We start from the raw sequence: 71,565 nt of genomic DNA on the forward strand, positions 1-71,565 counted from the left end.
AAAACTCATTCCTTTAATCCATGATCTTGGCTTGTTATGATATGTATATAAACATAGCATGCTTAGTAAGGAAGAACAAAGAGGGAGTTTATATTCTACTCACCCTTGGAGCGTGATTTCAATCCGATCCACGTGAACCACCAAAGTCCCTCTCCTTGACCTCTCCTTGTGTGTGTTTCCTCCACCTTGAAGCACCTTGGATTAAGAACTCCTTCTTATACTCCTTGTGCTTGTAGACTCCTCCTTGATGTTACAAGTAGATCCACAAAACGATGTGGCCTCCAAGGATCTTCTCGAAGTGAATCAAGAGATGAAGAAAGATGAAAGGAGAGGAAGAAGTATGCAAGTGTTCTTCCTTCCTTGTTATAACACCAACTTGTGCAATTAGACAAGGGGAGAACTCTCTCTTACCAACTAAAAGATGATAGTGTGAAGACACACTACTTTCTCTTTGTCCATGCTTTCACCTTATATAATAAGAAATAACTCAAACTACTAAAAGAGAAATATTGACTTTCACAAAGCCAATATGTTGGTTGGTCTATATATGTTATTGGGCACTAAAAATGTGTCTTGGGCTTTCATTCAAGTCTCACATAGTGAAGCCCAAGTCCACACCAAAATCCGACAATCATTTAAGCCTAATATGTTCTGTTTTACCCGAAAATTCTAATTATGTCTAAATAATAAATCTAATTAATTATTTGGTCATAACCAACACTTGTTTAACCTTCTTCGTATACAATCTCAAGGACCCACTTATATGGTGTGCGATCTCTTAGGTTCTAATTAACAATGCAGTGAAGTTTGTAGAACCATTCTATTTCGTTTACAAATCAAAACTTCATTTTGCTTCTCCGTTGTTATTAGGATCATAAATGTTTATCAATTCTCGGGGACTTCACAAGTTATGAGTGTCGTCTTGCAACATATCATGAGTACCCTAGTTAATATAGAATGACAAATAACCTATTCAATTGAAATTACAATACAATACGGTCCTTCTCCAACATGATGTTTTAAATCACATCATTGGGGTATGAAATTGATATGTCAATCCCCTAATGTGATTTCCGTTCTTATATGATTCTTAAAATGTGATTAGAAACTTCTTTTTAATCTCATTCAATGCTTTGGCCAAAAACTTATTGAATCACATATTTGAACATACACCTTATTTACTTAAGGATAGAGATTCATTATTGTACACTCAAATGTCTCTATGACCGAATTGATTATACAAATGAATGCATCAATCATATCCATTAAGGGACATAATATTATTGCATCATCAAGAGTTAATCCACTTACTCATAAGACAACTATGGTGTCTCAGGTCAAAGGACTAATTTGTATTATTGCAATTTAAAGTTCAAGTTTGATATGTAAGTAAAACTCCATACAAGAACTCTAATGATCGCGTTCAGTGTACTCTTTAAGATAAGAGCACCCACATACTTGTATTAGTGTCTCTACACGAATGACAAGAGACATATCATCCCTCCATATTGAGCATACATAGTATGTGTTAGTCTTCCTGGATCATCAATGTCCAAATGATAATCCTATGACTAGGAACATTTTAGGATAAGAGTGTAAAAGAGTAAAGGTCTCACACATCTAACTCTTTAGATTAATTTCTCTTTAACTCATATTCATTAGCCCTTGTTCAATCAAATATTAAATATAAGCAATGAACAATGAACTAGGGGTGGGCATAAATGACCGAAAAACCCTGAGGAACCGATCCGGACAGGCCGGTTTGGGTCGGGTTTTAGATTGAAAATAGTTGTTTTCGGGCCGGTTCGATCCCAAACTCATTCTTACCTCCTGACTCCTGCTGACCTTTTGGACCGAAGAACCCGAACTTCACAACACAAGTAATATATTTTTTTATCTTTTGTACTTATCCTCTCCCTCTTTTGATGTGTCCTTCTACTTTTCACTCTTCTCAAGACTACCTATCACTATCATTCTTCTTTATTCTCTTTGGCCTCTATGTCTTCTTTCTCTTTCTTCTTCTTTTTTTATATTTTTTTTTATCATTCTTCTCTCTGGCCTTGCGTCTTCTTTTTTCTGTCTCCTTCTTCTTCTTCTTCTTTTTTTTTTTTCGATTAACCTTTCTTCTTTCTTTCACGATTCCTCTCCTCTCCTATGCTTCTTTCTTCTTCTCTCTTCTTCAGTTCTTCTTCTTCTTCTTCTTCCTCAACCAGTCAACCCCAAGCCCCCAACTTTGCTCCTCCTCCAAAAACTAGAGATCAGTCAGTCCATTATTCCTCATTTCCTCTACCTCTCGCTCTTCAAGTTCAACTCCGGCGCCGTCATCGTGCTCCTCCGTTGCCGTCGCCGCAAGTCGTGCACGACATCAGGAACTAAAAGAATCCATGACCTTTCTTCTCTTTTCCCAGCAATCCAAATCTCTTCTCCCTTCGATTTTTCAAAGCCAAAAACCTTTCTGGCTTTCTTTTCTTATCAATTTTTTTTTTAAGGACGGGTTGGGTCCGAAAGCCAGAAAAAACCGGCCCTTTTGTCCTGGTCCGAGTTTAGCCCGGTCCCCATTCTCTGGAACTACAAGCCCGGCCAGAAAAAAGATAGCCGGTCTAGGTCCCTGCAAATCCAGTGCCAGTCTGAGACCATGCCCAGCCCTACAATGAACAATAAACTTGCCCTTTTGATTAATAATAATCACAATAATAATTACATCAAAATGATTGTTTTAAGATACAACTCCTTCACTAGCTTCCTGAGAAGAAGGAAAATAAAAAAAACAGCTTGACTCTTCTTTAGTTCATGCATAAGAGATGATTAGATCTCTAATGCATGGTCTCTAAAGCTAGGTACTTATCTAGTCTTGCAGAGTGAAAGCATCTGTTTAAGAGTTCATTTCATGTAGAATATAATCATATTATGATATCAGTATACAAAAATTCAGGTGAATATTGGGGAGGATGAATGGCCATGCTTGGATGTGATTGATCAACACGGGTACATGATATTGCAAAACTCTATTTTTTGGAGATGACGGACAAAACACTAGATATTTGAAAATTTTGAGGAATACCAATATATTCATTCTTGAAAATCTTAAAGAACTAAATTTCATTGTTAAAGAGATGAATTTTATTCTTGAAAATAAAAAAATGTACTATGAAAGAGGAGAAGGAGGGAGGAGGGGAAGCAAAAGTATTTCTCCTATCTCCTCCCCTCATTTGTTGGTGATAGAGACTTCTGTTGTAGAGTCATTATCTCAATTTATCATATTGTATCATCCCTTTTTATTTGGAATACAGATTATTACTCTATGCCCATAGCCTGTTGGTTATTTGGAAATGCCCATAACTTGTTGGTTAATAGTCGTCGATTGAGGATGTTACCCGGTGTTTATGCTAAGATCTTGGCTCTTTAAGGTGATGAGCACTGTTGGACTCCGATGATTGTGATACAGGCATACAACAAAGCTAACCTATTACTTTTTAGTGAGCAGCTGGCCTCCTTGGGATATGGTTGTGATTCCCCCACCATTCTATGTTCTAGATCAATTAGATTTGACATGTCTCTACTAGTGAACTACTTATTCAAGAGCGTCTCAATGGCCAGTTCTCATTCCATCTCATCAATCGAGGGGACAAGAAGTGGGTACTGTCTAAGAGTCGATGGTATTTTCGATCGGCAAAGGTGGTGCTTGGTTCGCAATGTCAATACATTATTGGGCCAGGTCATTCATGTAGATGAGCACCTTATGCGGCGTAATGAGACTTGAGCTTTTGTGATCTTGAATCTAGAAAAGATCTTTTCTTTGTATGATAGGTACCAATTTGATTTTTGAATATGTACTAGTGAGTGGACTTTGTGGTTTTCTCGAGCACAAGTTTGCAGGTTGTCGGGGACCTCCCTATAGTGGCGGTGGCTCCCTCGCTGCTCCTCGGGTTTTGGTGTCCCCACTACTATTCCTATTGTGAGGAACCCGGTGGGCCCACTACCACTAATGTTGTCCCTCCAAATGTCCCTACGCCTTTGGCCACAGAGAGAGAGAGAGATAATATCACAAATAGTCACTCAACTTTCACCTGTTTGACACTTTAGTCACTCTGTTTTTGAAAATATCACTTTGGTCACTTAACTTTAACTTCGATATTTTTCCGTTAAAAAAAGTATCATTTTTGCCACAATATCATGGATATTTTTGTCAAACAAGTCATGGAAAACTTAAAATGTCTTAATTAGGTTGACTGGGAGAACCAACTAAAGTGAGATTTTGACGAAATTACTTTCCAAAAAATGCATATTTACAAAAAAAAAGAAGGTTTTAACCATTTACCCTAATTCTAGGGACTTTTTTCCTCCCTTACACCCGCTTACTTTTTTTTTTTGCCCACTTACCCATAATGACTCTAATAAGTTCCCTAATACCCCCAATTAAGTTTTTTTTTAGTTTTTTTTTTAGATTATTTTGCCCTCCCTCCTTTATCACATAGAAAGAAAATGGAACAGAGAGAAGCCATAGGAGACTTCCCTCGAATTCCGGTAGCCGGAATTCCGTCACCGATCGTCGGCTGCCGGACTTCTTTGAAAACCTTGTCAGAGATTTCATAGGTCACCGAAAAGGTTTATTGCCCCCTAATAAACATTTATTGGAAGGGCAATAAAAGTTTATGAAACCTTGCTGGAATTCCCCAAAGAGGTCGTCGGAGATCTCATGGGTCGCCGAAGAGGGTAATTACCCCCCAATAAACCTTTAGGTAGTCGGAATGAGAACTAACTTCCCTAAAATTTGACAAATAAAACTTTGACTAAAGAAAAAAAATGAGGAGATTACATCAATTCAAAATTTTTATTGGGGGGCAATAAATGTTTGAAAATATTTTATTGCTCCCTAATAAACGTTTATTGGTCCTCAATATATGTTTTATTAGGAGACAATAAAACTTTTTTTTTTTTGTTTTTTTCTTCCTTTCTGGGCCTTTTGCCCCCATTTTACAAAAAAAAAATCCAGACACCTTGTGAAACGAGAGGTTCCTGCCAAAATCCCCAGCGAGTTCTCTGACAAGGTTAATAGCAATTTCAGAGGAATTGTCAAGGTTGTCAACGACGACGGTGCTGAAGCCACCGAGTAAAAGCTGCAGCATGGTGTGGCTACCGATGTAACCGGCCTCACCGGTGCCAGAATGGTCTTGGCCATCAGCGCCGATTTGCAAACACACAGAGAGTGAGAATAAGAATTGATGCCCTATTCGCCGAGGACGAAGATGATGACGGCCGTCCCTGGTCGACATTTTCAGGCCAAAAAATCTAACTCGATCACCTATCAATTCAGCGAACGCCAAGCCGAGATAGCCTATTGCTTATCCAATCAGATCTAAGAGAGAGAGAGAGTGTGTGTGTGTGTGTGTGTGTTTAAGATTGGAGCCTCCGTGAAGGCTTGACCAGGACGATGACCTCGACATCGCCACCATAAGAGAAGTGAAGGAGGGTTGGGTTTGGTGACCAGCGATGACGGCCGTGGGAGAGAGAGAGAGAGAGTGAGAGTGTGTGTGTGTGTTGCTTGTGAGCGGAGGGAGAGAAGGGCATGGCATGGATGTAGTTTTTTAATTAGGCTGAGGGTGAAAATGTCAATTTAGTTTAAATTGTGTTAATGGACATAAAAATCTGTTGCTGAGTCAAGTGAGTTAATTTTAGCCAATTTTAGTGCTTTGGGTCAAAGATTAAAAAAAAAAAATCATATGTTTAATTGATATTTTAAAGAAGGATTTAGCGAAGTGACTAAAGTGATTACCAGATTCATAATTGAGTGACTAAAGTTATATATTTGAAAACTGGGTAATCAAAATGTAGAATGAGTCATAGTTGAGTAACCATTTATGATATTCTCTGTTTTTGTGTAGTACTGCTGACAATTAGGGTCGTCTAGAATACCCTGAGTCCCTTCTGTCGCCAATATATGGCTACCTATTAAGGAAGAACAAAGGTCAGAGGGAGACCGGGGTTGCCGGTCTATAAACCTCATATGCCTAAGTTAGTATTTGTGAAGATGTTGACAAGTAACGATACGGAAAAGGAAATAGAATGTTCTACCAGATTTAGCAGCATGTGTGCCTTTTTATGGCACTTATTCGGACTTGCTTGTCCATTGTTTTCGATGTGGGAATGTGGAAACAAACTCTTGGGGTAACTTGTTGGTGCTGAACCAACTTGTTATCCAAGTGTTCCAGTGCATTGCGTCCGACTCCAGCAGATTCTCCGAGCATGTGGTGCTGGTGTTCGTGTACCATTTCTACATGGTATGAACATTCTCCCTTTCAGATATATCATTTGACATCACTTTGTTTAAAATTTGATATATATATATATATATATATATATATATATAATTGGAAGTTGAAGAGCTGAATTGTGATCCGTCCGCTTCTGATCTCCTGTATACATATATGAATGTGTGTATGTACACACACACACACACACACATGTAAACGAACTTTTTTATAAATGCTCTAAAAAAATATGGTGACCTAATTGATAATATAAGTCCTAAAAAAAACACTTACAAGTAATTTACTATAAAAAAGAGAAATCGTATGACCACTAAAAACATGTTTTTTTTTTGTTTTTTTTTCTTTTGATTAATAATAATCACAATAATAATTACATCAAAATGATTGTTTTAAGATACAACTCCTTCACTAGCTTCCTGGGAAGAAGGAAAATAAAAAAAACAGCTTGACTCTTCTTTAGTTCATGCATAAGAGATGATTAGATCTCTAATGCATGGTCTCTAAAGCTAGGTACTTATCTAGTCTTGCAGAGTGAAAGCATCTGTTTAAGAGTTCATTTCATGTAGAATATAATCATATTATGATATCAGTATACAAAAATTCAGGTGAATATTGGGGAGGATGAATGGCCATGCTTGGATGTGATTGATCAACACGGGTACATGATATTGCAAAACTCTATTTTTGGAGATGACGGACAAAACACTAGATATTTGAAAATTTTGAGGAATACCAATATATTCATTCTTGAAAATCTTAAAGAACTAAATTTCATTGTTAAAGAGATGAATTTTATTCTTGAAAATAAAAAAATGTACTATTAAAGAGGAGAAGGAGGGAGGAGGGGAAGCAAAAGTATTTCTCTTATCTCCCCCTCTCATTTGTTGGTGATAGAGACTTCTGTTGTAGAGTCATTATCTCAATTTATCATATTGTATCATCCCTTTTTATTTGGAATACAGATTATTACTCTATGCCCATAGCCTGTTGGTTATTTGGAAATGCCCATAACTTGTTGGTTAATAGTCGTCGATTGAGGATGTTACCCGGTGTTTATGCTAAGATCTTGGCTCTTTAAGGTGATGAGCACTGTTGGACTCCGATGATTGTGATACAGGCATACAACAAAGCTAACCTATTACTTTTTAGTGAGCAGCTGGCCTCCTTGGGATATGGTTGTGATTCCCCCACCATTCTATGTTCTAGATCAATTAGATTTGACATGTCTCTACTAGTGAACTACTTATTCAAGAGCGTCTCAATGGCCAGTTCTCATTCCATCTCATCAATCGAGGGGACAAGAAGTGGGTACTGTCTAAGAATCGATGGTATTTTCGATCGGCAAAGGTGGTGCTTGGTTCGCAACGTCAATACATTATTGGGCCGGGTCATTCATGTAGATGAGCACCTTATGCGGCGTAATGAGACTCGAGCTTTTGTGATCTTGAATCTAGAAAAGATCTTTTCTTTGTATGATAGGTACCAATTTGATTTTTGAATATGTACTAGTGAGTGGACTTTGTGGTTTTCTCGAGCACAGGTTTGCAGGTTGTCAGGGACCTCCCTATAGTGGCGGTGGCTCCCTCGCTGCTCCTCGGGTTTTGGTGTCCCCACTACTATTCCTATTGTGAGGAACCCGGTGGGCCCACTACCACTAATGTTGTCCCTCCAAATGTCCCTACGCCTTTGGCCACAAAGAGAGAGAGAGAGAGAGAGAGAGAATATCACAAATAGTCACTCAACTTTCACCTGTTTGACACTTTAGTCACTCTGTTTTTGAAAATATCACTTTGGTCACTTAACTTTAACTTCGATATTTTTCCGTTAAAAAAATATCATTTTTGCCACAATATCATGGATATTTTTGTCAAACAAGTCATGGAAAACTTAAAATGTCTTAATTAGGTTGACCGGGAGAACCAACTAAAGTGAGATTTTGACGAAATTACTTTCCAAAAAATGCATATTTACAAAAAAAACAAAAAAAGGTTTTAACCATTCACCCTAATTCTAGGGACTTTTTTCCTCCCTTACACCCGCTTACTTTTTTTTTTTGCCCACTTACCCATAATGACTCTAATAAGTTGTTCCCTAATACCCCCAGTTAAGTTTTTTTTGAGATTATTTTGCCCTCCCTCCTTTATCACATAGAAAGAAAATGGAACAGAGAGAAGCCATAGGAGACTTCCCCCGAATTCTGGTAGCCGGAATTCCGTCACAGATCGTCGGCTGCCGGACTTCTTTGAAAACCTTGTCGGAGATTTCATAGGTCACCGAAAAGGTTTATTGCCCCCTAATAAACATTTATTGGAAGGGCAATAAAAGTTTATGAAACCTTGCCGGAATTCCCCAAAGAGGTCGTCGGAGATCTCATGGGTCGCCGAAGAGGGTAATTGCCCCCCAATAAACCTTTAGGTAGTCGGAATGAGAACTAACTTCCCTAAAATTTGACAAATAAAACTTTGACTTAAGAAAAAAATGAGGAGATTACATCAATTCAAAATTTTTATTGGGGGGCAATAAATGTTTTATTAGGAGACAATAAAACCTTTTTTTTGTTTTTTTCTTCCTTTCTGGGCCTTTTGCCCCCATTTTACAAAAAAAAAAATCCAGAGACCTTGTGAAACGAGAGGTTCCTGCCAAAATCCCCAGCGAGTTCTCTGACAAGGTTAATAGCAATTTCAGAGGAATTGTCAAGGTTGTCAACGACGACGGTGCTGAAGCCACCGAGTAAAAGCTGCAGCATGGTGTGGCTACCGATGTAACTGGCCTCGCCGGTGCCAGAATGGTCTTGGCCATCAGCGCCGATTTGCAAACACACAGAGAGTGAGAATAAGAATTGATGCCCTATTCACCGAGGACGAAGATGATGACGACCGTCCCTGGTCGACATTTTCAGGCCAAAAAATCTAACTCGATCACCTATCAATTCAGCGAACGCCAAGCCGAGATCGCCTATTGCTTATCCAATCAGATCTGAGAGAGAGAGAGAGAGAGAGAGAGAGAGAGAGAGTGTGTGTGTGTGTGTGTGTGTGTGTCTGTTTAAGATTGGAGCCTCCGTGGAGGCTTGACCAGGACGATGACCTCGACATCGCCACCATAAGTGAAGTGAAGGAGGGTTGGGTCGTGACCAGCGACGACGGCCGTGGGAGAGAGAGTGTGAGAGTGTGTGTGTGTGTGTGTTGCTTGTGAGCGGAGGGAGAGAGGGGCATGGCATGGATGTAGTTTTTTAATTAGGCTGAGGGTGAAAATGTCAATTTAGTTTAAATTGTGTTAATGGACATAAAAATCTGTTGCTGAGTCAAGTGAGTTAATTTTAGCCAATTTTAGTGCTTTGGGTCAAAGATTAAAAAAAAAATCATATGTTTAATTGATATTTTAAAGAAGGATTTAGCGAAGTGACTAAAGTGATTACCAGATTCATAATTGAGTGACTAAAGTTATATATTTGAAAACTGGGTGATCAAAATGTAGAATGAGTCATAGTTGAGTAACCATTTATGATATTCTCTGTTTCTGTGTAGTACTGCTGACAATTAGGGTCGTCTAGAATACCCCGAGTCCCTTATGTAGCCAATATATGGCTACCTATTAAGGAAGAACAAAGGTCAGAGGGAGACCGGGGTTGCCGGTCTATAAACCTCAGATGCCTAAGTTAGTATTTGTGAAGATGTTGACAAGTAACGATACGGAAAAGGGAATATAATGTTCTACCAGATTTAGCAGCATGTGTGCCTTTTTATGGCACTTATTCGGACTTGCTTGTCCACTATTTTCGATGTGGGAATGTGGAAACAAACTCTTGGGGTAACTTGCTGGTGCTGAACCAACTTGTTATCCAAGTGTTCCAGTGCATTGCGTCCGACTCTAGCAGATTCTCCGAGCATTTGGTGCTGGTGTTCGTGTACCATTTCTACATGGTGTGAACATTCTCCCTTTCAGATATATCATATGACATCACTTTGTTTAAAATTTGATATATATATATATATATATATATAATTGGTAGTTGAAGAGCTGAATTGTGATCCGTCCGCTTCTGATCTCCTGTATACATATATGAATGTGTGTATGTACACACACACACACACATGTAAACGAACTTTTTTATAAATGCTCTAAAAAAATATGGTGATCTAATTGATAATATAAGTCCTAAAAAAACACTTACAAGTAATTTACTATAAAAAAGAGAAATCGTATGACCACTAAAAACATGTTTTTTTTTTGTTTTTTTTCTTTTAAGAATTGAACCAAATATATATATATATATATATATATATATTAAGTTCAAGGGATAATACAAAACAATATAAGTACATACAATCTAGTGCAAAAATAAGGACAAAAATAGTTACCTAGTAACTAAACGGGCTGCTTGCAATAATGGGAAAAGCAAACTTATAAATCGATGGGAAGAGATTGGATAAATAACATTTCGTCGCTTCTCTTAGAAGGGAGAAAGAAGTCAAAAAAACCATTGCGCATATTTGACGACTGTTTTCTCACACTCCTTTCAGGTCCACCTAAATGCTTACCCATTTCTTTCTCCAGACTCCAGCATATATTCACACACAGTTGCAGAGATTTCAATCACACTCAACCCAATGTATGTGCCCTTTCTTCCTTTCTCTTCAGTTTCTTTGTATACCCAATTGCCATACATGATTGTATGTATATGTAGCGCTGTCGAATTTCCACCCAGTTGAGTTGGAGTTTCATACTAGTTTATGAGATGAGAAAGTTGGGGACTTGATTCGATCCCTTTCTCTTTTAATATTTGAATTTGGATTTGGGTTTCTGGGTGTGGAATTTTTTGTGGGTATGTTGGGGAGGACCATGTATTATGCAAGTCCTTATCTGGTGCTTAATTTATAGATTTTATAGATAGATTGATATATGACTTCCAATTAGAAAATGGTATTTGGGTTGAAATAGTTTTTATGCTTTCATATTGTTGGCCTTATTTCTCCTTGATACTCATTGTCAAAGATGAATTGGGATGTAATATTATCACACTTGGATCAAAAGAATTGTTTTACTCTTTTTTATCAATTATGTAGATGGAATCGGTCACTGATCTCGAAATGTAGACAATTCACAGTGATATTATGTTGTTGGTTACTGAACTTATTGATTTTTCTGTGGGGTTTGCGGTTGCTGTACTTGAGATGATATTCCCTGAAATGTAAACTCTACGGTTGTTAGATAGCATTGTCTTCTCTTTTGTTAACTATGACCATGTCCTGCTCATGCCTCTGGCATATCGCTCACGCAGCTGTTTTTTTGAATGTCAGAGGATCTAAAAGTAACAGGGTTAACAATCATTCTACATTGGAGTGATATTTAGCTTAAAATCGTCAGTGGAAGCCATGACCAGATCGTAAGGTTGGATACTCTACACTCTTCAGTGTCTTTACCAGCACATCTCTTGCACCGAGACCTTATATTATGCTTAAGGGCTTAAGCCACTTTGAGGGTTGGGACAAAAATTTGTGTTCCTTTTCAACCTTTTACTGGAATTGTAATGCTTATTCTATATTTCTTAGAGTTCACAATGGAGAATTGGTCTCATTAGCTTGGATTAGGGAAGTCAATATAAGTAAAGTGGTGGAATAACTTGCATACTTTTTGAAATAAAAGCCTCGACTGGTTCGATGGGCAAGGAAAATTTATCAGAAGCTGAGGTTGGAGTCAGTGAGGAAGGTGGCTCACCTAGACAGAGTGATTGTCTAGGGACTCTCCCACGCCATAGTCTTGACAAGGATGCCGGACTGCCAACTTGTCGTGTGTGCCATTGCGCTGAATCTGACAAAAGGGGAGATGCAGCATTAGAGTTCTTGGGCATCACTCCTCCTTTACAAGAAGCATGCATAAGCCACAGGGAAGTAAATCCTGACAGCAATATAGCCCTGAAAGATGCTGAAAGTCATAGTTCTGTCAAGAAAAATGTTGGAAATGAACCTAGGTTTTTGGAGTTTATAGGCCCTGATGGAGAAGTTTTCATTTGTAGTGCTGATTTAGAAATGGGTTCATGTCAGCATCAAGACACTTTACTGGAGCTTGGTTGCTCTTGCAAAAATGACCTTGCTCTAGTACACTATTCATGCGCACTCAAATGGTTTATCAACCATGGATCCACTGTCTGTGAAATCTGTGGACGTGTTTCGAAGAATATCAGAGCTACAGATTTCAAAAAGGTTCTTCTTTCATTGAAAGAGTATGAATCATTAAGGGAAAGAACTGCTAGTGGGCAAACTGATCCGCCACATGCCAATACAAGTATAGGCGTAGATCCGGATGCTGTAGCTGCTATTCGAAGGCAACGGCTGAGTGAGATTTCCCTGTGGTTCAGTCCACATAATAATGGTAACGGTAACAATAATACAAATGGCAATTCTGTTGCACTTTCACAAGTTGCATCAGAAGAACCTCAGAATACTGCGGTTGTCCCTGCTGAAAATGTTGCAACCAAATGGGCTATGGAAGCTACTGCTATTCTGCTTGCCACAGGGCTGCTTACCGTCACTGTAGTGTGGCTTTTAGCTCCTCATGTTGGGAAGGTATGTCAGTTTGTTCTATTTAAATTTATTAAAGATGTCTTAGAGAATAGTTTATTTTAATTCCTTACCCTCTGTCGGGAACATTATTTATACATTTGTTAATATATCTTTACATGCTAGTCAAATTAAACTCTTCTCAAAACCATAAGCATGAGATTAAGGTCAACAAGACAGCAGATTGGTGAAGGAATAATAAATATTGGACGTGAGAGTGCTCTCTTTTCATATGTTCGAGTCTTTTGAAGGTTAAGCATTATTTTAGGAACCACAACTTTATAAATTTAGAATATATACCTGAAGTTGAGGAGAAACAAAAAAATTGTATCTCAAGGAATAGTTTGGTGTTGCGGAAAGAATTTCAGCTCTTCCATAGAACTTCAATAAAAAACATAATCTTAATCAATCTTATGAACTCTTTTGATTGTAGTGATTCAAGTAAGTGGTAGAGGAACAGTTTAGGTTTCGGTAAGTGTAACTACCGAATATACTTCAGTGACTTATCTATCATCTTGTTCTTTGAGTTGCCACTTTCTACATGGAATTTTGAACTACCAATTACAGTGATTATTACCATTTTCTGTGGCCTTTTTTGGTCATAGAATATCTATCAATTCGCAGGCTTTATTAGCATACCATAGTGATCCAAAATTATTGCTCTACAGTAATTTTGTGATACTTTCCTGATACAAATCAGTACTGCACGTGTTTGATGTACATGTTCTGTATGACTAAAGTCTTTGTTTCCTTAGCTGTATGTTCCGGACCTCAAAATCTGTGCTACCCCTTGAACCACAAACTCAAGGAAAGAAAAAAAGAGCATATACGAGCCACCTCCTAGACTACCATGTTACCTTTCTTACGAAAAGCAGCCATGGAATTTCTCATAACAAGGAGAAAGCTGCATCACCCAATTAATGCCGGAGATGGACCAAAAAAAAGAAAGCTCCAGTGGTCCTAGGGAACTGTGTAATGCAAAGGAAGTTGATCTATAGAAGACAATAATAAGGTGCTGGAAGTCCATTTGGAAAGATTGCAGAGATAAACTATTCCTAAAAGCAGGAGCGGTTGAAGGACATATACCTGCTCAAAGTGATTCCTCTTCCACAGATAGTCCATCTTCTCACCCCTTACCCCTCACATTCTCAGATTTCTTTCTACCCAAATTGCTCTACTAGTCATCACTCTAGATCTTCCCAGAACCATACCCTTCTTCATGCAACAAAAACCTTATGGCTCTGCCAAAGTGTAGTCACACACAGCTGGGATGACCCAACACAGATTCCCTCAACGTCCTCACCCCTTTCTCACGCAAAGGCAAACCGTGCAAAAATAAGTGGCTCACACTCTCTGCTCCACATTTGCACATCACAGATCATTGAGGAGAAAAACAGACAGGTTTTCTCCTCTAAACCCTCAAATTAGCGATATTCTTGCTAGCACCTGTACCTAAGGGGGTATTTTAAAGACATCTGTTTCAAATGCCTAACTTTCCTATTACAAATTGTCAATAGTCAATCACTTCCGAGGGTTCGTTAAATTCTAGATATTGCAGGAAAGATTTGTTTTGGACCAAAGAATCTGCCCTTAATCAACTTCCTTGTCTTTGCCCATTGGGTCATTCTTTTAATTAGATCCTCTATTGCAGTATGTTTTTATCCTTTTATCACAATGCATTAATTACTTTTTCATGTGACGAATGCTTGTTTGATTGCAGAAAACTGCCAAAAGTGGTCTTCATATTCTCCTGGGAGGAATTTGTGCTTTAACAGTTGTGGTTTTCTTTCGATTTGTAAGTAGCTTATCCCTTTTTTTCTTATCTTATATATTCCTTTTATCCTTAGATATTTGCATTAAGTTTAATTTATTTTTGTTGATTTGTATATGGCCAAGTTAATTTTATGGTTACTAATGTTATTTCTTAAGTCTCACTGTGCATATCTCATGGAATCTATGCAACAATGATGCGTGCTATAGTTGATTCTTGATTTCCTTGGTTGAGATTTTCCTAAAAATTTGCGGTGCCACCTTAGATCCTAGGAAGGCAATTGTGAAAACTGGTTTCCAGATTTGACATGCTTTTTTTTTTTTCCCGACCTTTCTAAATAACCTTCAAGTTGTATACCTATGGCCATTATGCTAGGAAGTTCAGAAGAGTTAAGAAGATGAAATGCACACTTATGACTCACAACATATTGATTTTCAGCTTCTGATTGTCTTTACGGTGACATGAATGTCTTGAAGTTTTCTTCAAGTGTTGATGCTGCAAAAGCACCAAATCCATCATCTAGTGCTAGTCTTCATCCCCTTGAAAGTAGACATCTCCGCATGGCCTAGCATATCACCACCTATACAATGGCTCTGTCTCGCTTCAAGGATTGGTCCAATGTTTGTTGCTTCTCAAACTCTATCTCAGTAGCAGATCTTGTTTTTCTATACTGTCCATTCCTCCCCTTACTATGCCCATGAGAACAAAGATTGCCAATCCTCTCAAGACTAGGAGTGTGTCCCAAGATAACCAAAGTTTTGATAGCCATCGTAATTTATTCACCTAGAAAACAAAATCAAGCCACACAATTTCAGTTAAGTAAAATATGTTTGTGGTGTTCAATTGATTTTAAGATATCTGGTACATTATTGAAACTTTGGTTCCTTTTTACCACTTCATCTTGTACAAAAGATTGTGGATGTAGTTTTAATAGCAAACGAGGTTGTGGAGGAAGTGAGGAAAAAGAAGAATCTGAGTTTAGCTTTTACAATTGACTTTGAAAAGGCCTATGATCTTCTGGATTGGGATATTTTGGTTTTCGTAATGGAGCAAAAGGATTTTGGGGTTGTTTTGGAGTAGGTGGATAGGAGGGTGTTTGAGGTTAGTCAATTTCTCTAGTCCAATGAATGGGCAGCCACAAGGTAAGTTTGGAGCCACAAGAGGATCAACGCTAGAAGAAATGTTGCCACCTTTCTGTACTTCGGTGATTAATGGAAGTACGATGGTGGAAAGAGCAAGTCAAGTGAATTTTTTTTGAAGGGTTGGCTGTTCGGAGGGAAGAAATGGTAAATCTTTGCAGTTTATGAATGACACAATATTGTTCCTTCTGAAGATGGTCAAAGTTTGAGAAGTTCTATTCCTGATTTTACAAGTGTTCAGTGTGATATCGGCCTAAAAATTATGTTTGATTGCAGGGATAATTAAGAGAGTAAAGTGGAGGAGTTAGCAGTGGTGCTGGAATGTGACATGGGACACTGGTCTTTAGAGTATATAGGGTTGCCTCTTGGTGGTTAACCCCAAGCTATAAGTCTTTGGCATACAGTGGTGGAAAGAGTAGAAAGGAGATTAAAAGGAATGGAGTAAAACTTTCCTATCAAGAGGGGGATGATTGACTGGATTGAATCTGTTTTAAGCAATCTGGCAATCCGCTTTACATCTCTTTTTTGCATTTCTGTAGTTGTGGCTAGAAGAGTCGTGTAAGTTATGGCCAATACCAGGTATATAAGCAGTTTTTTGTTGGAGGGTGTGTGTTGGAGGGGAAACAGGGTCATTTAGTCAAGTGGGATGTGACTTTCTCAAGCCAAGGGAAAAGAGGTGTCAGTGCAGGAAGCTTTATTAAAGAAGAATGAAGTTCTACTTGGAAAGTGGCTTTGGCTCTTTAGTGATAAGAGGATGCCCTCTGGTATGCTGTCATCAGAAGCAAGTACTACATGAAAATGGTTGGGATTCCAATTTTGATAAGAGAGTAAGCTATCAGAGGAGACACCCTTCTTGGTGCCTGTCTGGACGTTGTTGTATGATGTTTAATGATGCTGCTTAGACTGTAAAGCATGTTCTCCTTCATTCCTCAATTGCAATGAGCTTATGCAGAAATTATTTATTGAGGCTAATTTCAGATGGGATGCTCCAGCTTCTTGCAAGGCCTTATTGTGTTTGAGGTATAAATTCTTTGGAGGAAAGATGAAAGGAATGGTGTTGGGAGGTTGTGCTATATTAGCAATCATTTGGGTGGTGCGCATGCACAGGAATAAGAGTCTTTAAGGGAGCTGGGGATGAGAAGATAGAACACTTTATAGAGTTCGATACGTGGCTTTGCTCCAAGGCATCAGTTTCTCATTGGATTGGGAAGTTATGCTTCTGTTTTAGGTGCCCTCTTCCTTAATTGAATTACTTTTGTGTTTGTATGTTTGTTAGATCCTTTTTGTAGTTGTTAAAATTGCTGGTTGATCTGTAGACGCCTTGTCCCCTAGGTACTTCCTCCGTTTTGTAAATAATAGTTTCTCTTATCTTAAAAGGGAAAATTTTACAAATGGTCACTCAACTATGACTCATTCGACACTTTGGTCACTGAAGTTTCAAATTATCACTTTGGTCACTCAACTATTACATTGTCAATCACTTAAGTTACTTTGTTAATTTTTTTCATTAAAAAAAATTATAAAAAATACTCTTTGGGTCACTTAAGTGATTGACAATGTAATAGTTGAGTGACCAAAATGATATATTTGAAACTTCAGTGACCAAAGTGTCGAATGAGTCATAGTTTAGTGACCATTTGTGGAATTCTCCCTATCTTAAAAGTAAATAAATAAATAAATAAAAAGGAAAAAATAATAATAATAATTTTGCTCTCTTTCGGATTTAAGTTTCAGGGAAAACTTAATTATACAGGTCGATTAGGCTAGATTGCAGTTATATTTTCAACTCAGATTCATTTGTGTAAGCCTTGGAAGTTGTCATGATATATATATAAATCACAGTAATAACCTCCTCTTCTTTTAAATACTGCAGTTTGTGCTCACAAGAATCAAGTATGGACCGGCACGTTACTGGGCAATATTGTTTGTCTTTTGGTTTCTCGTATTTGGAATTTGGGCTTCACGCACACATGGCGCGCACAAAACATAATTCTGTTGTATGCTATTTAAGCTTGTCAATTCATCCTTTTTCCATCTCGGAAAGAAACTCAATAGAACTTCCTTTATCTTGGTCTGAGTTTATTAGTGTTTTTTAAATGCAAAAATATAAATGAGCTTTGTATAGGCAATTATTTGCACTGCACTGTGATATAAATATAAGTCAACCTTTTTTGAATGGTAAGATATCAGCAATTACCTGAAGATATGATTGGCTGCATCTGTATCTCTTTATTCTTTCACAGAATTTAGTTGTTGGAGTCCTATCCTTGTAGAAGGTGAACCAATTTTGGGAGAAAGGGACATATATCTCGTGATTTGTTTCAATTCATTATTCTTGTGTGAAAAGTGTATATTGTTCGGAAAGAGCAGCATGTAGTAAGGTTTGAGTTCATATCATAAAGATAAATCTTGTCTAATGATTTCTAAATTAGGACAGTTCCGTGTTTTCCACAATTAACAGTTACAATTTTTTTTTTAAAAAAATCATCTTCATCAAGTAAAACTACTGCTGACAAAAGAGAGTTGAATTGGGGATTTCCTTTTTGGCTTTAAAGAGAAAAATGCCTTTTGATTCTCAATGGAGTAAAGGGTTTGGCTGTGATGCAAGCAATCTACAGCTTTGAGCAGTGATGTGGGAAATGCTTGAGAAGTAATGCAGATGTAGATCATCCCAAAGAGCATGGGGCAAGCAATTGGACGTCAGATCATCCCAGAGTATCTGCCATTGCATGTAGGGTTTCTAGAGGAGCGATGAATCACAAAATTGGCAGGTGTTGAGTGGTCTTGCTGACCTCCAAATTTAAGCTTGATCTGGGATGGATAGGATGTTTCCTTTTGAGGGATGAATCTTCGTGCCAGTTGAGGTGGAGGTATTTGAATTTCTGAAAGCTGAAGTATGAGCTGCAGCAAAAGATAAGGGTAAGTTGAGCTATGAGTTGTTAGAAAATAAGTTTTATTTCTTGCTGTCCAAGTTTGCAAAGCTAAGATAATGATTGAAGTCAATCTCACATATTTCTGCAAAGTAGTTTCATGCCAGTTCAAGAAATAAGTTAGAGTGAGATGGAATTGGACAGCTAGAGTCATTAGTCCTAACATTGTTTGCAAAAAGGGCAACGTGTAAACAGATGATCAATGGTTTCATCATGGCTTCAGTTTTACGAACAACATCTATAGGAAAAAGAGTCAGATGTAGAGAATGATTCTATTGATAATCTTGAATAACATAATCCGCTGTCAAATTCCAGTCTAAGTTATTCATATCTCTTGTTCTGGGATGAGCAAATAAAGGACAAGGGAAGAAACCCAGTTAAATGTCCAAAAGTGGATAGCTTTTCCATCACTTACAACCCACCGGAGGCCATATTGAGGTAAATCTCTCGCACCTAAAGTTCCCTTCCATGCGAGAGAAGCATTGAATGCTTTCTTGGCATTGAAGAAACTAGTGTGTCTTGACCATTTTTTCTGATCAAGTAAACCATCCAAATTCGAGGGTTGGTAGTAACTTTTCAGGCAAGCTTAGCATTGTTAAGGCTGCTTGATTGAACCAAAGCAGCTGGCGTCATACCTAGACCTCCTTTAGATTTAGTGGGCAGGTATCCAAGCTTCAATGGGGCATCATCCCATACCCAAAAGAAACTTCTACACTCTCCATCCAGTTTAACCTATATCTTGGGACATTTGAAGCAGGAAAGGATCTGATTTCTCTTTATCCAGTTTAAAGTTCCTGATTTCCAGACTGTAAGTTTCTGCTGCATTCTTAATTAGATCAATAGTTTCAGAGGCTTTTTCCAAAAACAATGTTATGAACTCCCAGGTATATGCGTATTGAACTTGAAGAAACGGTATATGTCATTCTTTTATCTGAGAAGCTAGAGTTTTGGAAAGAGAAATGTCAGATTTATGATAGTTGGATCTGTTGACCAGAAGCTTTAGAGAAAAGATCAAGGATTCTAACAATGTTTCTAGCAGCAGTAGGAGAAGCTTTGCCGAAGGCAATCATCAATAAACGTAAGATTGGAAATTCTTAAACCAAATGGAGAAGAAATAAGGCCTACCTGATTGTATTTAGACTAACAGCTATTTTTGTTTTTTCGTTACATGGAGGTCTTAAAAAAAAAAAGAGAGCCAAGTAACAGGCCTAGATAAATGCCTAGATCTGGAAACTTCAGAGAGGTCATCTAGAAAGGCAGTAGCAGCCTGAGGAGGAGGATAGTCAAATAAGATGACACCATGGTCATGCTCCAAAACCAGTCTTAGCAAGGGAATCACCAGTACAGTTGCATTCTCTGAATATATGCAAGAGATTCACAGAATTAAACTCGTAAAGTAGGTGTCCGCAGCTTCTGATAACAGCACCAAGAGGATGGGACTCAATGTCACCCTGTATAACAATGTTTACCTTGAATGAAGACTCCTATATAATCTCCGATTTGATAATATTGCAAATTTGCAATTTAAAGACATTCTGAAACCAAGTAACCTCAGCATCTGATAGGAGCATAAAATGCTATGAATTTATAGTTCAAACCTCTATACTTTTGCTTAGTTTATTCCTTAAAAAGATCAATTTAACTTTGTTATTTTCTTAGGTACTTTGAGAAGCAGTTAAGGAGAAAAGAGAGCTATTGTGGGACAATCAAGGCACTTCACATGAAGTAGTGATGCAAAGGATGGATTATGATGATTTATTTGGTCATAAAACTCAAGAGAAGATGGAGAAAGTTGCCGTGCAAAACAGTTGCAGAAAAGCAGAAAACAGAGTACAAGAGTCTGCCTTATTTTCTTCTGTTTTGGATAGCTGTTTTGAATAACCTTCGAGTGGAATTATGAAGAAAGGCCTGGTACCATTTGAAGATCACATGTTCTACTATAACTGAAGGCAAAGAGTTGGTCCAGAATGATAAAAAGGAAGCCGGAGACTGTGCTCAAAGTTGGTTCCTCGAGAAGACTGTTTCCATCAGCTTTTCAGGAAGCTTTTTCAAGGACTTTTATACTGGACTTAAGGGATGATAATCATGAATTTCTCTGCCCAGAATTGAAGAATATATGTTTTATAGAAGTTTAGAATCAAGAATCATCCAGAAAGGTGGTGTAATGAAGAAGTTACGATGCTACAAAGATGATCAGAGGATAAGGAAAATCTGGAATTTCTGACAAGTCTTTATGCGAAGCATTTTCAAGACCGTTGTTGGGCCACGTTTCAAGAAGATTCCTAGAAGGTTTTTGCATGGTTTTGAAGGGTGACATCAGAAGTATTATGTGGCAGAATATTACCTTCGAATCTGCTGGGAACCCTTGTCAAACTTGGAGAGGGAAATCAGTCCTAGTTGAGAAAGGAAAGTGAATTAAAGGCTATATTTTCTGAAGATATTCTTGGCAGATTTTGGGACGAATTTTATTGGATTTTTGCTGCATTATACTTATCAAGAGACTATTAGAAAGACTTAAGGAAGGTTCGGAAGATTGTGGGGCAGCCAAGCAAGTGGAATTGGAGAAGAATAAGGAGAACTCAACCCGGTTTTAAGGAGGAAAGTTAGGGGTTTGTAAAGAATAAAAGAGGAGGCTTCTTGGCGTCAAAGAGAGACGATACCATACAGATTTCACGCCTCAAAAGAACCCTAGCTCTCTGATTTTCGAAGCTCCATACAAGCATAAGGAAAAGAAGCCACCAAAGTCGCCATCTTCCACCACCGTGACCATCCATCTTCAAGCAACATCCACCGTGCCTCTTCACTCTCTTTTTCTGCGACTTTGCCCTTTTATTTTCAATATGTTACTGTGTGTTTACCTTAGAACAATGAGTAGCTAAATACTTTTGTGTTAGGGGCTAGTTTGAAGCCCTAAACTATGGTTCAAGTTTCATAATAAATTTCTATGTTTTAGTTACTTTGTCGATGAGATTGTTCTTTGGTTCTGAATTAGATGAGTCTTTTATATGTATGTTTTATGTGGTTGCAAACATATAGGATATGCATGTAATTGGTGCTAGGTTAAATAGCAATTCACCTAATAGTTTTGTGATTTTAACCGAAGTAGTAAAACCTCTCGCCTAGGTGTGTACCAAAGATGAGGAATGCAACTAGACACGCTTGTTGTACTAGTTTGTACACTTAGATTGACATCCTTCCACATGTGCTTAATGCTTTAGAACTTGCTAAATGTAGGAGCTGCTTGTGATCTCTATGTTGCATGTTTTCAAAAGGTTCTAATAACGGCGCTTGTTCTTGTTAGAACATTATAGGGAAGTAATATAAGGTACTTAGCTTGCTTCTAGCTTTGTAACTTGGTCAATCTCTCTCTCATGACTTAGTAATAAACATAGGAAGAGAAATTGGAACTTGGATTGTGTTTAGTGGTGGATAACGAACTCCTAACTGCTCATCATCATATTCACAAACTTTACTTTAGTTTCATCTTTTGTTCTTACTTTATTTTCAGCAAAATTAATCAACAATCCCCCCAATTGTGTTTTTAGATTTGTTTTATTATCGTTTCCAGTTTTCTTTGTTTTCTAGGTTACATAAATTGAAGGTGAACCCTTGATCCTTGGCGTAGAACGATCCCTTACTTTCACTACTACAACTTGACAACAAAAAGGGTTTTAAATTGTGTGCTATTTTTAGCAGAGCAATTTTTGGCGCCGTGTCGCCGGGGATCGAATTTTGCCTTTATTTTTATGTTTTTGTGTCTTTTTTCTTTTAGTTTTTACAATTAGTTTTGAATTTCTTTTCAATTTCTTTTTCTTTTCAGCTTCTTGGTGAACTAATTTGCGTCTCTTTTCTCTCATTGAAGGAAGTTTCACTAGTGGATGCATACAAGGAACAACCCAAAAGGGGAGTTAGTGCCTTTGAATACTGAGTTAGAGAAGCTAGTACGAGAAAACAGAAGGTTGAAAAGAGAAGAACAAGCTGCTCAAGAAGAGGCCGAACCCATCATCCCCTATTTCGTTTTTCAAATGTCAGACGACGAAGACAATCGGCAGCCGCTGCCACCACCACCAAGAAGGACCATTAGGGAGCTCTCAACGTCCCTCATAGCTGGAGGTATTCCATCATGCATTCGTTACCCTCAACCGGCTGAAGGAAAGACAGGGAATTTTGAGCTTAGGACTGGTTTTCTCCACAAGCTGCCCACTTTTCACGGGTTACCTAATGAAGATCCTAATTTGCATCTCCAAGAATTCCAATTTATTTGCTCAAGCATGACACCGGAGAATGCAGATGAGAATATCATGAAGATGAAGGCTTTCCCGTTCTCTCTTGCAGACAAGGCAAAGACATGGTTGTACAGGCTTCCAAATGGCTATATAACCTCATGGAATGTCATGCACAAGACATTCTTGGAAAAGTATTTCCCCACTTCAAAAATTATTGCATTGAGGAAGCAAATTACTGGAATTCAGCAAGGAATGGATGAGGCTTATTCCGAATACTTTGAGAGGTTTCAAACCTTGCTTACTCAATGTCCTCAGCATGGTTTGAGTGAGGATAGTTTGTTGACAGGGTTCTATGATGGCCTCATACCCATAGAGAGAGATATCTTGGATGCTGCAGCTGGAGGATCATTTATGGACAAGTACAATGAGGATGGAATGAAGCTCATAGCAGATCGTGCATTAAATGCACAACAATTCAATAATACCTCAAGACGTGTTCAAACTTTCTCTTCAAAAGGAGGTAACGATTCTGAAATTAAAGCTCAATTATCAAATCTAACCTCTATGTTATCTCAGGTCTTGGGTAACAAGAAGCAAGGAGCTATGGCTTGTGGTGTGTGCTCAATGGAAGGCCACCATACTGATCGTTGCCCTCAATTATATGAGGAAGAAGAGGTAAAAGTTGTGGGAAATTTTCAGCAAGGAAGACAACATGTAAAGAATGATCCATATGCATATTATCCTGGCTTGAGAAATCACCCAAATTTTCGATGGAGTAACAATGATAATGTCTTGGGCCCTTTTCAAGCATCTCAAAGCAACAACCATCCACCTCCAGGGTTCACTCAACGTCCTCAAGGGGGATTTACACAGAACTCTGCACCACATCCAGCTTCTAGTTCTTCATTGACTCCAATCTTGGATAAGTATGACAAGATGTTTGAAGCTTTGACATCCTCTACTCAACAACTCATTCAATCACAGCAAAATCAAGGCAAGGAAATTTCAGACCTTAAGAAACAAGTGGGAGAATGTGTCAACAAGTTGAATCAGTTGCATGATCAAGGAAAACTTCCAAGCAACACGATACCAAATCCAAGAGGAGGGTTTGAGTCCGCCAAAGTAGTAACAACACGAAGTGGAAGAGTACTCAGTGACGTCCCTAAGGCACAGAAGAAGGACAAAAGTGTTTCTGACCCTTCTGAGATTGAAACTGAACTTGCAATCCCAGACCCAGCGACTACGAGGATTGAAGACTCATTGCAATCCCCAACGAAACCAGAAACCAAAGGTAAAATTCCTAACTCTTCAATTCCGGTTCCTACTAATCCTCTTTCTTCTTGTCTACCTTTTCCAAGTAGATTTGCTCATTCAAAGGAAGAAGAAGACAAGGGGGATGTTTTGGATATTCTCCGGAAAGTTCAAGTCAACATTCCTCTCTTGGATATCATAAAACAAGTGCCAAAGTACGCCAAATTCTTGAAGGACTTATGCACCAAGAAGAGGAAGTTCAAGGGGAATGAAGTAGTAGCTCTTAGTGAGGAGGTGTCAAGTATTCTTCAACAAAAGCTTCCACCTAAGCTCAAGGACCCGGGACAATTCACCATTCCATGCACAATTGGTGTAAAGAGGTTTGATAAGGCTTTACTAGATTTAGGAGCTTCTATAAATTTAATGCCTTTCTCTGTGTTTTCAAATCTTAATTTAGGTACACTAAAGAAGACCTCTGTGGTGATTGAGCTTGCGGATCGCTCATCTATTCATCCTTTAGGAGTAATTGAAGATGTCTTAGTAAGGGTGGATGGATTGGTCTTGCCTGCTGACTTCTTTGTGATTGACATGGAGGAGACGTCAAGTCCCACATCATTGCCTTTAATTTTAGGGCGTCCCTTCATGGCAACTGCTCACACGAACATCAATGTCTACAAGGGAACGTTGACTATGGAAGTCCTTGGAGAAAGGGTAACGTTTCAAGTCTTTGAGCATAATGACATCACGAAAGGAATGGTGGGGCGTGAGGACAAGGAATTAAGAGAAGAAGTCCGATTTCTGAGGGGTTGGAAGGGGCATAAAGTGAAGGAAAAACACTCTCTGAAGAACTTGAATAAAGAAAATAAAGGTAATTTTAATTCTGATTTTCATTTACCTTTAGCTAAGTGTAAGAGTGTTCTTGTTGATAGGGCTCACTTAGGAAATCCAACGCCACAAGAGGTATGTGCAATAACAGATGACCCACCAGATTCAACCAAGCACTCATACACAAAGGCAATGGCAAGGTTGTTTGATAAGGCTTCACATGGAGCCTTTGGATGATCAATAGAGGATACCGTCTGGCTGAAAGACGTTAACTCAAGCGCTTGTTGGGAGGCAACCCAATATTTTACCTTTTTCTATTTATTTGCATTCATATTTTGTTCAATTTGATGTGTTTAGTGTGTGTTCAGGTCGGATAGGAAGGAAAAGTGAAGGAAAGACTCGTAGCTGTACGCGAAACAGAGTCCAGGTCGCACAGTCAGTCTACTTTAGACTGCTGCCGTTTTTCGGTCAGATGGAACCGGACAATGTACCATACATGAATGGAAAGATGTTTGAGTCTAGTTTCTGTAGGTTTTTACAGAACTGGATTCGGAGTTGATATGCGTTCCCAGTTCCAGTTTGAATGCAGTAAGGTCAGCTCAGGAAAACAGAAAATTGTGCAGTTGTGTCACAGAAAAAAAAAAAGAAAAAAAAACTGGGCATATTTCCGTGGATGAAAAGAGGAGTTCTTTACATGGATTCACAGCTCTATATGTATACTACCTTCAGGCCGAAAATCTCGTCCATTGGACCAGTGATGCTCCCGGAATAAAGGTTTGAGTAGGTAGAGATCACTTTGCCAGGTTTTCTGTTCCAATTTCTGTTTTTTTCTCTAACTTTATAGGGCAATAACTTTCAAACCGCTTGGAGTTAGAAGGTGTTCCACATATGCACAGAGAGCTCGCAATGTCCACTTTCACTTCCAAGTGGTGTAATCGTCATCTGACGCTGCATAGAAAAATTATGGGACCTGGAACATGGGCTGCCGACACAAACTTAAGGTTTCCGAAGATGCAACAAGACTTCACATGGAGCTTACGTTAGGAAGTCAAGACCTTATGGTCTTGAGGTTGGGGTCTTTTGTTGTCATCTCCAAAGTTCGTGAGCATTGGGAGGTCTACATGGGGGAGCTTTTCTGAACTTTTTCTCCTTACCACCTTTTGTTTTGTTAGCCTTTCTCTATGCTTTTGTTATTCATTGCATGCTATATTTGCCATACATTGAGGGCAATGTATGATTTAAGTGTGGGGGAAGGGATTTATGTCTTGTGTGTGTCTTTGTGTTTGAAAAAAAAAAAAAAAAAATTTTGCTTTTAGTTTTTTTGAGTTTTAGTTGCCTTTCAACTGTCAGGGATGAACTTATATCTCTGAAATTATGGATAAAAGAGGATCACAATATTGAGATGATGTCAAAATAATTCTTTGGTTAATTACGATATCTATAAAGCATATGATTGTGTAGTAGATATGGTTTTCGTTGACCTTGGTACAGAATATTGAGCATGTTGATGATGAGTTTTGATTCATAATAACCCTTGTGAGAATTTGAGCCTATTTGCCATTCTTTGTGAGTGATTATTGAAAAATATATTCTTATTTTCTTAGCGATGCTTAGTGATCTCATTATCTTTCTATTTGATTGACTGCTTGACACAGATTAAGTTTGACGGACTGTAGAGATTACTAGAACTTGCTCTTGTACTAGTCGAAACTTTTATCAATACATGTCCCTGATTCTGGAAAGGATAAAGGCACCTAGGAATTTTCACCAAAGCCAAAAATAACCTGTGTCCATATTTGTGCCCGTCGTGGGACTCCCCTAGATAACCCCTTTGAGCCTACATTTAAACCTTTTTCTTTCATCACCCTCAAAATCCTAACCCTTGAACCTTAGTATAGCTATATCTCTACCCTTGTTCTAAGGATTTAGTGGAGCTAATTCACGAGGCAGACAAGATTTTGAAGGCACTACAAAAGAGAAGATGAGAAAGAATAAGTGTGGGGGAATGACTTGTCCATGTGAAAAAAAAAAAAATTATATGTATGCCGAAGAAAAAAATGAAGAATGAAAAAAATGTGTACGACAATGAAAAAAAAAAAGTGCAAGTATGTGTGGATTTTAGTCCCCCCCCCATTGAGGATAAGGAGTTTGTTTTGAAATTGAAGGCCTAAGTACGATAAATTTGGTCTTTGTCCTATTCCACAAGTGTTCACAGGAAGGTTAGCATGAAGCAAGGGCCCAACACAATGACATCCGGCCTCAATAAAGACACACAAGAAGTTCAAAGTTGCAAGATGCCTTGGTGACCAGAAGAAGACGTCTCAATGCTTCAATGAAAGCTCCACTAGGTTTTTAGAATACTTTGTGACTTTTCCGTACCCTTTCGTTTCTATAAACCCCTAAACCTTGGCCCCATTACAACCTTGTTTTAAGACCTCTTTGATCCTTAAGATGGGCAGCCTTTGATCTGTGGAGATTGGTTACAAGAGTTGAGCATATGGTTCGGTCCGTTGGGCAAGTAGTTGGTATCCTTCATGAGATCATAAAATAAAAAATGCATATTTCGACATAGCCTTTCCTTCTATATATATGTGAGCTTTTTGTTTGTCGAAAATATTATCATCTCTCACATATATTTGAGTGAAAAAGCTTTTAAGCATTAGCATTGATCTGAGAGAAGAAAGAGTGATGAATCCTGTGAGGTTTGAATCATACTTGTTGGATACATGCTGAGCTCCATCCATCACCATTGTCACATCCGTATCTTACATATTTATATGTGGAATATATGTTTTAATTAACTCTTGAATTACTCATGATTGATTCTTGGTTGCGTGCTAATCTTGATGCTATGAAAGTAAGAGATTTCTGAGACAACAATGTTGAAAGGCTAGTTTGTTTGGAGTCTAGAGTCTTTTGTTTAGTTTTGATTGAGTCTTGTTAGTTTTGATTTTTGCTAAGGGACTAGCAAAAGCTAAGTGTGGGGGAATTTGATAGGAGCATAAAATGCTATGAATTTATAGTTCAAACCTCTATACTTTTGCTTAGTTTATTCCTTAAAAAGATCAATTTAACTTTGTTATTTTCTTAGGTACTTTGAGAAGCAGTTAAGGAGAAAAGAGAGCTATTGTGGGACAATCAAGGCACTTCACATGAAGTAGTGATGCAAAGGATGGATTATGATGATTTATTTGGTCATAAAACTCAAGAGAAGATGGAGAAAGTTGCCGTGCAAAACAGTTGCAGAAAAGCAGAAAACAGAGTACAAGAGTCTGCCTTATTTTCTTCTGTTTTGGATAGCTGTTTTGAATAACCTTCGAGTGGAATTATGAAGAAAGGCCTGGTACCATTTGAAGATCACATGTTCTACTATAACTGAAGGCAAAGAGTTGGTCCAGAATGATAAAAAGGAAGCCGGAGACTGTGCTCAAAGTTGGTTCCTCGAGAAGACTGTTTCCATCAGCTTTTCAGGAAGCTTTTTCAAGGACTTTTATACTGGACTTAAGGGATGATAATCATGAATTTCTCTGCCCAGAATTGAAGAATATATGTTTTATAGAAGTTTAGAATCAAGAATCATCCAGAAAGGTGGTGTAATGAAGAAGTTACGATGCTACAAAGATGATCAGAGGATAAGGAAAATCTGGAATTTCTGACAAGTCTTTATGCGAAGCATTTTCAAGACCGTTGTTGGGCCACGTTTCAAGAAGATTCCTAGAAGGTTTTTGCATGGTTTTGAAGGGTGACATCAGAAGTATTATGTGGCAGAATATTACCTTCGAATCTGCTGGGAACCCTTGTCAAACTTGGAGAGGGAAATCAGTCCTAGTTGAGAAAGGAAAGTGAATTAAAGGCTATATTTTCTGAAGATATTCTTGGTGTTTAAGGATAATAGAATTGAGAGAGATTGATGAGAGAGATGTGTTCTTATTATTGAGAATAGGAGCCCTATATATAGGGATTACAAAGTGCTAGTTCTAATGTTACAAGGAATACCAATCCGTGTAGGATTGGGAAATCTAGAACCTCCTCTCCTATTCCTATTCCTAGTTTGATAAGGCACACTAAACTTGATTTTCCTTCAACACTCCCCCTTGTGCCGCTCAAACTTGGTGGTGACGCTTCATCCGTTGCCTCGTTAAAAACCTTGCCAGGTAACAAAAACCCTGTGGGACAAAAATAATCCTGGTCGAAGGACAAAAAGAGCACAACACGTCCTTCACTCTTCGAGATCGAACATGTAGACATCATAACTCCCCCTGATGTCGATATCTCCCCCTGATTGCTACAATCGTGGGAGTTCGGATAACTTTCTCAATGCGATGCTCTTCACATGTTTCTCGAAGGTGGATTTAGGTAACGACTTAGTGAATAAGTCCGCTACATTATCCTCTGATCGGATTTGTTTCACTTCAATCTTTAGAAGTGATTGTTGTTACTGATTATAAAAGAACTTAGGCGATATATGCTTGGTGTTGTCGCCCTTGATGAAACCTAACTTCATTTGTTCAATACAAGCTGCATTATCCTCATAAATGCATGTAGGTTCATCTGTGGTAGACTTCAAACCACAACTTCCTTGAATATGTCGAATCACAGACCTTAGCCATATACATTCACAAACGGCTTCATGTAGAGCAATAATCTCTGCATGATTCGAGGAAGTAGCAACAAGGGTCTGTTTCGTAGACCTCCAAGATATCGCAGTGCTTCCCATGGTAAAGACATAACCTGTTTGGGAGCGACCTTTGTGAGGGTCAGAGAGGTACCCTGCATCAGCAAAACCCATCAAGACATCATTGTCGTTTTGATGGAGGGGGGATAGGGTGAGGCCGGCCACCCTTGATGGTGGTGGCGGCGTTGGCAGCAACATGACCGGCCACTATGTTGTGGTGGACGGCGGCTTCATGCCTAATGGGGTCCGATCCCATTCTTCCGTCATTCCTTTTCTCTCTGTAGGGATAAAATAGGCCCATATCAATCGTACCTCCTGGGTATCGAAAGATTGTCTTTTCACCAATCCAATGGCGGCGTGTTAGCGCAGAGCTATGTCGAGCTAACCAGTTCACTGCGAATGAGATATCTGGTCTTGTGCATTGAGCTAAGTACAATAATGCGCCTATTGCACTTAAATAGGGTACTTCGGCCTCTAATGCTTCTTCGTCCTCATCCTTTGGACGAAGCGGATCTTTTCCGGGCTCAAGACTACGACCGATCATGGGAGTACTCGCAGGCTTTGCTTTATCTTCATTAAAGCGCCTTAGGATTTTCTGAGTATATGCAGACTGATGGATCAAAATCCCATCACTACGGTGCTCGAGTTCTAACCGAGACAAAACCGTGTTTTCCCAAGATCTTTCATCTCAAATTCGGATTTCAAGTAATTAGCAGTTTCCTTTAACTCATCCAGAGTTCCAATTAGGTTCATGTCATCGACATAAACTGCTACGATTGCAAATCCGGAACTTGTTCTTTTAATGAACACGCATGGGCATATTTCATTGTTAATATATCCCTTCCCAATCAAGTAGTCACTTAGACGGTTATACCACATCCGTCCGGATTGTTTTAATCCATATAGTGAGCGTTTTAATCTTATTGAAAACGCGCTCCGTGGTTTAGAGCCACTTGATTTGGGTAATTGAAGTCCATCTGGAACCTTCATATATATCTCTGAATCTAGATCCCCATAGAGATATGCTGTAACCACATCCATAAGCTGCATGTCAAGGTTTTCGGAAACTACCAAACTGACAAGGTAGCGGAACGTTATAACGTCCATTACGGGAGAATATGTCTCCTCGTAGTCGATTCCAGGGCGTTGTGAGAAACCTTGCGCCACAGGGCGGGCTTTATATCTTACCACCTCATTTTTCTCATTACGCTTTCTAACAAAGACCCATTTATGGCCAACAGGCTTTACACTTGGGGGTGTCTGCATTACAGGCCCAAATACCTTGTCTCTTTGTTAGTGAATCCAATTCAACCTGGATCGCATCTTTCCATTTAGGCCAATCTGCTCTTCGTTGACATTCTTCAACAGAGCGAGGTTCGATATCATCATATTCTATAATTCCTTTTGCAATATGATATGCAAATGCATCATCAATCGCCATAGAATTTCTATCCATCATCTCATGTACACTAGTGTAATTTATGGAGATCTCTCTATTCTTTAGAGTTGGTTCTGACATTGGAGCGTCCCCCAATGATGTCTCTTGGACATAACCATAATCCTGAATATTCTCATGAGATGGATTATTTATATCGATGATTAATGGATTATTCTGTGCCAAACTCGCTTTCTTTCTTGGGCGAGAATCCATCAAACCTATGGGCCTCCCGCGCTTCCTGGCAGGAGCCGTGGGCCTAGCCATAACGTCACCATCATTGAGAGATGGGACGTTGGCGCCATGCTCATGCATTCTTGAGTTGGCGTCATGTCCTCTACTTTTAGGGACATCAATCCTTGCAGGCATGTTTGCAGCAGGTATGTGTGATCTCGTCACTTTAGCGATATCAGAAAATGCATCAGGCATCGATTCTGCTACATTCTGAAGATCGAGAATTCTCCGCACTTCAATTTCGGACTGTGCGGTTCGGGGATCAAGATGAGACAGAGTGGGGACAGACCACGACAATTCCGGTCGTTCCTGTTGAACATTGATGTTCTTATCTCCCCCTAACGATGGGAAGACTGTCTCATCGAAGTGACAATCCGCAAATCTTGCGGTAAAGAGATCGCCTGTCAAGGGTTCTATGTAGCGGATAATCGTTGGAGAATCATAACCAACGTAAACGCCTAATCGTCGTTGAGGACCCATTTTGGTGCCCTGTGGAGGCGCAATTGGCACATAAACTGCGCACCCAAATATGCGTAAGTGTGAGACATTGGGCTCATACCCAGTCACCATCTGGGACGCAGAAAAAGGTTGAGTGGCAGTGGGCCTCAGACGAATAAGCACAGCTGCATGCAATATTGCATAGCCCCAAGCAGAAATAGGGAGATTGGTGCGCATCACCAATGCTCGAGCAACCATTTGTAGTCGTTTAATGGCGGCTTCTGCGAGACCATTTTGGGTGTGAACATGAGGAACAGGATGTTCAACATCAATCCCAATGGACATGCAATAATCATCAAAAGTCTTTGATGTAAACTCTCCAGCATTGTCTAATCTTATAGACTTAATAGGATGATACGGGTGGTGAGCCCTTAACTTAATTATTTGTGCTAGGAGTTTAGCAAATGCAGCGTTCCTTGTGGACAATAGCATGACATGTGACCAGCGTGTCGATGCATCAACCAATACCATAAAATATCGAAATGGTCCGCATAGTGGTTGGATAGGTCCACAAATATCACCTTGGATTCTTTGCAAGAATGGTATATTTTCTTTGGTGTCCTTTGCATAGGATGGTCTCGATCCTAACTTTGCTAAAGATCAGGCTTTGCAGAACGAATAATGGGCTTTAGAAATAACCAATGAGGATTTTGGTTGAGCCATGAAGTCACATTTGACTTTAGAAGTAGAAATTGGAGTCAGGGGAGCAGAGGTGGCGTCAAAGCCACCTTGGAGCCGCAGGGGGATGGCGGCGCCGGCTAGTGGTGGCCGGACTTGAAGGGGGAAGGCGCCGTGAGGCGCAGGTGCTCATCCTTGATCCAAATTTCGAGTTTTACTTCCTTTCGTTCTGAAAAAAGGATGTACGTGTGAAGTCTTTAATATACGGATCATCATGTCACGACCTGGGTGTCCCAAACGGTCGTGCCAAAGCCTATATGTGTCCGGATCCCATAAATCATCTCTCATAACATGATTGGATTCAATTACTCGAATAGTGGTTGCATACAACCCACTAGAGCGACACATAAGTTTCTCTAATACTCGTTTATGTCCGTAGTCATTAGAGGTGATGCAAAGGAACTCTTGTCCATTCTCACAATGTGTTTCCACATGAAAACCATTGGCACTTACATCTTGTAAGTAATAAAGTTCAAAAAAAATATGTCCATGACATGAGATAAAATCAATCAATACTTTATTAATAATAGCCAATGATTACATCAAAGTTTCTTGACCAAAATCTAATCCAACATAAAAATCAAACCGTAGACAAATCGTAGTCACTCAATCCGTTCGGTAATTTCAATTTGGTTGTGACCAGGTAAGGTAAGGCGAGATTTTGGTGGAGCGTTGCTCACTTTTAAAACCGTTCTCTCAGATCAAACCTTGCCTAGACATCACAAGTACTCTTGAGTACGCCTAGAGGGAAAGAGTGAATACAATAAGTCATTTTATTGATTTAAGGCATAATAGCCATTACATAATTCTTGGAAAAATAAAAGACTATAAATAAAAATCTGCGGCATTTTGTCTTCATCGCCAGATTTAAAGTCTTTGTGAACTCGAAGTCTTGATCACCATGATGCGACTACCTCCGTAGGTACATTGCAAATTCAGGTCCATTGATCAGACATTCCATATCAGAAATAGACACCATAAAGAGGATTCTCCCTTGATTGAGGCGCATTGGCGCAATATGCATAGTCCTTAGGACTGGTGGCGTTGGAAAGTGGTGCCCATGGCCAACGTTGGCTCCATGGTTTCCAACCCTATTTCCCTCAAAATCACGTCTCCTACGGCCGTGTGATTGTCGCCTTGAGCGATTACCTTCTTGAGCATTTCGATCGTATGGATCATGACGTCGATGGTGACTTTCTCTAGTCATAGGACGATGCTCTTGATAGCTATCTTGAAGCCTATCAAATCTTCTTTGCACAAGTTCATTGCCATGTCTTTCAGCAGTGGCCATAGCTTCAATAAGCTGTTGGAAACTTGTGATCCGTCTTGCATTTACATGAGTCCGGAATAAGTCAGAGGACCTCATAGCATAGACGGGGAAGGTATTGAGGGTTTTCTCAATCAATTGGTCTTCTGTGATTGTTTTTCCACAGAGACGCATCATTGCTCTGATGCTGAGAGCTTCCGAATAAAATTGCATGACAGTGTCAAATTCAGAGAAGCGAAGATCTTTCCATTCTGCTTCTGTATTCGGAAGTATGGAGTCACGAACATTGCCATATCGTTCGCGAAGCGCATGCCAAAGCTTTATGGCGCTATCCTCATTTATGAACTCAAACTGTAGGTCACTATCCATGTGACGTTTCATGAAGGCAAGTGCCTTGGAATTATCTTTCTCAGTCTGAGGGTCTGGAGCTGTTTCAATAGGACAAAGCTCTTGGATTGTATGCAATAAACCACGGGCAATAAGGTGGATCTCGACATCAGTGACCCAAATTAAGTACCTTTTGCCTGCATAATCCAATGGAACAAAATCGAGTTTGTTCATGTTTGACATCCTGAAAGATGAAACAAGAACAAGTTAGTTTCGGAGTCAATGCTTCCACGAAAACTAATATAAATAAGATTTCCGAGCTATGCTACCAAGAAATCGATTTCCAAGAATAATTGGATTAGACCGAAACAATGATGTTTGAATGGTCAAAATAAATGCTCACGAACGCTCTTAGTCCGTAGCATACGAACGCTCTTAGTTCGTTAAATCGATGCTTACGGACGCTCTTAGTCCGAAGTCTTACGAACGCTCTTAGTTCGTTAATTGCGTGAATCCCCACGATTCCGCATTGAATCGAACCCACGTTCTATGAAAGGTGGGATGAAGAAGAAGGGAGGTTTTTAAGTCCCCGAGAAAAAGAAGAAATATTCAAATTTCAAATTTTAGGAACTTCAAAACTTACTCTTTTGAATACTTACTTGGTGAAAATTCGGAGCAGATTCTGTTCTGAACAGCTTGTACCTCGATTGGTGTACAGATCTCAATATGACTCCGATAATGCTGAAATTCGGAGGTTAGATGGAAGAGACAGAGACGAACAACTTTGATGAAGAAAGGTTTTCGATCTGAGCTTCCGAACTAGACGTTTCGAGGCTTTCAAGAAGACGGATGTGCACAGGAACGGGAAAAAGATGCAGTGGGTGTGCGTTGGCTTGTTTGCGCAGCAGGGATGCTTCGGTGGCAGCAGGCTGGAACGCAGGGCTGCAGGAAGGGGGCAGCAGGGGCTGCTGTGCAAGGTTGCAAGCACACGGGCGTTCGGGCTGCAGCGAAGGCACGGCTAGCTCGGGCTAGGGGCTGCTTTGTGAATGAGTTTTGGTTTTCTGTTTTGTGGTTAGAGTCGTGCTGATAACGTGTTTAAGGATAATAGAATTGAGAGAGATTGATGAGAGAGATGTGTTCTTATTATTGAGAATAGGAGCCCTATATATAGGGATTACAAAGTGCTAGTTCTAATGTTACAAGGAATACCAATCCGTGTAGGATTGGGAAATCTAGAACCTCCTCTCCTATTCCTATTCCTAGTTTGATAAGGCACACTAAACTTGATTTTCCTTCAACACTTGGCAGATTTTGGGACGAATTTTATTGGATTTTTGCTGCATTATACTTATCAAGAGACTATTAGAAAGACTTAAGGAAGGTTAGGAAGATTGTGGGGCAGCCAAGCAAGTGGAATTGGAGAAGAATAAGGAGAACTCAACCCGGTTTTAAGGAGGAAAGTTAGGGGTTTGTAAAGAATAAAAGAGGAGGCTTCTTGGCGTCAAAGAGAGACGATACCATACAGATTTCACGCCTCAAAAGAACCCTAGCTCTCTGATTTTCGAAGCTCCATACAAGCATAAGGAAAAGAAGCCACCAAAGTCGCCATCTTCCACCACCGTGACCATCCATCTTCAAGCAACATCCACCGTGCCTCTTCACTCTCTTTTTCTGCGACTTTGCCCTTTTATTTTCAATATCTTACTGTGTGTTTACCTTAGAACAATGAGTAGCTAAATACTTTTGTGTTAGGGGCTAGTTTGAAGCCCTAAACTATGGTTCAAGTTTCATAATAAATTTCTATGTTTTAGTTACTTTGTCGATGAGATTGTTCTTTGGTTCTGAATTAGATGAGTCTTTTATATGTATGTTTTATGTGGTTGCAAACATATAGGATATGCATGTAATTGGTGCTAGGTTAAATAGCAATTCACCTAATAGTTTTGTGATTTTAACCGAAGTAGTAAAACCTCTCGCCTAGGTGTGTACCAAAGATGAGGAATGCAACTAGACACGCTTGTTGTACTAGTTTGTACACTTAGATTGACATCCTTCCACATGTGCTTAATGCTTTAGAACTTGCTAAATGTAGGAGCTGCTTGTGATCTCTATGTTGCATGTTTTCAAAAGGTTCTAATAACGGCGCTTGTTCTTGTTAGAACATTATAGGGAAGTAATATAAGGTACTTAGCTTGCTTCTAGCTTTGTAACTTGGTCAATCTCTCTCTCATGACTTAGTAATAAACATAGGAAGAGAAATTGGAACTTGGATTGTGTTTAGTGGTGGATAACGAACTCCTAACTGCTCATCATCATATTCACAAACTTTACTTTAGTTTCATCTTTTGTTCTTACTTTATTTTCAGCAAAATTAATCAACAATCCCCCCAATTGTGTTTTTAGATTTGTTTTATTATCGTTTCCAGTTTTCTTTGTTTTCTAGGTTACATAAATTGAAGGTGAACCCTTGATCCTTGGCGTAGAACGATCCCTTACTTTCACTACTACAACTTGACAACAAAAAGGGTTTTAAATTGTGTGCTATTTTTAGCAGAGCAGCATCTAAAACGTGACCAATACCAAAGATGGCTGAAAACCACTGATCCGGTCTAACAACTAGTGTTTAAAGTCTTATTGAGATATACATTTAGCCAACAAAGGCCTACGTTTCTTGACAAATATTTTTGAAATGGTCTTAAAAACAACATTACAAAGCCTTGACAAAGCTCCTCGATTTAGAAGGAGCAGAAAATGTAAAGATTCCGAGTGTCAGTAATACAAGGGCTAATACATTTTAATAGATGGTGAAGAGTATGTTTCAGGGAGTAAACCTCTTCTGGAAGTACAAAAATGTGAGCAAGTATCGGAACTGTGCCATAAGTCTAAGTGTTCTTCAACTTTCAAAACTTGATTTCTCTTTATTCGAATTGGAAAAACTTGATTCTTTTATCTCCTATGTAAAGCCCGTAGCAAGCTCTCTGGCCAAAAATACTTCCTTGTCTTCATAAAGAATATGACGTTCTTGAGATATACTAGCTTCAGTTTGCGTGTGAACAATAGTAGGTGTTCGAGAGATGGAATGATGACATACTTCGAAGTGATCATGAAACAATAGAATTCTATGAAATATAATAAAATATCAAGAAATACAGATCTATTATGAGATTTAGCAAGAGCTTCAAGAGAACCAGTGTAAGCAATAAATTGGTGAATGGCTGAACCAGAAACTCGATTACCATATCCCAGGCTGTGTCAGTGTGTTGACAAGAATGTGGAATATAGCATATGGAAAGAAGTGTAGAAATCATGGATACATGGTTCATTTAGGAGGCTTCAGGGTTAAGATATGATTCCAAATATGAAACTGATTTTCTTATTGAGGATACCCAAACATTACTGCAGTAATTAGAGATTAGTGATACAGCAATGATTACAGTGATGGTTCAAAAGTACAAAAACATGCTAACTGTTATTGTTCAAAGATGTAATAGGCCATCTTCAGCGGAAACAAAGAAGTTAACAAAAGGCAGCTGCATAGCTAAGTTAGAAGCTCAGTCTGCATTCATCATAGCTAGTATCAAGAGTTAAATATCCGATCAACGATGTTGGACAAATTTTTTAATCATATTATGTTGTAGTTGGTGTGCTAACTACCATGGACTATAACAAGACTTACTTACTATCATATGAAAGTATTCTTACAAATGATGATTCGTAGAAGGATACATTCCACTTGATTACCAAAACGTTACCAATGATGTGGTACCTACATAAAACAAAGAATTACTATTGGCTAATAGGAACAGAAATTGCAGTAATTAATGTCCAGTAAAAGAGCTAAACAGATTTATTACTGCATGGCTTCATCGCCAATCTTAGCTGTGTCCAACCTATTGACGCAGAGGCTCGGGGAATAATACATGGATTGAAAATGCAGCTACTCTGCGCATCAAGAAATTCTGGAGTCTGATTCTTCTGTTGTACCATCTAGGTGCTTTACAAAAGAGCTGCAGACACTTGTTCTTGGTTTTGAAGAGTATGAAATGACCCACATATACAGAGAGCACTCTACATATTACATATCCTATAACCAAGGGGAGTATGGAATTTAGATAAAATTTCTCGCTGACTTATCAAATTCCATCTTCGTGTGATCCCTTTGTCCTAGATGATATTAGTGGCACAAGAGGTCCTACTTTTACTTTCACAGGTGGTGGTTCTATATTTCTCAAATTTGCAAATCAGCAGTGAAATTGCATGTCTTCTCACTTCTAGGCAAACCAGCATGAGTACGGAGTACAGACTACAGACTATAGGATCAGATAAGATAAGATGGATGCATTTGGACTTGGAGGCCTTGTTCCAATGGTAAGTTTTCTGTCAGTCCAGCAGCTCCAGCTTACGTTTCTTAAAGATGAGAGTACCTAGAGGTGAAGTTCCAAACTATTTCCTACACTGCACACTTTTTTCTGGACTGTCCTTCATGGAAAAATGTTAACTAATACCAAAAGAAGCTCTTTCGTGATCACATTTGTTGTCCCCAAACCAAGTGTCGCATAACATCCTCAGATCTTTTTAGATAATGTGAATTTTTCCTTGAAAGTCTGGGATAGTTTGGTGTATAACTCTTCCTTCTCTAGCTGTTTTCTCTTTGTTTTGAGGACTGGATACCTGTCAACTTGAAAATAGAGTCCAATCCAAGATCATTCTCTCACTCCTTGGTCCCTCACATAAACTTTTTCTTTGTTCTGGAAAGTGATGGTGCAAAGCTGTTCTTGATACTGATATGTAATCCCCAGTTTGGCCATCCAGTGATTTTGCTAATTCTTCGCCTTCTGCCAACTCTGTTGCCCAATCTAAAGTCTCGTGCACCTGCTTCCTTACGATGGATTCCTCCTGCTAGTGGTAGTGTCAAATTGAATACTCATGGAAGTAGATGGAATTATGACAATTCAAGTGCAAGAGGTGTTTTACAATGGAGACACTTCAGGGAACTCGAAATCTGGATTTGTAGCAAACTTGGGAGCTGGAGCTGGCCTATGATGTATGTGAGGCTGAATTATAGGGCTTATTCTACTGTTTAGAATTGACCTGGAGTCGTGATATTCGAGTTCTTGAGGTGGATCAGAATTGCGTGGTTGATGTTATTCTGAAACCTCTTTGTGATAACCACCCTTTACACATACATAAACATATGAAATGAATTTATAATATACATTGAGAATTTGAGATCCTAAATTTCTGTAAAAGTGTTTCAAACTCTCTCAGGGGCATTATATTGAACAGTTGTGCCCACAATGTTGATTTCCGATTACAATTGCAAAATCAAATAGTAGAAATTTCCAGGAGATCTAGGCACAACAGACCTAAATTTACTTTCTAGAGAGCCATTGTTTGGATATTAGAACACAGGTAGACAATATCCCCATGAGAAATGATAAAATCAAACATCACACAACTCCAGAATATGTAAAAAAAGCCGAATCATAGAAACAATTGTATCCATTTCCTGGTATTATACAGATCTGAGTAGACGAGTATCCACATAAAGACCAATTCCAAACAATAAAAAAAATTTAAAAAGAAATAACTCAGCATGCCCGTGGTCTGGATCTCCTGGCAAAGTATTGTGATCTTAGGAGCTCAAAATGCAATTCCCAACGAAAAGAAAAAGCTTCCCACTTCGTTAATTTCAAGCAGAAAGATATATTTAAAAATAGAGACTTCCTGCACTCTCAAGCAGGATGTGCAATGAAGACTAGAGTGGCGGGTCGACAAAACCTTTAACCTAGAGAAAATTACCAAAACAGAGACAAAATAGAACAATGAAAGCAGGACGTGCATTATACCAACTAAAAGAAGCAGGCACTATAGCATGATCTAGATCTAAACATAAGTGGATACTGCAGACAAACGTGATCATGTTCCACATTAATTAAATCAAAACCATCCAGTAATTAGGTCTAAACATTTTTGAAAACTACGAGTAAAGAACCAACCATTTTCCAGTAGGAACCATAACCTTTGCGCAACTACAGATGCAACCAGAAAATTAATTTTATTTCTTTTCAATCTAATAAATGGAGTCGGTAGCGTAGTAGTTTAGTATCTAATGATGAGAATATAAATGATGAAGATCAGACAAAAAATAAAAAAACAAAACATTAATTCAGGATGGTAACTATTATGTTATTTTAAAAGTAACATTAGTAGCTGAGATACTTTATAGGACTTACTGTAATAGGCTTTGAAACTTTACAATATTTACAAAGAATTTAGACATTCAAGTGAACCCTGTTTGTCATCAATTCAATTCATCTAAATTACCCACCATCTCTTGTGCTGCAGCCAAGGGTCCATGAAGGCTCATGGCCTCCTGTGCTGCAAACACGGAGATGGGTTCTTCGAAGGATTTATTTACTGTTGTATGTTCTCTAATAAGGAAACCCCAACTAAGAATTTGAACCAACAAGAAGCTATTTGCTAGAAGAATCTCAAGTTATAGAAATCCGGTTCAATACCGTAGTACCTTACCTTGATCAAGATATATCAAATCACTCATGTAAAGACCTTATATGCTGAAAAAATTGAAGACAGATAACATCATATGAAATCAAATGCAAAATATTTGACTAATATTTGTCAATATCGGACAAGTAGTCAATAGCAGCCAGTAGTAGCACTAGGTATACATGGCACCAGCCACCATTAGAAACCAATACTAGAAGACTTTGATCGAGATTTATTCTTACTAGACAACTTCATCAGGCGTGCATGTTCTTCTTCCTCTTCCATCTTTTTTCTCCTTGCAGCCTCTTCTTTCTGTCTCTGAATCAGCTCCAACTCCCGATAGCGTTCCTCCTCTTTGGTCTGCAGTTCCAAAGCTTCTCTTCTCTGAGCCTCTTCCACCCTCCTCCTGTTCTCCTCTAGCATCTTATCAAGCTCTTCTCTCTCTTTCCGAGCTTGTTCCTGAGCAATGTGGTGGCCATATCAATGCTTTGTAATGATTGCAAAAGTGAAACTTCACTCACATGTGCAAGTCATATACATGAATAAGATATGTATGTATGTGTGCGTGCGTGAGTGTTGATATGTCTATCTTAAATTCTTAAATCTTAATCATATATGAACAACAAGAAACCTTGACAACAAAAGGCCAAGTAACAGTGATAATAGAGTTAGAGACAGTCTGACCAAGAGAAAGCAATTCAATACGTGATGATTATAAACGGCATATAATGTAGCTTACTATGATGGCATGCCATAATACGCGGAGCATGTAAATGGATACCAACAAAATAACTGAACTAGCATCAGGACCTGAAAACTTATGTTAAAGAGATGTAGCGATATGCTTACTTGTTTCTGTCTTGCTTCATTAAGAGCAGCTTCCTTTTCTCTTTGAAGTTGAGCTTGAACATCCTCAAGCAGCTTCTTCCGACCTTCCTCTATCCGCCTCTCTACTTGTAACTTAACATCATCAGAACTCAGCCTCTCCTCTACATTTTTCCGAATCGCTTCCTCTATTCTCTGCGCAGTCTCTTCCTCTAATCTCTTCAGCTCCGCCTCCAGTAGTAGCCTGATAGTCAGAATGCATTACAACCAAAACCACATAACAGCAACAATTTGGGGCAAACTATCCAATCGAAATGAAATGTCCATGGCATCAATCCTTGTAACAATGGATGAAATTACCTGGCCTTTTCTTCCTCCTCTTTCTTGGCATTTTTCCGTTCAGTTGTGGTCAGACGAGGAGGAGGAGGAGGAGGAGGAGACGGAGAGCTGCTCTTAGTTCTATGCCTGCGACGTCGTCTCGGCGTCGGAGACCGGCTCTTACGGCGCCTGTAACTCGGCGACCGGCTTCTCCGGCGACGCGGGGAGACACTACAACGGTTCCTTCTGTATGAATTTTGCAAATGTATGAATCAGAAGACTGTAGTATTATAAGTAAATGGAAATTTGAAAATTGGAGGTGGGTTTTGAACTTTGAAGTGACCTGGAGGAATATGGTGAGCGGCTTCGATCCCTACGGTTTCTTCCTCTCGACGGCGACTTTGATATGCTCCGTCCCATCTTTTTGTTTTTCTTCTGTCACCTCTCTTTGGATATAAGTTTAAATTGTTCCCTTTTTTTTAATTTTTTTCTCATCATGTCAACTACACAATCTCCAACTTGCAAGAAAAATATTTATATCACTAGACCAAATAATACAGGATTATGAATACTTAAAATTGAACATCTTGTTGAAGGAAAACCTAATTTGTGTTTAGGCCAAACTCTAGGTTACTTGACCTAGTGGTAATAGGATTTAATTAGAAGATCTAGAATCCTAATCAATGTAGAATTACTTTCCTTGTATGATTGAGATTCTATGCATTGTAATCCTCTATATAAAGAGGCCCCTATTATCAATGAGAATACACAGAAAATTCCTCTCAAATTCAGTTTCTCTACAACACGTTATCAACACGAGCCCTAACCCTGAAACCCTATAATCGTAGCCTTCAAATCCCAGAAACCTCCGCAGCTACAGTAACGTGCTACAGTACCCCCCCCCCCCCCCCCCCCCCCCCCCCCCCACCTGCTACAGTATTTCCGGCGACTTTTCGGTGACATTTTCCCCGGCCATCTCTTAAGGTAAACTTTTCTAAAAATTCCTGTTTTTGAAGTTTTTCCTTCAATTTCTTCTTCTTTTCTCGGGGACTTCCAACATCCCTTCTTCTACCCCCCTTTCTTCTTCATAGGGGAGACCAAAAGCCGAACTGTGGGGGTTCGCGCTCACTCCAAGCTTGGAGCTTGTAGAGTCCTCCAAACTTAGAGTTTGTTGAGAAGTTATGATCGACCACAAACACATCATTGTTTCGATCTAATCCAATATCTCTTGGAATCTAATTTCTTGGAAGCGATTACGCTCAGAAATTTCATATGTTTTCGTGGTAGCCTATTTCGCTCCGAAACTAACCTTAATTTCTTGTTCTCTTTCAGGATGAGTAACCTGAACAAATTGGACTTTGCTCCATTGGGAACAACTGGCTCTGGATATCACAGGTGGGTTCGTGATATCCGCCAGCATCTCAACGTCCGTGACTCCTTGCTTCCTGATCTAGAAGTGAGATGGCATAGCCTCCGCTTCTGTGATTTCAAGTCAGTTCTTGACTATAACTCGGAAGCACTTCGCATTAGATCCTTAATGGAATTCTGTGGTAAAGAGATCACAGATGCGATGTTGATTGAGAAGACTCTCTCTACCTTCCCCGTCTCTGCATTGATGGTTGCTAAGAACTATCGAATCGATGTAAATGCAAGACGGATCACAAGGTTTCATGAGCTCATTGGAGCTATGAATGTCGCTGAAAAGCATGACAATATCCTTGTGAAGAACTATAATTCGAGATCCGTGGAAACAGAGCATATTCCGGAATCCAATTATAGTCGCACCTCTAAGAGAGGGCGCCAAGAGCAAAACCCTAATCTTAGGTATACTTCTGGACATTCTGATCCATATAATTGCTCTACTTGGGAAGGTAACCGCCAAAATAGGCGAACACGAAACCGAAGAGGTAAACGTGGAAAGAGAGAGGGAGGCAATGCCTCTGGCCATGTTGGTGGTGCCACCAACACTAAGAGCCATTTAAATGACGCTTTCAAAGCGCCTCAATCAATGGAGTTCGAGCAAAGAGATGTATGTTCTCGATGTGGAGTGTCTGAGCATTGGGCACACATTTGTAGAGCTCATGAAGAACTGGTCACAGCCTACAAAGCATATTGTGAAGCAAGAGAAGCTCACTATGTGGAACAAGAAGATCAAGAAGATGATCTAGAGTGAAGGGTTGAAGACTACAAATCTGGCTGGGATCAATAGATAGCCAATTCTGTTTAAGTCTTTATTTTCAAGAGATGTAGGCGATTGCCATATTCCTTTTTATTGGATTAGATTTTCTTTAATCATAGAAACAATGATGTATTCCGTTGGCTTATGAATACAATTTCGAGTTCTTTTCATTATGACTCAATTTTGATTCTGAGCATATGACCTTGTGACTACGATGGCTAGACCGTCAGTATTAATTCAAGGACATGGAATAGCCCAAGTTCCACTTGCCAAATGGCACCTTGATTACAGTTGTCACAGAAACTCTCTACGCTCTTAGGGCAAATCGTACCCTATGAATAGCCAACGAATTCCATGCAATAATGCATGTAGAGAACGGAAATGAGTTCCTTTGCATTACCTCTAATAATTGCTAACAAAGACGCATCTTAGAGAAGTTTATGTGTCTCTCTAGTGGACTCTATGTCACTATTCGAGCTATTAAATCCAATAAACTTATGAGAGAAGATCTCTTGGATCTAGACACATATTGGCTTTGTCACGACAGGATAGATCATCCTAGTCATGATATGATGATCCGTCTACAAAAGACTTCACATGGACATCATTTCTTTTGAGCAACATGAAGCAAGATGCTGCCATAAATGGCACCAACCATGGGCATAACGCCATGGTTGTTCCTCTTTGTGGCCATGCGCCATACATGCTAATTTCCATGGCTCCCACGCCATGATGGGAGATGTAGTCACACATTTTGCTTCTAATAGCGCTACAGACGCTTAGGCCTAACCAAAACCCTCATTGGTTGCTTCTATGGCCTCTCGCTCGTTTTACAAAGCCCATTCCTTAGGGAAATTAGGACTGAGACCGTCCTATGCAAAGGATATGACAATACTCATTCTGTTCTTACAAAGAATCCGTAGGGATTTTGTGGATTGATTCAACCAACTTGCGGACGCTTAAATATTTCATGATGTTGGTTGACACGCAAACACGCCGGTCACGTGTTGTGCCATTGTCCACCTATAAGTGCTACTTATGCTACACTCCTGGCACATATCATGTGACAACGGGCTCACTCCCCGAATCATCCTATTCAGTCAATTGGATTTGACTATGCTAGAGAGTTTACATCGAAAGACTTTCGATGGATATTGCAATGGGTTTGATGTTGGACATCACATTCCCATGTACACACCCAATTGGTCTCGCGGAAACGACTACGATGGTAGTCCGAACATTGGTAATGCGCACCAATCTTCTTACATCCGCTTGGGGTGATGCGATATCGCATGCAGCCTTGCTAATTCGTCTACGACCTCACGCCACTCAATGTACCTATGCGTTACAGCTAGTGACTGGGTACACGTATTTTGTACTTACGCACATTTGAGTGAGCCATTTATGTGCCACTTGCGCCGCCACAGCGCTCTATGATAGGTCCTTACAGACGAATGGGCAACTACGTTGGATTTGCGTTTCCAACAATCGTCCGCCACTTAAATACCCTTGCTAGGCGATCTCCTTACCGCTAGATTTGCGAATGTCACTTTGATGAGACAGTCTTCCCGTCGTTAGGGGGAGATAAGAACACTTATGTTTAACAGGAACGACAGGAATTGTCGTAGTCTGTCCCCGCTATGTCTCATCTTGATCCCTGTTAAAGTGACGAGATCACACAATTATGCTGCAAACATGCCTGCAAGGAAGGACGTCCCTATGAGAGGACATAAGCGCCACCCTACACGGAGGTAGGCATGGCGCCAATGCCAAAGAGAGTGGCACTCTGGCGTTACAGGCCCTGGCCCCAGCTAGGATGCGTGGGAGGCCCGTGGGTTCGAAGGATACTTTGGCACATTCCAATCCTTTAATCATCAAGACTCACAATCCGTCTCATGAGTATCTTCCGGGTTATGGTTATCGTTGGGGGACGCCTCAACATCAAACCCTATTCCTGAGAATATAGAGCTCTATGAAACTTACACTAGTGTACATGAGACGTGGGATAGAATCTCCATCATAATTGATGATGTAGATACACATTTTGTTGCGCATGAGTTTGCTGAGTCCGATGATATCGAACCACGCTCCGTTGATGAATGAATGCCAACGTAGAGAATTTTTGGCCTAAATGGAAAGATGCGATCCAGGTTAAGATGGATTCTCTAACGAATAGGAAGGTTTTCGACCTAGAGATGCCAACACCTCCTAACATAAAACCTGTTGACTAATGGGTCTTCGTTAGAAAGCGTAATGAGAAAAAGAGATGGTAATCTCGCCTTATGGCGCAAGGTTTTTCACAAAACGCCCTGGAATCGACTACGATGAGACATATTCTCTCGTAATGGATGTCATTGCACTCCACTACCCTGTCAGTTTGGTAGTTTCCGAATAACTGAACATGCAGCTTACAAATATGGTCACTAGGTATCTCTATAGGGATCTAGATACGGAATATACATGAAGGTTCATGGTGAACTTCATTTACCCAAATCAAGTGGCTCTAGACCATGGAGCGCGTTTACAAAGAGGTTGAAACACTCACTAAAGTGACTACTTGATTGGGAAGGGATATGCCCACGCGTTTCTATGACAAGTTTCGGATTCTATCGCGGTTCATGTTGGACATGATCTTCATTAGAAGCCCTTAAAGAGTTAAGGGAAACCGCTGAACACTTGAAGTCTGAGTTTGAGATGAAGGATTTTGGGAGAACACGATTATGTCTCAGTTTGGAACTTGAGCATCGTGTCGATAGATGCTTAGGCATTTTTGACAAGGTCAAGCCTTCAAGCACTCCCATGATCGTCCGTAGTCTTGATCCTGAAAAGGATCCTCTTCGTCAAAAGGATGATGACGAAGATGTGCTAGAGGCAAAAGTGTCTTACTTAGTACAATAGGCGCATTATTGTACTTATCTAAATGCACAAGACCGGACATCTCATATGTTGTGAACTTGTTAGCTAGATATAGCTCTGCGCCAACGCGACGCCATTGGATTGGTGTAAAACATATCTTTCGATACTTGAGATGTACGATTGATATGGGCTTGTTCTATCCCTACAAAGAGATGATGGATTCGGACCCATCACACACCAGGTACGCCGCCAACACTGGCCTGCGTTCTCTATCCCCATCCCAAAACAACATGTGTTTTGGAAGGTTTTGCTGATGTTGGGTATCTCTCTGACCCACACAATGGTTATTCCCAATCCGGTTAAGTGTTCACCATGGGAAAAGACCGTGACATCTTGGAGGTCTACATAATAGACCCTAGTCGCTATATCTTCGAACAATACAGAGATCATTGCTCTTCACGAAGTGGTTCGTGAATGTATATGGATTGGATCCATAATTACACATGTTCGAACAATTGTGGTTTGAAGTCTACCACAGATGAGCCTACGAGCATTTAGGTTAATGCTACTTGTTTTGAACAAATGAGGCAAGACTACATCAACAGCGACAACACCAAGCATAATCAGCAACAACAGACACTCCTCGAGATCAAAGTGAACTGGGTTCGATCTGAGGATAGTGAGGCAGACTTGTTTACTAAGTCATTGCCCAATACCACGTTCGAGAAACATGAGGCAAGAATTGGCTTGCGGAAATTATCTGAACTCCCATGATCGTAGTCATCAGGGGGAGGTGCAGACATCAGGGGGAGATGTCTACATGTTCGTCTCGAATCGTGAAGGGTGTGTTGTGCTCTTTTTCCCCTTCAACCGAGGTTATTTTTGTCCCACTTGGTTTTTGTTACTCGGCAAGGTTTTTAACGAGGCAACGAGAGAAGCACCGCGTTTGGGCAACACAAGGGGGAGTGTTGAAGGAAAACCTAATTTGTGTTTAGCCCAAACTCTAGGTTACTTGACCTAGTGGTAATAGGATTTAATTAGAAGGATCTAGAATCCTAATCAATGTAGAATTACTTTCCTTGTATGATTGAGATTCTATGCATTGTAATCCTCTATATAAAGAGGCCCCTATTATCAATGAGAATACACAGAAAATTCCTCTCAAATTCAGTTTCTCTACAACACATCTAAATTTATGACATTTTTTTTTTTATAGTTTTTGATCATTTACCCCATTAATCCCTAGATTTTTTCCACTAACCCCATTAAGTTTTTTTAATTCTCTCTTACCCAATATACTTTAAGGGAGTCTTCTCTAATACCCCATTAAGATTAAAATTTCTTTTTTAAATACCATTTTACCTCTCACCCCTCTATTACTTAGAGAGAGAGAGAGACAAAGAGAAAATGGAACAGAAAGAAACCATAGGAGACTTCGCCGGAGTCGGTCACCGATCGCAGGATTCCTACCAACTTTTGCCGGATTCCGGTTACCGACCGCCGGAATCCAGTCGTCGGCTGCCGCCCACCGGATTTTTTTTAGAACCTCTATTGCCCTCCAATAGAGGAGCAATAGACGTCTATTGCCCCAGCAGTGTATTGCCCCCTAATAGATTTCTACTATCCCCCAATATACGTCTATTGCCCCCTAATGTAAGAGCAATAAGGTCTATTGGCCCCCAATAGACATCTATTGCCCCTCAATAGACGTCTCGATTATCGAAATGGGAACCAATGTTCTTAAAATTATACAAATAAAACTTTGATTAAAGAAAAAAAACGAGGAGATTACATAAATTCAAAACGTCTATTGCCCCCCAATAGACGTATATTGCCCCCCAATAGACATTTCGATTATTGAAATGTGAACTAATCTTCTTAAAATTACAGAAAAAAACTTTGATTAAAGGAAAAAAACGAGAGATTACATCAATTTAAAACATCTATTGCCCCGAATAGACGTCTATTGGCCCCCAATAGACGTCTATTAGCCCCTAATAAAACCTTTTTTTCTTTGTTCTTTCTTTCTATTTTACCAACAACAAAAAAATACAAATAAACCATAAATTGATTTGTGCACCCATAAACTAATCTGGGCACCCAAGAACTAGTGACCTCTAATCCTCCAGTGTGGCAACTTCTGCCACGACTGGTCAGCATCCCAGAGCCTTCCTCCTCCACTCTACGTCCTGATTTGGGCACCGGAGTTGCGAAATTGGCCAAATCATTTTTCTCCTTTCTCCTCTGCCACCGACCTGCATTTAGCACTGGAGGATACGACACTGGAGAACGGCAGAGTGGATCGAACGTCGGTGACCCACAGCAGAATGGATCGAATGCTCGGTGAGGCCAAGGAGATGGCGGAGTGGATCGAAAGCCGGAATATGGGCAAGAACTCAATGTCGCGCCGAGGTGAAGATCGGGGAGTGCATCGACGCCGGAGATGCGCAGCACCGGCGGGTTGGTCCTCAACACCGGAGTCTGGAAGAGAGAGGTAGGCTGCGTGGGCCGAGCGCAAGAGTCTAAAACGGACTGGCTCGTGGGTCAAAGCCGAAGGTCAGTAGGAAGTGGGGAAGGAGGGAGAAAGAGAGATCGGGACCAGAGAGAGATTGATATTGAGTGGCAGTGGTTGCAGTTATTTAATTGAGTTGAGGGTAAAATGGTCATTTTATATTAAATTGTGTGTGTGGGAACAAAAATCTGTTGTTGGGGTTAGTGGGATAATTTTTTGTTATTTTGGTGCTTTGGGTCAAAGACTCTTTTTTTTTTTGGGAAATGATCATTTACCTAATTTTGGGGTTAATTAACCCCACTTGCCCAAACACTCTAACAGATTGCCCACTTACACAATAATTTTTATTTTTAACCCCACTTACCCAAAACTCAAGAGTTTGACATGTTTTCTTCATATTTTTGGACCGTTTTGCCCTTTTCTAATTGTCAAAGCTGAAAATTGAAACAGAAAGAGATTGAGAGAGAAACTTCCCGATTTTAGAGAGAGAAGCTCTGCCATTTTAGAGAGAGAGAGAGAGAGAGAAGTTGCGCAGTTTCTAGAGAGAGAGCTCTGCGATTTCTAGAGGAGAGAGGAGCTGTACTGTGATTATCACCATGGACCGAGATCGAGCTCTTGCTTGTGTTCCTTCTTCATCGTGGTTTGATTCTTTTCTTCATCGTTCTCAAATTGTTTGATTTTAGCTCGGTTTAATCTGTTTGATTTCAATTTCTAGGTCTTTTTGTGTACGTTGGGTTAGTTTTGAAATTTTTAGGTTATGGACTGATTTTAGTGAATCTAAGCTTCGTGTTAAGTTCGAACTCTGCGATTTCTAGAGAGAGAGGAGCTGTGCTGTGATTATCACCATGGATTGAGATCGAGGTCTTGTTTCTATTCCTCCTTCATCACGGTTTGATTCTTTTCATCATCGATCTCAAATTGTATTATTTTAGCTCGATCTAATATGTTTGATTTGAATTTCTGGGTCTTTTTGTGTTAGATTTGAATTGTTGTGTTAATTTTGAAGTGATTTTGGTGAATCTGAGCTTCGTGTTTAGTTGAACTGGTTGTATTGTAGTTTTGACTATATTATTGGGGGGCAGTAATGTGTGTTGGTTGTTATTCTGTCTCTCTAGTTGTTGTTTAGTGATCTTTTCCTTTGTGTTAAGAGCAAATTGTTACAGTTTATGAAGTGTTTTGGTTGTTCTTACTACATTATTGGGGGGGTGATGCGCTTTTAGCAAGCGCATAATTTAACCCTGAAATGTCGTTAGTAATATAAGCAAATAGGGATCGTTCTATTCCGGGGATTGAGGGTACACCTGTCATTGTCAAACAATTAAACAATTAAAATTAAAACAAAGTATAATATTCACAAAGATATTCACAAGTATAAACATTATTTACGAAAAAGGGGGGATTTTGTTTTTGGATTTTCGAAAATAAAACTAAGTTAACAAAATAATTAAAATGCAAAAACATAAAAATACAAATGGAGTGAGAGAACAAAGATCAAAATCGAAACATATGATTAAAATTGATTCAAACCCTAATATTGTTCATCTAAGTCATGAGAGAGGAGTTGATAATGTGAAACATTCGAAAGCAAATGAATTCCCATTTTTTACTTTTCAATGCTAATTAACCTAAGCGAAAGCACCTAGATTAATCCTATCAAACATGCAATCAAACCCTAGAAAGCTAGTCAATCATGTCATGTTTAACGCATTACACATAGTGAAAGGCTATCAACTCAAGTGTACAACTTAGTATGGAAAAGTCCACCTAATTGCAATTCTCTTTAATTAAATTCGGTCTTTGCACAAAACCTTTACTACTTTGATTCAAGTTTACACAAAACGAAAAGTCGATTTCATGTTCTTAAACCTAGCACCATTCATATCAAAACCCTACGTGTTTGCAACCACATAAGATTAAAATACAAAAGTTATCTATAACGCAAATTTAATTAAACAAACTCACATAAGCAACTCTCGAATCACAATATATGAATCTGAAAATTCTCAATTAATCATAAAGCAACATAAAGATCAACATATAGAAATCACAACTTTATCTCAAAACATATAAACGGGCTTTAAACTTTGTCCTTAACATTATTTGTTAACTAGAATTCATAGTTCTACAAATCTAAACAAAGAAAACCAAAAGAAATTACAAGGAAAAACATAGAATTACACCATGAAGGGAGTGGATGATGAAGAGCTTGAGACATTGATCTTGAATCTTTAAAGCAAGACTTCACTATCACGGCACAAGGTGGATGATGACGGCTAGGAGGCTTCATGGCTTCTTCTTCTCTTCTTCTCTTTGCTTAAAAATGCAGAAACTTAAAACTAGAGAATGGAGAGAAAAATGGAAAGGAAATGGAGAGACAAAGAAGATGAGATGGATGAAGGAAGATGTTTAGGGAAATGGTGACTAAGGAAAATGGAGAGGAAATGGTGAGACAAGGAGATGAAATGGATGAAGGAATATGTCCTTTGAGAGTGAGAGGAGAAGTGTATTTATAGCCCAAAAAATGATGAATGGAGGGTGGAGATGAACATAAATGAAGGGCTAGATATGTTAGACAAATTTGTAAAAAAATCTTCCCACTTGTTTATCACTTGTTCAACTTGAATTGATTTTCCTCCTCAAGATTTTCCACTTGCTTACTTGAATTGATTATCCTCCTCAAGATTTTCCACTTGCTTGCTTGAATTGATTTTCCTCCTCAAGATTTTCCACTTGCTTACTTGAATTGATTTTCCTCCTCAAGATTTTCCACTTGCTTGCAACTTGCTTACTTGAATTGATTCTCCTCCTCAAGATTTTCCACTTGCTTGCAACTTTGATTTTCCACTTGCTTGTAACTTGCTTATCTTTTTCTCAATTAGGAATGATTTTCCTCTCCAAGTTTGACAAAGGTTGTTAGCAGATTTGGAGGTGAATTTCTGCCCTTTTATTTCTTCAATTATTTCTCCATCATTTCTAGGTAATTATGGACGTAACACTCATTTCTTCTTCATCTACTCCAATGTACCTAAAAATAGAAATTAAGTTAAAAATCGATTCGTTAAGGAATAACTAAGCAAAATGTGAGGAATTAACATTTAAAATATCACATTAAAATGCACCTATCAGGGGGCAATAATATATCTATTAGGGAGCAATAATATGTCTTAATTGTTATGAAGTCCCTATAAGAGTTGTTCAATGATCTTTTTCTTTGTGTTCAAAGTAATTTGTTGCTACTTTTGATGTGTTTTGGTAGTTTTGAAATTATTATTAGGAATATTTTTGTTTTGTTGATTATTTTGCAGGAATATGGGTGATCCTTTCGTTGCTAGGTGCATTTATTCTGGAAAATGTTATATGATTCCTCTGAAGCAGTAGTACATGTGTTTGGACAGAATTGTTAGGTTTTACAATTTTTATTTTTATTGGGGGGCAATAATTGTTAATGTTCAGGCTCATTGTAACATTTTTCTTTTGAGGATGATTGATATTGACTTTTATTTTGATTTTTGTTGCTTTTTAAGAAGTGAATTAAATTTTGAACAGGATTGAGTTTGCAGTGACTGTTTATAAGAGGTATATTTGGGGGCAATGGAGATTTTATTCCCCCCCCCTCCCCAAATAAACATGTTTATTGAATCTATCTACAATTTGTTGAAAGGACCTGTAATAATTTGAATGCAAAAAAAGTATATCATATCATCCAAATCGTATCATTTCATCGTAATTGAAGAATAAATTGCATAGGAGAATGTACAATCCCTACTTTCGAAATCCCTATGTTAAATTCCTACTTTCAAAATAAAGATCCTCCTTTATAGTACATTAGAAGTTAGATATCATGTTCATGATCTCAGTTTTCACTTTCTCCAAGCTGCATCAAGAGGCATGATTCACTCAACTGTGTGCTTCCTCTTCAGAATCACTCAATAGGTTGAATCTTGGTCTTACCAGTCTGCGCGCAAACAAAATCAAAATCACTATCACTATCTTAGACTTTCAAAATCGAAGTTTATAACATTATTAACCCCCAATTAAGACATTATTGAGGGGCAATAATCTGTCTACAGCCCCCCAATAGACCACCCAAAAATCACATGTTTCTGTCATTCACAGATTATTGTACTATAATAAACTCAAAACAACAAAAGACATTTCAAGGCTCTAATTTTAGTGATTAATTAACCACACTTAAGAAATTATTAGGGGCCAATAATCTGTCTGTTGCCCCCCAATAGACCACCAAGAAAACACTCCATTTTCAATCAATAACATATTAGTGTACTTAAATACGTAGTGCAGTGATTATTAGGGGGCAATAATGTATTTTTGTTTTAGTATTTCGACTCCATAATAGGCTTTCAATGAGTCTCCATTTTCACTCAATTAACAATTTATAATAAAAAAAAGAAGCAAAACAAACTGAGAATGTGAGTGTGTGCAGAGAGAGAGAGAGAGGAGAAAACCACAGATCTTACCTCTAACGATGGCGACAGAGAGAAGCTCCTCTTAGAGAGTAGACAAAAAGGAATTACATGGTGTCGCCACATCCGTGACCTCTGATTTGTGCATCGACGACTGTGTTGGAGTCTTTGTTTCAGTCGAAACCGTGCTGCACGACGACGGATTGAGAGCCTTAATGTCGGACCGATTTGAGTGTCAACGACGATGCGATTACGATGGCCTCGGATTGGGCCTCGACGACGGTGCTGAAGGGGGAGGAGGGAGGGAGGGAAAGAGAGAGAGTTTGGGAGGAAATTAAGAGAGTGAGAGAGGAGAGAGATCGATGAGTTTCAGTTTAATTGATAGGGCAAAACTGTCATTAAATGTTAAATTGGGTGAATGAGGATAAAAAGCTCTTAGTGGAGTAAGTGGACAATTTTGAGGTTAAAATTGGGTAAGTGGTCATGGCCCCTTTAAGAATTATAACAATGTGGTCTTTTGTAACGAGCACTTTTACTCTTTTACTCTTAATAATTAAGAAGACAAGATCTACTGTGACCACTTTTATGTGAGTGAAGAAGCCACCATTTGAATGGAAGAAGCTATTCTCGATCTAGATTTTAAAGAGAGGTGGACCATTTCCGCATGTTTGATTGAAAAATATAGATAATATCGATTGTATTTCATGTCTCATACCAATACTTTGGTTTGGGTTCATTGTTTGATGGGAAGTAAGAACTTTTGCACAAGTTTTCACCAAAAGGTCACTGTGTCGATAGTGAGAGTTACAAGTAAAGGGAAAAGATTAATAAATTCAGAAAATGATAGCGTCTTGAACAAATAAGTTTAGATGAAAAGTAGTTTTTCCCACCTAAACTCGAAGAACTCAATTTTAAGACAAATATACTAGCCGTGGCAGCATCTCTCTAACCTAGGGGTAGGGTTTTTTTTTTTCTCCTTTGCATTTGTGTAGCCTTCTTTCTAACATCAATGGCTTCAATTGAGTCCATGGCAGCACGCCTTGCATCCTCCCTTGCCATAGCAGAAGGGAAGAAACTGGTGGACCTCTGTCCATCCAAGGGTTTGTGACAACCAGAAGTCTTCTTGGTTGGCAAGCTTCTCACGGCGAGGGAGTATTCTCGTCGCTCTTTTCTATGTATGTTCATATATGCATGGAGAGTAAATGGTACTCTCCGAGTTGAGGAGGTTGGTGAAGATGACCGGATTTTTTTCTCCTTCACAAATCTGGCAGATAAGCCTAGGGTTTGGAAGGGAGGTCCATGGGGTTTCAACAGTGCCCCAATTGCATTAGCAGACTATGATGCTAAGCAGCAATGATGCCTTTGAAGATGTCGTTCTATTAGATGACACTGCATGGGGTGCTTCTAGCTTTCAGATCGGAACGAATCATGAGATTGATTGACAGTATTTTGGGGGAGTTCAAAGAGTATGATTGACCTGCTTTCGGAACTAGAATTTTGAGCATAAGAGTGAAAATTAACTATGCAAAGCCACTGCTATTCTGGCCCCGTTTATGGATGAAAGATGATGTCCAATTTCTGGTGCAGTTCAGGTATGACAAACTGTTTGGCTGCTGCAGTCACTGATCATGTAGGATTCCCATGCTCAGAGCCAGAACTAGTAGAAGACAGTGACACCCTGCAGGTTAGAACAGTAGAGCAGCCTACTGGCCTTGCGTTGCTACGTGGGATACTATCCTAAAGCAGAATGGGGTTTTGTAGTGTTCATTAAACAGTGTCGTTGCTCTTTTGCCCTTTCATTTTTTGAGGATTTACTCTATTGCCATGGACAGGTGTTGGCAACCTGTGGTGTTGATTAACAAAGGCTCTGGAGGAGAGTCCGAACCAGCTATTTGCACCTCTTTGTTCGTTTGATCTGTTTTGGTTTTTTGATCAACAGAGAGAGAGAGCAGAGGAATCTGGGTAGAAGAAGAAGAAGAGATTTCGAATCGCATTTTCAGAGTAGTATATGAAAAAAGTCCTCTCCATAAATCTTTCCCATCCACTGATATTCAAGTCGACATCAGTGCTTCATTCTCGATTTCTACAGAAATCATCCTCGCAGGCAGGGACGTAGCTAGGATTTCAAAATGGGGTGGGCTATTTTTTTGATGTCTCTATAGCCAAACTTGCATAATATCAATGAATCTCATCAACCCATTCCCAATTACGACCTCAGTCACCTCACCCTAAACACCAAACATCACGAATTCACGATTCAAACATCATCAGCATGGGTATTGGGAATACGGTGTTTACCTGAGAATCTGAGCATCAGGGATTCAAGATTTGAAGCCTTCAAGAGTTCAAGGAGTCGCACTGTCGCAGAGAATCCAAAGATGCAGACCGCAGCCCAAAAATCGAATACCTGGGATCTGGTGGTATTGAAGCCTTGAAGGAGTCGCACTGCGACTATTGCAGACTCGGAGTGGAGCCGTGGAGGTGGCTCGGTGGCGGAGGAGGTGGCTCAGGCGTGGATCTGAAGTTCTGAAGTCCAGAGATGCAGAGCAGAGTAGCAGATTCCTCCACCAGTCCACCACCGATCTGAAGTTCTGAAGTGAGTGAAGTCTGAACTCGGGGAGACCGGGACTCCGGGAGCCCGTGGATGTGGCTCAGTGAGTCAGTGGACGGTGGCGGAGGAGCCGAGGAGGTAGCTCGGTGGCTGGAGACCGGGAGAGTGAGACTGGAGACAAACCGTGACTGGAAACCGGGAGAATGGGAGATTCCTCCACCACCGCTCGGTGGCTGAACTCGGGGAGACCGGGACTCCGGGACTGGGAGAGTGAGACTGGAGATTGCCAGATTGGAGAAGTGGAGACTGGAGAGTTTGGAGTCGGAAGCCTGCAACCTAATTGCAAAGTATGAATTTTTTTTTTTTTTGGGCTATACCCATACTTGGCAGTTTTTGGCCCAATTTTTCCCTTGGGCTACAGCCCAGACAGCCCTTCAAGTGGCTCCGTCCCTGCTCGCAGGTAATGTCAATACCAAGCATGGAGTCAAATTGCTTAATTACATCTTTGAATTCTGTCAATACCAATAAATTCGTTAATTTTTGTGTCTGGAAGAAGGGACATAGAGAGCCAACAGAGCAGAGGAACAAGGGACGGGAAAGCTCTCAGGGAAATCGTCAACCTGGGCAGTCTAAACTAATTCGATTTCCTGGTAATTGATTCAAAATTGAATCGGTTGAATTTTTATTTTTTGTTAATTTCGTCAAGCAGTTTGATTGTGGTGGTTCTTCCAAGTTCAATATTGAACTGATGTGTGTATATATTGGGGAATTTCAGGGGAGGCTTAAAAGGGTCAAGGATCGGTTCAGAGAGATGACACTGTGGTTTGAACAAGTCATGCTTGAAGATGATGATGAACGAATTGGGGAAAATGTATCAGAAAATTAACAACAACAACAACAAGAGGATCAGATTTTCAATACTGAACCTACTGATGAGCATGTCCAAGGTCTTGAAAACACTGCAGTCACTAAGGTACTGATATCGAATTCGATTCTGAATAATGTGATTAATGATTCTCTGGTTGGTTATTTGTTGATTGAATTTGGTATTAACAAGAAATGTTTTTGTTGTGGCATGGAATAAAGATTATGATAAGTATGTACATCCTTTGTTACTTAAGAAGCTGGATATATCTATGAAATGCTTGCATAATTAAACGTTCCCAAGATAAGTGAGCTCTATAAAATTTGTGCATCTGGGTATAAACTTTAGCTAAATATATATGCAGACCATGGAGTAACAAGGAAGAGGGTTAATTAGAGTTACAGTCCAACATTGTTTAGGCATATATAAGTATGCACACCATGGAGTAAGAAGGAAGAGGGGTGACAATGTTGGTCTCTTTGACATATTTAAGCTACTACGTTTTCTCAAGCAATGTTACGTTTCCTTATGCTTTTTCCTTTTTAAGCCTCATCCCCTTTCTTCAGTTTCCATCTTCGTGCTATTTGCAATTTTTGGAAAGGTTAATTAGAGTCCTGGAAAAGCAAGTTAACATGCTAAATTTGGTTGGTTATATAGAGTATGTTTGAGTTTCTTTGCATTTGCTGGGAAAGATTCTTTTGTATTACAATCTTCTTCTGGAATTTTGCATCTACTACCAAGTTTCCATCAAACAAAATCATAATCTTCTTCTGGTGTAATATTGATATTTGGTGTTTCCCACCCCACTCCGATCATGTTTTCTTCATGCAATTTATAAATATGTACTGAAATTGTGCTTGAATGTTGGACTGTAACTATAGAGCTGCTTGCCTCTTTCTCAACTCCGAAGAATTGAAAAAGATGATATATATTTGATAGAAGCTGGTACCAATGAGGTTTTGCATTTGGTGGTCCTAAAAGAACACTAAAGGTATTGTGTTTCTAGATCTTTGAGAGATTGAGCTCCAGGTAAGCTTGAATTTCGGGTGCTATTGATTGGGTTCTGAAATTGGTTTTGTGGATGATTGTGTATGCTGTGTTCATTTTCTTTCTAGACTAGATTTTCATGTTATGTACATCTCTTGATTTCTTGATTAAATTCGTCCATGATGCTCCCAAGTGTTCTTCAAGGCTTGATGATGTGATGAGCAAGAGCAACGTGCTTCCGGAGTTTTGTATTCACGGACCAACAGTGATGTTGAATGTGTAGAAGAGGCCATGGTCAAGGTGCTGCGTGCAGTTACTTAGTCAAATTGGGTAAATAAGCTTTATCCTTTCTCAATGTTCTAATTCCCAGAATTATGTACAAAGCTCTTTTTTTTTTTTTTTTTTTTTGTTCCTTTTTGTTTGGGTTTTTAGATGAATTTTGAATTTTTGTTGATGGGGTTTTTCATTTGGTGGTGAAAAGGGATTCTTGGATGATAAGTTTGCACAGCTATGGCTTCAAGATTCCGTGGTTGAGGTTGTTTCTCTGTTCTTTCAAGATTCTGAGAAGCTTCTCAACAATATGGCCAGGGCTCTGTGAGTTTTTGTCTTAACCTTTACTGTCAATTTTTTATTTATTTATTTATTTTTTTTGGAAATATTACTGTCAATCTTTGATTGCTTCATTATGGACATTTTGGTTTGTAGTTGTAATGATTTGTGTGAATAATGTTGATTGGTTTTTTATTTTTATTCTTTGTCTTCGTGTAGAGAGTAGAATGTTGTAGATTTCAAACAACTAGATGCCTGTGTCCATCAATTCAAGGGTAGCAGTGCCTGGTATTTCCAACTGCTGCGTTTTTTTCAGAAAACAGTTTTTGATGTTGAGATTGGTTTTTCCCTGTTGTGCAATATTGTGCTGTTTGTTTTTAAAATTATTTAGAAACTCTAATGTGCTGTTATTGCACTCTCTTGAATGTTGCCATTTATTGCATTTTATGTATGCTGAGTTTAAAGCTTCATATATATTGTATATAGTACTGCCATGTAACCAAGTAACAATTCACTCCCAAACAAGAACACTACCCTTCAACCTCCACACCAAACCAGGTTTCATCCACAAAAAAGAGAAATCCAGGCGCAATGAGTAAGCCAGTTTTGGAATCACCACCAAACAAAGTTCTGAAAAGGTAACGTTTCCCTTTTTCTTCTCCTTTCCTTTTCTTAGTCAAATTAAATAACCTTGGCCATTTGCTTCTACTCTACTATGTTATATTGCATTACACTTTCATATTGACATTATTACTTATGTCTTTCAATTGCAACAGCTCAGCTGAAATTTCAAAGGAGCTATCATCTGTTGTAAATGACGAATCTGACTTTGTAGAGACATCTGAGTAGCTTCTTGTTTATCAAGCCTAACCATATTTGCAATATGTATATAAACACGTACTGTGGTTAGCATAACCAACCTTGAAATCTGGTTAATTTACCAGATTTTTGAACATGTAAAACAGTATATAATATATAATGTAGTAATGTAATATAAACAATGTTTCTAAATTCAGTAGCATTGAATCGAACGACATCGATCATATTCCCACAGCATCACGCAGGTGCACTCTCTAGTTGATTCCTAACACAGAATAATTGTGTGATCAACCCTAAACTGTTTATGAATGATCGAGGGAGACGAGATTCAGACTTAGGGTACGTACCTACCAATAATGAGAAGAAAAATACCATTCAACAAACTAAGAATTGATTGAACTGGACTGGATGGGGAGTAATTGTTGCCTTTTCTCATTATGGGATTTGATATTTACGTGCTTCAAAATCAGAAGCATTGGGTTTGTGAGTTGTCCACTCTGCTCTTCTCTCTGAGCAATCAAATCAAAGGAACAGCAAACCAGTCTTCATTGGCTGAAAAGACAAACAGAGAAACAGCATTTAACCCATCGGTAGACTGCACCGTTCCAAGTAAGAAGTAGAATAACGAGGCAATATTTGTCAAAGTAGAAATTTCTGGCATTTAATTGTGAACCAATGGTTTTTGCTGTAATATGTCCTTGTTCTCAGTGAGTCTGTTCATTTCATCTCTTTCTAATTTCTGCATTTATTACTAATAACTTTCATGTTTCATTTCCCTCTTTTTGTGAGTTCTTGGTATATATTGCTTCGTTGGTTTTCTAGGCTTTTATACTTTCATTTTCTTGTTGAGCCTTGCTGTTTCTTGTGCCCAAATGAGCAAAGCTTTTTCACCCCCAAAGAGAAGAGGTAGCCAAGCTAACTCTGTGATGGGTTCTTGCAGCAGAAGAAGAGAGGATGAAGGCTCTGAAAATCCAGGCTTCTACAAGCGTGTTGATTACTCTATTCTTCTAAAAATGAAGCTTGTAAATTCCCTCAACTTCTTCATAATCACCTTTCTTTTAGGTAGATTTTCTTCACTTTCGGAAAGCTGAAACCTTTACATGTTCCTCCAAGTAAAAAAGATAAACTTTACCTGGACCTTCACTTTCTTGTGTTCTATATGTGTTTGTAAAAATTCTCTGTTTATAACTTAGTTTGTGAGGTTTTGGATTTGACAACTATATTAGGTTTTTAAATACAAGCCAGAGAAAATATACAAAATCAAATATTATAGTGGGATTTGAGGAGACTACAAGTGCAAAATTTTTAACTCATCTATGGTGACTGTTGCTTGATTTGATCTTTTATTATTCCCTTAGTCTCTAAATTAGTAGTCTATATCTTGTATGTTGAACTTTACTGGCTACTTGATGTCATTTTAGGTTATTAGATGCATGTTAATCTTCTAACGAGTCCTTAAAATCCAACCTTTCTACTGAAAGCAACATAAAATCCAAAGAATCTGTCAACTGGTCAAGGTATTTAATTCTTTATGCCAAGTATATATCCCACTTTATTCATTATCATTATTGGAGTACAAGTTTCTGCATGTTTGAGATAATCACATAACTATGATCAAAGGAAAAAAAAAATAGGAGAGACGTATTTACATAAGTCATTTGTGTGGATTTTTGCTTGTCTTTTTTTTAGTGAACAAGATATAAGTTATTTGCTCTATATTCTAGTCTTCTTATTTATATATTGAGAATTGATTCTAACACTTTTGTTACAAAAAGTCCCCCAAGATTTTTATGAGAATTTTGAAGGAAAGGTACCTCATCAGTGCCATCTTCAGACTTTTTCTGGATCTTGGCATGTTGATGTGAAAAGGATTAGTGGAGAGTTCTTCTTCGAAAATGGTTGAAGGGAATTTATAGTTGGAAATTGTTTGAAACTTGGTGAATATGTTGTCTTTAATTACGTTGGACATGCAAAGTTCGATGTTGGGATCTATGGACACAATCACTGCAGTAAGAAAAATCACAGGCTTCTTGATGATGAATTTGATGATCATGATGTTATTTTTGTTGACTCTGATTCTGATTCTGAACCGCAAAATACTGAAATCATCTTGGAGTCTGGAATTGAGCGTCTTAGTAAGTTTCTGATCAACTGACAAACGTCAATCAAAATTTTTCAGAAATCTGTACTCACTTTCTTAATTTATGCAGGGGAATTGGGTCGTCGAACATATTTGCCAAGGAGAGGTAGAGCTCATAGAGCTCGTAACCCAGCCACCAAAAGCCGTTCTGGATATTGGTTTAGGTTCCCATACCAATGGTCCCTTGGTCACATGAGTTTGGCACATATGGACATTGAAGCAAGGATTTCCAAAACGGCTTTTGGTGGCTGGGTTACGAGCTCTATGAGCTCTACCTCTCCTTGGAAAATATGTTCGACGACCCAATTCCCCTGCATAAATTAAGAAAGTGAATACAGATTTCTGAAAAATTTTGATTAACGTTTGTCAGTTGATCAGAAACTTACTAAGACGCTCAATTTCAGACTCCAAGATGATTTCAGTATTTTGCGGTTCAGAATCAGAATCAGAGTCAACAAAAATAACATCATGATCATCAAATTCATCATCAAGAAGCCTGTGATTTTTCTTACTGCAGTGATTGTGTCCATAGATCCCAACATCGAACTTTGCATGTCCAACGTAATTAAAGACAACATATTCACCAAGTTTCAAACAATTTCCAACTATAAATTCCCTTCAACCATTTTCGAAGAAGAACTCTCCACTAATCCTTTTCACATCAACATGCCAAGATCCAGAAAAAGTCTGAAGATGGCACTGATGAGGTACCTTTCCTTCAAAATTCTCATAAAAATCTTGGGGGACTTTTTGTAACAAAAGTGTTAGAATCAATCCTCAATATATAAATAAGAAGACTAGAATATAGAGCAAATAACTTATATCTTGTTCACTCAAAAAAAAGACAAGCAAAAATCCACACAAACGACTTATGTAAATACGTCTCTCCTATTTTTTTTTTCCTTTGATCATAGTTATGTGATTATCTCAAACATGCAGAAACTTGTAGTCCAATAATGATAATGAATAAAGTGGGATATATACTTGGCATAAAGAATTAAATACCTTGACCAGTTGACAGATTCTTTGGATTTTATGTTGCTTTCAGTAGAAAGGTTGGATTTTAAGGACTCGTTAGAAGATTAACATGCATCTAATAACCTAAAATGACACCAAGTAGCCAGTAAAGTTCAACATACAAGATATAGACTACTAATTTAGAGACTAAGGGAATAATAAAAGATCAAGCAACAGTCACCATAGATGAGTTAAAAATTAGAGGTGACTACAAATCCCGCTATAATATTTGATCTTATATATTTTCTCTGGCTTGTAATTAAAACCTAATATAGTTGCCAAATCCAAAACCCCACAAGCAAAGAATTTGTAATTTTTACAAATACATATAGAACACAAGAAAGTGAAGGTCCATGTAAAGTGTATCTTTTTTGCTTAGAGGAACATGTAAAGGTTTCAGTTTTCCAAAAGTGAAGAAAATCTATCTAAAAGAAAGATGATTATGAAGAAGCTGAGGGAATTTACAAGTGTTTGGCTCCAAAACCAGCTTGGGTAGCAAACAGTCTCTTTTGCTGCTGTGATTGCGCGGGCGTGCCAGCACCGTGGGGTGCGGTCGTCGAGGAGTCCCTTGACCTGACTTCTTACCAAACGCTGTGGACAAGGAGAGCACCAACCTCGTCACAAGGTTCTTTTCTATGCCTTTCGGAAAAGGACTTCTTGCCTTACGGATAAGGGATTTGGTTGTGATCTCTTCGCGTCACCGAATCGATACTCAACGTTGTAGGTTGAGCAGAGCAAGCACTGGGAAGTTTGGAGAAAGCACGGGTTTTGCTAAAGTGTGACTTTAGCTTCGCTGGGTTGCAACTAGGTTACATGTAGGTTTGCTCCGGAGAGACTTTGATAATCGTTAAGATTAGTTGATTGAAGAGTTGTCCTTTGTTGTATCGCTTTAGCCTTTATATATAGGCTACTCGTAGATTCTCCTTCCTAATAGAAATGAAATACTATATTTTAGGCCACAGTTATTGGCCTTGAATCAAATCAAAACTCTTAATAGTTTTGATATTATTGTAGTCAATGAAAGATAAACTTTGTCGTAGCAATCTTTTAGGCAATGTTAATTACCTTTTAGAGTCCTAGACGTAATCTTCTTAGACGCAAACAGTAGGATATACACGTATATATGTTCATATATATCTTCGTGAGGTATCTTCGCGAGAACTCCATAGCTTAGTGGCACATGCAATCAGAAAGGATAATTGTAATTAAAGGTGATTGTCCCTTCCATCTGTTGTACGTCCACCTTAATTCCTTGATTGCCACGTATGTGGGAGACCTTGATTCCTTGCTTAATTGGTCCACCATAGGACTTAATTGCATGGGCTATCTTGAATATGGGTAGAGGAGGACATCATGTTCGTCGTGTTTCATTGCATGGGAAACCTTCCTTGCATGGCTCTTGACCTCTTCCGACTTCCGTGCATGCAAATATGTGAGTATACTGGCATCTTGTTACTAAGGAGAATCAAGGGATGATCCACCTTCCTTAACTGATTAAAGCCATGACGTGCACGTAACTAGGACTCCAAACCTTAATGCAAGATCTTTGTCAAATATGTTCCGTCTTCATAGCCAAGTAAACCACTATTAATTATCAAATATCTTGATTATTAATAGTAAATCAATAAGATCATGATTTGTCTTAAGATTACTTGATCTTCAAGTAGGCTTTATTTAGCCTTTTTTTTTTTGGGGTAAACGAGGGGAGAACTGAACACATTCTCCCTCGGAAATTGATTAAAGAAGCAAAAGAGTACAAGTGGGATGGAGGACAAAACCAAAGCCAATCCCAACAAAGTTACCCAAAAGAACAAACTTAGCATGGAACATTCTAGAATGTTCCAGACTATAAACTAAAAACAAGAACAAACCAAGCATGCTGATACAGTATAGGTGACAAGGAACAATAGCAAAACAAATGGAAAAACAAACTGAACAAAACCAAGTTGATCAAGAGAACCTATAGGATGGACGTGAGCAAAAGTCATGCTGGAATATCGGTAGTAGAAACAGAGGGACAGCATCCCAGCAATTGGAATCATGGCGGCTCCTCAGAAAGTGGCTCCTCTGATGGTACCGAAGAAAGTGGTTCGTCTGGAGAAGATGGCACAAGGTCTGACAGCAATCCTGAGACTCTGACGCCGACAAGTAAAGCTACTAAGAAAAAGATGGCTTCTCGTTCGCCTGTGGGGAAACATCGCCGTGGTGATCGTGCCTTGGGGTCCGCCTCCCAGGCCGATCAAAGTTAAAATATGTTAACGCAGGATTTTTAATGTAACTGCCTTCCCAAGTACCGTGGTTGTTTGGTTGCGATTTTGTACGCAACATAGTGCTTTGTTTGGGTAGTTCCGATATGCTTTAAATATTTAATGTTTGCTTATTTGTTTTTTGGTGCAGTAGATGTTTGTCTGCAAAAAAACCTTTGGGATTTGTGGCGGGCATATTTTTGAACTTCAATGAAACATGAAAGGGATTAAGATTGACCCGTTACATGTTTATATATCGCCCTTGCCCTAAGGCGCGAGGGTGTTGTCTTGGCCAGACTTGATATGGTTTTTTTTTTTTTTTTTTTTTTTTTTTTGCATGTATGGGACAATATTTTGAATAATTCCTCATTTCATTGACGACTGGCCGGACCCAGCTCCTTACAAAAAATGTACCCGTAGGGTAGCCTGTCTTAGCTAAAATTTTACAAAAATTAGCTAAGTGAAGATGCTCGCGGGCATGTTGCGGCGCTACTTGTAGCAGTAGCGGAGATACTGAGTGTTCCACGAGTGGGTGGATGTGACGCCTTCCTTGTTTTTCAAGTAAAATGTGCCGGGGCTTACCACTTCTATGATTTGGTAAGGTCTTTCCCAGGTTGGGCGAAGTGCTTTTGGTGGTGGTATGACTTCTTTCATAACCCAGTCACCAAGTTGTAGGTGTCTGGCCTTCACACGATTGTTGTAAAAACGTGACACTCGCCGTTTGTTTTGCAAGTTGTGCAGGTGGGCCTTGTCTCGTTTTTCCTCTAATAGATCTTTGTCGAGGTTGACGCCAGCGATGTTGATGCCGCTTTTGGGAAGCGACCAATTTAACCCTGAAATGTCATTAGTAGTATAAAGTAAATAGGGATCGTTCTATTCCGGGGATTGAGGGTACACCTGTCATTATCAAACAATTAAACAATTAAAATTAAAACAAAGTACAATATTCACACAAATATACATTATTTACGAAAATAAGGGGGGATTTTGTTTTTGGTTTTCTTTTTCCGAAAATAAATTCTAAGTTAACTAAATAATTAAAATGCAAAAACATAAAAATACAAATGGAATGCAAGAACAAAGATCAAACCAAAATATATAATTAAAATCACTTCAAGTTCATCATTGTTCATCATAGTCATGCAAGAGGAGTTGATCATGTGAAACGTTCAAAGCAAACAATTTCCCATATTTTACTTTCAATGCAAATTAATCTAAGTGAAAGCACATAGACTAATCCTATCAAACATGCATTCAAGCCCTAGAAAGCTAGTCAATCATACATGTTTAACGCAATAAGCACCTAGAAAGGCTATCAACTCAAATGTGCAACTTAGTATGAAAAAGTCCACCTAATTGCAATCTTCTTTGATTAAATTCGGTTTTTGTACAAAACCTTTACTACTTATTGATTCAAGAACACAAAACCAAAAAGTTGATTCATGTTCTCAAATTCGTAGCAACATTCACATAAAAACCCTAAATGTTTCGAACCATTCAAGATTATCATACAAAAGATTTCTATCATGCAAATTTAATCAAACACTCACACAAAAGCAACCATAAATCACAATATATGAATCTGAAAATTAACAATTAATCATAAAATTTCAGAAATCAATATTCGTTCAAACAATTGTGTCAACTAAGGCATAACCAACGAAAATTACAAAGCAAAGGTTACAAGGAGAATCGGATTACACCGTGATGAAGATGAGATGAATGAAGTGATGAATGGTCTCTTGAATTTCGAAAGCAATCTTCAAGGATGGTGATGGATGATGTGCACGGCTTGTCCTCTTCTTCCTTGGCCATGCTTGAACTTCGTGGTTGCCCTAGAGGATGGAGAAGAGCACGGCTAAACTAGAGAGATTTCTGAATTTTTTTCTCAAAGTGTAAACGCAAAAGAATGGAACTTCTTCACGTTGAGAAGAGGGGAGAATATATAGGGGACGGCCCCTAGTCTCCAATCTGTCCAAAACCCTAGAAAAGCCCACGGCAATTTCTTGCTTCCTCCACATAATTTTCTCCAATGATTTCTTGCCACATAAGCCCTATGAGGTGGTGCAACCAATCACAAAATTCCAATATTAATTCCCTAAATAATCTTGCCGAAATAAAGAGATAATTTTTGATTTTCTTCACCAATTTCGGCAACAATATATTTAGAGAATATAGGGGGATGAATCTAGACTCCTTTTAGAGCTTTTTGTGTTCAACACATATTCTCTTTCCTTTAAAAGCTCCCTAAGAAATCTCCATCGAAATCTCTTTTATTTTCTGATTTTTTCTCACGGCAAAACCCTAGTTTCTCTCTTCATTATCTCTTGGCCAAATTCTCTAGGGTTTGCATGGCAATCCCTCCTTTTTCTCTTGGCTTGGACGGCTAGGAGTCTTCTAGGGTTTATCTCTTGATTTATTTCCATAAAAATAGCCCTAGAAAATCTCCCTAGAAAATCTCCTTTTAATTTCTGATTTTTGGACGCCACCTCCTTGTTTCTCTCTCCCTTTTGGACGGCAAAACTCCCCTAGGGTTTATTCATGCGTCAAAAACCCTAGTTGTATGGGCTTTATGGGCCTTTTATCCATTTGCCGAAAATCCACTTCATTCTTGAGAGTTCTTGGGCCTCCATGCGTCACCTCTATGCCATGTCATCTTCCAACGTCATAACACTTTATTTTTCCATTTTTCTTTCATAGTAACGTTGGAAACTTCATTGGTGAGCTTTCCTCCTTTTCGCAGGGTTTCCTGGTTGGACCAGGAAAACTTCTTTTCTTCATTTCTGCTCATGTCTGTGGCTCATTGTTCTTCATCTTTGCTCCCCTTGGTGTTCGCAAGCTCCTCTCTCCATTTATGAGTTCATTTCCACTTTCTAGCTCGGAGGTCCTGAAAATAGAAACTAGTAAGAAAAATAGAAACTTTCCTAAAATGAAAAATGGCAACTTTCCTAAACTGAAAATGGAAAACTTTCTAAAAATGAAAAATAGAAACTACCAAAAATGGAAACTTACTAAAAATGATAAATAGAAACTTTCTACAAATAGAAACTTTCCCAATCAAAGAATGGAAACTTTCCTAAACAGGGTTTTAATAAGGAAATAACGCAAGAAATGCAGGGAAATGTAGTTAAAACGTCGCATTAAAATGCTCCTATCAGATGTTTGTGGTGGCGTTATGTCCGTCAACCCTAGCCGTAGGTTGGGTTACCTCAACGGGGAGGACTGCCTCTATGCCAAACATCATGCAGAATGGAGTTTCGCCGTTGGCAGAAGTTGGGGTTGTCCGGATGGCCCAAAGCACTTCCGGGAGCTTCTCAGCCCATAGGCCTTTCTTGTCTTCCAATTTCTTTTTTAGCAGCTTTTTTATAATTTTGTTGGCTGATTCCACCTGGCCATTGGTCTGGGGGTGTGCCACTGAAGCGAAACGCATCTTGGTGCCTAGTTTGGCGGTGAAGTTGATGAGTTCCTCATTGTTGAATTGCGTTCCGTTGTCGGTAATGATTGTGTCGAGCACTCCATAACGACAATAAATATTCTTCCACAAGAAGTGCTGGACTTTAGCGGTTGTGATTGCAGTTAATGGTTCAGCCTCGATCCATTTACTGTCATAATCGATGGCTACGATTATGTATTTGAACTGACCTTTGGCGGTTGGGAGTTTTCTGACAATGTCCAGCCCCCACATGGAGTGAATCTAGGGCGCGATGATGATGGACAATGGTTCTGCTGGCGCATGCGGAAGATCTGCATATTGCTAACATTTGTGACAGGATCTGGATATTTCTTTGGTGTCATTGCCCAATGTTGGCCACAAATAACCTTGGCGCATGGTGCGGTTAGCTAACGATCTAGCTCCAGCATGATTACCGCACTCTCCAGCATGTATTTTTGCTAGGACTTGTTTTCCCTCTTCTGGTGTTAAACATTTTAAGTTGGGGTGTGTGAACCCTTGGCGATAGAGTTTGCCACTTTGGATGTTGTACCGCGTTGCCCTTCTTACCAGTCGTCGTGCTTCGACCTTGTCGGATGGCAATGTACCATCACCCTTGTAATTCAATATCTCATTCATCCAATTTGGGCTTACCTCAATGGTGTAGATTCTGCCAGAGTTTTTGTGATGCTGGGCTTTTCAAAGGTTTCCACTCTAGTGTCGGCGGGACTTTGATATGGCTGGGCTGTTGCCAGGCGTGCCAAGGAATCGGCTTTAGCATTCTTTTCGAGGGGTATTTGAGTGATGTTGAAGAAACTGAACTTGCCGAGCAGTGTCTTGGCGTACCCTAGGTATGTCGCCAGTTGTTTGTCTTTGACCTGAAAAGTGTCGTTGACTTGGTTGACCACCAACTGTAAATCACTAAAGATGTTGACATTTTCTACTCCATAATCAATGGCTAATAACAACCCTGCGATAAGTGCCTCGTATTCCGCCATATTGTTGGAGGCCTTGAAATTGAACTTTAGAGCGTATTCTGCGTTAAGTCCCCCTGGCCCTGTGAGGATTATACCGGCGCCGGAAGCCTTGGAACACGCGGAACCGTCGACATAGAGATCCCACTGTGATTGTTTTTGTGCCAATGTGTCCTCGGAGTGTTGAATGGTGTCCTTCGGTACTACGTTGGTGGTATGTTCCGGTTGTTGTTCCGTTAACTCTGCTATGAAATCAGCCACCGCCTGCCCTCTGATAGCAGTTCTGGGCTTGTAATCGATGTCGAATTCACTGAGTTCTATTGCCCATTTAATTAGGTGTCCTGAGTGTTCCAGATTTTGGAGAACTTGCTTTAGCGGTTGGTTTGTGAGAACATGGATTGTATGTGCTTGGAAATATTGGCGCAACCTCCGGGCGGCCATTATGAGTGCTAACGCCAGTTGCTCAAGTGGCGGTTACCTTGTATGTGCTCCGTTCATTCCTTTGCCTACATAGAATACCGGCAACTCTTCTGTTGCCTCCCTGCGGATAATCGTGCAGCTGATGGCGGTCTTGGATACCGCTAAGTAGATGTATAGCGTTTCTCCTAGTACCGGGGTTGAGAGTAACGGGACAGAAGCTAAATACTCCTTCAGATTTTGGAATGCTGCCTCGCAATTGGGCGTCCAATATACCACTTTGCAGTGGGACCGCTTCATTGCCTTGAAGAAGGGCAGGCATTTATCGCTTAACCTAGAAATGAACCATGAAAGAGCCGTTAACTTTCCCTGGCCCGTAAGCTTTTTACGAGCATGTCGTCGAGCTATACCTCAATGATTTTGCCTAAGTGCTCCGCAACATTGCGTTCATCAATCGTTGGTATGTGGCACCGGCGTTCTTGAGGCCGAAAGGCATGACATTGTAGCAATATAACCCTTTGTCAGTGGTGAATGTTATGCACTCCTGGTCGTTGGGGTGCATCTTTATCTGATTGTAGCCAGAAAAAGCATCCATCATGCTGAGGAGTTCATGCCCTACTGTTGTGTCGACCAGCTGGTCGATGCGAGGTAGCGGGAAGCTATCCTTGGGACATGCCTTATTCAAAGGCTTGAAGTCGACATACATCCGCCACTTTCCGTTAGGTTTCTTTACCATCACCACGTTGGAGATCCATTGCGGATAATGCACCTGTCGAATGAAGTTTATGTCGCGCAATTTGGTAACTTCTTCCCTGATGGCCCGATATCTCTCCTCGTCAAATGCCCGTCGCTTCTACTTGACTGGGTAACAGGATGGTTTGAGGCCAAGTTTATGCTAAATTATATCGGGAGAGATTACTGGCATGTCAGAGTACGACCATGCGAAGACTGCGGAATTTTCTTTGAGGAACTGGGTGAGTTCAGCCGTTATCTCTGGGGAGAGCTGGGCTCCGATATGAACAGTCCTCTCTGGGTGTTCATCAGAGATGCTTATGGTGCGGAGCGATGTCTCTGGATTGACGGGCTCTTTTTTGTAATACTTCTCGTCTTCTTTATCCCTGGGGTCGTCAATTTTGTCCGTCAACTGAGGTGTGTTGGCTACCGTCAAAATTTCATTGCGACCTCTTGATCTTGCCACTGTTGTAGAATAGCACTCTCTTGCAATTGGCTAACTTCCCCTGACAGATCCAGTTCCGTTGGGTGTCGGGAATTTCATGAGTAGCATGTATTCAGCTATGATGCACTTGAGTTTGTTGAGAGCTGGGCGACCGATAATGGCGTTGTATGAACTGAAGCAATCTACCACAATGAATTCAGTATGTATTTCTGCCGTGCAGGGAATTGTCCCGACTGATAAACGCATATAATCCGACCCTAGAGGTTGGGTTACGTCGCCGGAGAAACTGAGCAGCGGCTCGTGGTCTTGCAGAAGTTTGTTGTTATGCTATAGTTGTTTGTAACAATCATTGAATATGACGTTGATAGCGGACCCTCTATCCACCAATATCCTTCCTACAGATGATTTGTTGAGGACGTCATCTATCAGAAATGGGTCATCATGAGGTGAATGAATACCTCGCTCCTCCTCCTCGGAAAAAGTGATTGGTCCCCAACCTGCTTTGGCCATTTTGGCTAACCGGTCATAGCGGATATTGAATACCTCTTTTGGGTAGTTAGCGCGCTCATAACGCTTTCTGGCTCTGTGTGATAGGCTGCCGATAAAAGCACCGCCCTCAATTGTGTTGATCCGCCGCACTAGTTCGACATTGGCGACAACCAGAGGTGTTTGTCGTACTTTGTACTG

General features: G+C 39.3%; 3 protein-coding genes and 2 long non-coding RNA genes across 11 annotated transcripts; 3 read left to right on the forward strand and 2 right to left on the reverse strand.

Annotated features, from left to right (window-relative positions):
* Window positions 1-10,720: 10,720 nt before the first annotated feature.
* Window positions 10,721-17,941, forward strand: LOC112188607. 3 transcript variants are annotated; one of them, XR_002931489.2, is made up of 5 exons: window positions 10,721-10,878; window positions 11,567-12,832; window positions 14,547-14,621; window positions 16,013-16,964; window positions 17,610-17,741. XR_002931489.2 is itself a non-coding variant. In XM_024327757.2 (5 exons), the coding sequence occupies exons 3-5, from the start codon at window positions 11,927-11,929 to the stop codon at window positions 17,724-17,726; spliced, it is 1,098 nt and encodes a 365-aa protein (XP_024183525.1). In that variant the 5' UTR covers window positions 10,721-10,878; window positions 11,567-11,657; window positions 11,819-11,926; the 3' UTR covers window positions 17,727-17,941. The 3 variants fall into 3 exon arrangements, 2 of the variants coding, with proteins under 2 accessions (XP_024183525.1, XP_024183524.1); XM_024327757.2 differs by lacking the exon at window positions 16,013-16,964 and having other exon boundaries at window positions 11,567-11,657; window positions 11,819-12,832; window positions 17,610-17,941; XM_024327756.2 differs by lacking the exon at window positions 16,013-16,964 and having other exon boundaries at window positions 17,610-17,941.
* A 4,603-nt stretch (window positions 17,942-22,544) lies between these two features.
* LOC112184226 lies at window positions 22,545-25,205 on the forward strand. The gene has a single exon (XM_024322492.1). It carries the CDS (start codon window positions 22,545-22,547, stop codon window positions 25,203-25,205), a length of 2,661 nt encoding a protein of 886 aa, XP_024178260.1.
* A 15,424-nt stretch (window positions 25,206-40,629) lies between these two features.
* LOC112188564 (uncharacterized protein At1g10890) lies at window positions 40,630-42,233 on the reverse strand. The gene is made up of 4 exons (XM_024327705.2): window positions 42,079-42,233; window positions 41,778-41,981; window positions 41,442-41,661; window positions 40,630-41,051 (listed from the first exon to the last, which is right to left on the reverse strand). The coding sequence occupies exons 1-4, from the start codon at window positions 42,153-42,155 to the stop codon at window positions 40,791-40,793; spliced, it is 762 nt and encodes a 253-aa protein (XP_024183473.1). The 5' UTR covers window positions 42,156-42,233; the 3' UTR covers window positions 40,630-40,790.
* A 10,757-nt stretch (window positions 42,234-52,990) lies between these two features.
* On the reverse strand, window positions 52,991-56,146 carry LOC121051698. The gene is made up of 3 exons (XR_005806517.1): window positions 56,005-56,146; window positions 53,761-55,934; window positions 52,991-53,237 (listed from the first exon to the last, which is right to left on the reverse strand). It is a non-coding gene; the product is annotated as an uncharacterized LOC121051698 (long non-coding RNA).
* A 428-nt stretch (window positions 56,147-56,574) lies between these two features.
* Window positions 56,575-59,717, forward strand: LOC112190918. 5 transcript variants are annotated; one of them, XR_005806516.1, is made up of 6 exons: window positions 56,575-56,717; window positions 56,811-56,907; window positions 57,033-57,230; window positions 58,004-58,439; window positions 58,591-59,296; window positions 59,435-59,717. It is a non-coding gene; the product is annotated as an uncharacterized LOC112190918 (long non-coding RNA). The 5 variants fall into 5 exon arrangements; XR_002932704.2 differs by having other exon boundaries at window positions 57,033-58,439; window positions 58,591-58,703; window positions 58,878-59,296; window positions 59,435-59,716; XR_002932706.2 differs by having other exon boundaries at window positions 57,033-58,439; window positions 58,591-58,703; window positions 59,145-59,296; window positions 59,435-59,716.
* The last annotated feature ends 11,848 nt before the right edge of the window (window positions 59,718-71,565 follow it).

Source organism: Rosa chinensis, chromosome 2 (genome assembly GCF_002994745.2).
Source record: "Rosa chinensis cultivar Old Blush chromosome 2, RchiOBHm-V2, whole genome shotgun sequence".
NCBI lineage: Eukaryota > Viridiplantae > Streptophyta > Magnoliopsida > Rosales > Rosaceae > Rosa > Rosa chinensis.

Excerpts from the sequence above, each read along its gene's own strand:
- LOC112188607 (XM_024327756.2), top strand. The coding sequence starts at position 11,927 with ATGGGCAAGGAAAATTTATCAGAAGCTGAGGTTGGAGTCAGTGAGGAA. Across the intron at positions 12,833-14,546 it reads TAGCTCCTCATGTTGGGAAG|AAAACTGCCAAAAGTGGTCT; the intron begins GTATGTCAGTTT and ends GTTTGATTGCAG. Across the intron at positions 14,622-17,609 it reads TTGTGGTTTTCTTTCGATTT|TTTGTGCTCACAAGAATCAA; the intron begins GTAAGTAGCTTA and ends TAAATACTGCAG.
- LOC112184226 (XM_024322492.1), top strand. The coding sequence starts at position 22,545 with ATGCATACAAGGAACAACCCAAAAGGGGAGTTAGTGCCTTTGAATACT.
- LOC112188564 (XM_024327705.2), bottom strand. The coding sequence starts at position 42,155 with ATGGGACGGAGCATATCAAAGTCGCCGTCGAGAGGAAGAAACCGTAGG. Across the intron at positions 41,982-42,078 it reads CGCTCACCATATTCCTCCAG|AAGGAACCGTTGTAGTGTCT; the intron begins GTCACTTCAAAG and ends AAATTCATACAG. Across the intron at positions 41,662-41,777 it reads GAGGAGGAAGAAAAGGCCAG|GCTACTACTGGAGGCGGAGC; the intron begins GTAATTTCATCC and ends TCTGACTATCAG.